General features: G+C 38.7%; 4 protein-coding genes across 4 annotated transcripts in view; 1 reads left to right on the forward strand and 3 right to left on the reverse strand.

Moving 5' to 3' along the window:
• The first annotated feature begins 3620 nt into the window (after positions 1–3620).
• Positions 3621–11117, forward strand: pkmb (pyruvate kinase M1/2b). The gene is made up of 11 exons (XM_062420951.1): positions 3621–3698; positions 5147–5325; positions 5494–5585; positions 6817–6948; positions 7078–7264; positions 7360–7630; positions 7723–7873; positions 7980–8132; positions 9125–9291; positions 10216–10397; positions 10566–11117. Exons 2-11 carry the CDS (start codon positions 5175–5177, stop codon positions 10670–10672), a joined length of 1593 nt encoding a protein of 530 aa, XP_062276935.1. The 5' UTR covers positions 3621–3698; positions 5147–5174; the 3' UTR covers positions 10673–11117.
• A 3085-nt stretch (positions 11118–14202) lies between these two features.
• On the reverse strand, positions 14203–25925 carry LOC133981549 (potassium/sodium hyperpolarization-activated cyclic nucleotide-gated channel 1-like). Its single transcript, XM_062420301.1, has 8 exons — positions 25270–25925; positions 20573–20996; positions 19846–20007; positions 19274–19492; positions 18411–18557; positions 17714–17954; positions 16378–16542; positions 14203–15764 (listed from the first exon to the last, which is right to left on the reverse strand). The coding sequence occupies exons 1-8, from the start codon at positions 25923–25925 to the stop codon at positions 14203–14205; spliced, it is 3576 nt and encodes a 1191-aa protein (XP_062276285.1).
• Positions 25926–31248: 5323 nt separating this feature from the next.
• On the reverse strand, positions 31249–44057 carry nptna (neuroplastin a). Its single transcript, XM_062420302.1, has 7 exons — positions 43891–44057; positions 36283–36457; positions 36060–36154; positions 35228–35364; positions 34086–34359; positions 32268–32289; positions 31249–31309 (listed from the first exon to the last, which is right to left on the reverse strand). Exons 1-7 carry the CDS (start codon positions 43979–43981, stop codon positions 31249–31251), a joined length of 855 nt encoding a protein of 284 aa, XP_062276286.1. The 5' UTR covers positions 43982–44057.
• Positions 44058–71989: 27932 nt separating this feature from the next.
• The window catches only part of LOC133981947 (UDP-glucuronosyltransferase 2C1-like), a 2361-nt gene continuing 2261 nt past the window's right edge, over positions 71990–72089 (reverse strand). Inside the window, exon 2 of the mRNA XM_062420827.1 lies at positions 71990–72089. This exon is cut by the window's right edge and continues 1607 nt beyond it. Within this exon, the coding sequence (XP_062276811.1) occupies positions 72072–72089 (18 nt within the window). The 3' untranslated portion in view covers positions 71990–72071.

Consider the following 72089-nt stretch of genomic DNA (forward strand, 5'->3'; position numbering starts at 1 on the left):
CACTAACTATTTACTGTCTTTGTATGCTGTTTGAAGTTGTGTAATATGTAGTATGCAAGTAGTATGCAGTAATCACAATTTGTTTTACTTTTTTGCCTTCTTTTTCTTTGTGCTATGCATTGTTGGAGAATAGCTTTCATCAACACACAAAAAAATAAAATTGTTGTTGTTTTTTTAAAAGTGTCTTTGCTGACTTTTACTTTTGTCAGTTTTTCTAATTTGAACTCACCACATACTCAAAACTAAATTATTATGTACTATGGATTTAGGACATATAGTGTGTTGTAAATGTTATACTTAAGTGAGATTAGTAAGGAATTTTGACCTATATGATTATATTGATACCAACTGCAGTGTGTTTTACAATATTATACAGATCAGAGTATTCATATTTTATGTCCTACCACGATAATGACTTGTGTGCTATTTGTACAATTTGTAAAAACTATGCTGCAATACAGGTGAATAGGAGGTCATTTTAAGATAATCAATTTTAAATATTTTTTCCTTTAACCCTTAAACAGGAGGGCTGGTGCTGTAGACATTTCTCTGTTCCCAGTGGCTTCAAGCCAGCTGGTACTCAGGTTATATAATAATCCTTACAAGGAGGGTACGAGGGTGAGAGTCAGTCTGGAGTCAGATTTCTGACTCCTGAAACCTCACAGCATCCACACGTTCCAAGAATATTTGGGAGTCATAAAAGACACATGTTCAGATGAGATAATATACTTCCTCTTTTTTTCCCTAACTAGTTAAACAGCGTCACAGACTATTTATATTATTTACTATTCAAATTTATAGTTGTATTTCTAGAAATTATTTTAGGTTGTTTTAAAACTTGGCTCTCAGGACTCACTACATATTTGTGGTCAGGTGTTGGTATATGTTTGTATGAATAATCTGTAAATATAAGATCAACCAATATATTGTTATTAGTAGACTTGCTCCCATTACTATTGGCAGACTGCCTAATTAAGAACACAGCTTTGCTCTTACCACAACACTTTTGCAGTAGAGTAAACCGAGCTTATATTTAAACATTGTGACGAATAATATTTTTTATTATGCTAAAATATTGTTTGTTAAAAAAAATCCTGACATACACCAACACAAACACAAAAACACACACACACACACACACACACACACACACACACACACACACACACACACACACACACACACACACACACACACACACACACACACACACACGCACGCAAGAGTGCCCATATCATATCAGTGTACAAATTGATTGTATTACTGAGCAGAGCTGAGACAGCACAATTTAATTGTATTATATAACAGACGAAAGATAATGAGTTGAACATGCATGGTACTGGTAGATCAAATTGTATGTTAAGATACAATATGTTCCCCCCTGTACATGATGCCAAACATGGCTCAACTATAAATACATAGTACACCATAGTATACCATGACAGAATGACATTGAGATATATGGTTGGGTTGCATGTGTTCAATATATCCACTGACCACTGACCACTAACCCTAACCTTAACCCTAATTCTAACCCTAACCCTAACCCTATATCTGTGCAACAGGTTTGCAGGTTAATATTGACTTTGCATTACTGTCTCTGATAAATAATTTGCAACTAATATTGCTTTGACTGATCATACTTCACTACATGTAATTTTCAGCTTTGCTGCACCTTCCTTCTAATTTTGAAACAGTAAATGAAGCGCCCCAATTGCATCCTGCTGCTAGAACACAATCCCACCCCCACTGACCTCATAAACCACCTAAAATTATGGTTTGACATGAAGGTTAACGTGAAAAAACACATAAAGGAGATGATTTGTCAGCTTCCAAAAAATACTGACAATATATTGTATTTGTCAGAATAAATAGAAAAGAAAAATAAATTCATCAACAAGAAAACAAAAACAAGAAAGAAATGTAAAACAAACAAACAAACAAAAAAAGTAGAAAAAAAACCCAGTGTGAAAGTTGCTGAAAAAAGCTCACCTATATGTTTATGTCATGTTGCATTATGTTAATGAGATCCAATGAAAGATAAAGGGACCAAATTACATGTTTGAGTTTGCTCTTGAGTATCTGTCCTCATCAATTTCCAAATCATAGAAAAGTGAGATTTCACACTGAAAACTTTTTTGTCAGGACACTTATTTCAGAAGCTCTATGTAGATTTACACTTTTTGTCTAGAGTTCAAGTGAAATTTATTTGTAGGAAAAGTTCAATAAGAATTGCGTTTTGGCATGAGGAGACTAAAGTTTGGGGGTCAGTAGGGCTTAATACTGGTCCTCACAAGAAGTCATTATAATAAAATACATGTTATTATGTTCGGTTTTCTATGAATTAATGAATAGGGGAGAACACGGGTTGGTTGTCACATTCATTAGATCTCTGTTCCTAAAGGGCGCTGTCAAAAAAGTGTTGGTACTGAAAGTTTCAGAATTTAGGTGAGATGTTACCTCCAAGGTCCTTTCTGGAATAAACCATTTGACATTGAGATGAGAGGACGTTTAGTGTTTTTCATGTGAAAATGTAAATGTCCACCTCTTCAGTGTTTCTCTTCTAGGCTTTTACACAATGAGTTTATAATAAAACAATAATTACCATTAAAAAAGTATGAAGAAAGAGCGATAGTTGGGTAGGTTTTAATTTTTCTTAGCTACACCAAAACATGTGATTGTCGCAAAAAAACCCAGTTAGGCATGCTTGTCACGTTCTCTTTGGGGTTGGTTGTCAAATGTTGGCATATACATATATGGTGTGATATATCTAGTCCTTTCTTTCTTTTAAGATAGCAAAATGAGCAGGACCTTTGTCAGGAAGACAAACAAGAGCAAGTCATGCTCAGAGCAGTCAGAGAGGTGAAAATGCACAATATTGTTATATAAGGATAAAAAATGTACTTATAGGAATTATTTGTCCTGTTTCTGTTCTCTTGGTGCAGGAGATGTGTTAGGTTGTTGTATTTCAATGAAACTTAAGATTTTAAATACATTTTTCTCCATTGAAATAACAGGGACAACCAACCCCATAGTGTGTGACTACCAACCCCACGATGGGGACGGTTGTCACAAGTGCACAAGACATATTTAACAGCCCATATCTTTTGAACAGAATCTGCTGAAGGAGAGTAAGACCACTCTATTCCTGCCTGACACTTCAGGCTTCAATTACAAATTAAAAGGGAATATATTCATTATACAGTTTATGATGAATTCAAAGGAAAGTAAAAAGTGTGACTACCAACCCAGTTCTCCCCTATGTATTGCTCTTTTAATGTTACTAGATATGGGTCAATTAGCTTCAAGTGACCGTTGATCTTTAATTCAAATGTCTCGGGTCTGGCACGATGACCCACCTCACCTTTAAGTACCACTGAAAGCTTTGTGATTGGCCGGGCGAACTACACGTGCACCTGCGATGTATCCTCCCTCCATTATCATCAGAATTTCTCGTTTTTATCTGTAAATTTGAGATTTAGTTTAATATTAACATTACGAGAACAAGTCCAAGTGAAAAACATGCGTTTGTCGTGCTGCGTAAACAGCGAATAGTAACAGATTTGTAGCGCCCTATTTCCTCACTCAGCGGACGTTTTTCACACAGGAAAGTAGTCCCGGTTAGTCTGGGGGAATAAAACCTGTCGTCCCAGCACAACCAGTGGCTCCCTGGTCCCTGCAAAGTTCACCCTATATAGGTGAGTAACAGCAAGTAGATTCAGCTGTGTGTGACACAAAGTGCAGAAGAGATTTTATATTCGTTTTAACTTGGATGTATTAACTTTTAAAGAAGATGAGTACTTCCTTTCATGATTTTAAAATTTAATTTCAATCACAGATCAAACTTATTCGAAAACACACTGGAAACATTCTTAATATATTCATAATTACTTTAATATTACAATTTTTTGTTTGTTTTTGTCTGTATGCATGATTATATTTAGTATAGTCTACAAACATGCAAATACAATATAATTCAAACATAGCCAACTGTGTCTACTAATTGCAGGATTAGTTTGGCAACATTTTAGCTACTCTATATAGCTTTCTTATTTTGATTTATTTGATATTTTATCTGCGTCCTTGTGTTGCCAATTTTCCTTCTTGAGATAAATTAAGTTTAATATAATCTTATTTAGATAAAAAGTTAAATGACAACCATGTGTCTTAATATAGTAGTTGATTGTTAGGTAAATAACATATTCCACTGAAAACTAAGTCACTCACTAAATAAAGGAAATGGCACCCTAATTTATGACCTGCCACTCTGTAATCTACTACAAAACTTCTACTACATTTTTTATTTATTAGCTATCACATTAATTCACTTGCACTGTGTTTATATGAGATGTATAGAAACTTCATTCTGATCATTTAAATATGACGCTTACTCTCATTTTCCACCAGATACGTTTTTGTTTTTTCTGGTGATATGTTTCTACAGTCCATAAATATACTCAGAACGGATCATTGTTTTTTTAGGTTAATGCTGAGGCCTGAATGGTGTCACGCATGTTGCATACCTCTAACTGAATCCTAGTAGCTCTGCTTTTTCTCTTTTTATATACCATGGATGGGTTCTCAGGCAATATTATGCCTTACAAGCAGGATAAATCATGTTTTTCAGCCTGTGGCCCTTGAGGGCTGGAGTTAATCTGTGTGTGTGAATCACCTTTAGCCTCTGTCAAAAGTGACCAGCTCCTCTTCTTCAGCTCCGCACAAACTCCCACTGGAATGTGGGAGAGTGCAGTCAGGCAGGCACATACTGTTGTTGTTGCTTTTTGCACAGGCTGTTCGGTCAGCTCGCACAGCTTCTCTCCACTGGTAGAGACTTAAAATTAATCCAGGGAGAGGTCCCATTTTAATATAAGTCTGCACTTTTCCATTCTTAGTAAAGTCTCATTTAGTAATCCTTAATCATTCCTGATACTGTCCATACTCCTTGATATTGAGTTTTTTTGGAAAATATAATGTTTTTATGTAGATCATTTTACAACTTCTTGGTTTTAAGGAGCCAATGTGTCACTGTCACAGTTTTCACCAGCACTGACTATGAAAAAGAAACCCTCCAATATAGCCTATAATGAATGTTAGTTGTCAAGTCATCAGGTAATAATCAATTTTGTTTCCTGTTTTTTCTCCATAGGATTTTTCCAGCAGACACAGATCTAATCATGTCAAAGTCTAAGGATTCAGGCTCTTCCGTCATGCATCATCAGCAGATGCATGCTGCCATGGCCGACACTTTCCTTGAGCACATGTGCTTGTTGGACATCGACTCTCAGCCCACTGTGTCTCGCAACACTGGCATCATCTGCACAATTGGTCAGACATATTCCCAAAACCAAAAGATTTATTTCATGTCACACATATCATGTATATCAAAGATAATCTCAATGTATCTGTGTTTGAAACATCTACATGACCTCAACCTTACCTTATTTGGCCCAGTATCTCTCTTAAAAGTGATGTAATTGATCTTTCTCGATGCAGGACCTGTCTCCCGAGCTGTGAACACGGCCAAGGAAATGATCAAGTCTGGGATGAACATTGCAAGAATGAACTTCTCTCATGGCACACATGACGTGAGCATGTTAAAATTTTTACCACATCAAATCATTTTTGTGCCTTTTTTTTAATTTACTATTTGCATCTCTAAAACTTCTGCCCTCTAAATGGTGATATCACAGCACATGTTGTACCATATGCTGTCAAAAAATATGACATCAGGGACTGGAGCATAGTCAGTGCCACATTCTTGAGAGTTTGAGGTCAGGCAGAGCAGTACAGCAGCAGTTTCTTTGCCCTCTGCGAGTGATTCAGTGTGGATTTACCCTTTACAGCTGCAGCAGTCAGTGTGACATTACTCTTGTGCCCTAGTAACTGTCTGTGGCTGTAATGTGATCTATGAGCTTGTACTTGCCCCTTCGGTGCCGGGTCTGTGTTGTAGCTTGTGATTTGGAAAACCAGCTGCATCATGGCTAAAGCGTCGGCTGACCTTATACTGATGACCTATCGCCTTTAAAAGTCATGCCTCTTTACCTTTTTCACCGTCACCTGAGTGGATGAGTCTGTAAGTCTATCATATGCTGAAGTATGAGCGCCCACAGTTGATATTTGGGTTGGTACTCTTCAAAGGTTAACAGCAGTGACTTTTTCAATGTAACTCAACTCTCAGAGTGACTTTTGAATTGACTGCAGTGGAATGATAGTTTGGCTCAAGTTGGCTAAACACAACTGATAAATGTCAGCAACACAAATTTATTATCTTGAATCCAGAAAATCGCAACAAAGTGAATATATGATTTATTTTTTTGTATGAGAGGGACCAAATAAATTTGACCTCTGTCTCTTTGGTGTGTCAGTTGTCAGTACAGCTATAAATAGGTTACAGAAAGCTTCACAGTAACAGTATGATAATAAGGCATGTTGTGGAAGACAAGTTCACTGTTTACTGAAGACAGTACTCAGTGTTCACATTAGATTTGTTTATATACACACATAACTGTAACAGTTGTGTTGCCATACAGGCAGTATTCAATAACTCATGCAGCTATTTATGCACAGTGAAACTGAACAATGTCATGTGCTAAAAATGTCTTGCAGTTGTTATTCCATATTTACTACATATAGTTATGTAACAGGTGCCGCCATGCTGTCTATCCACCTGCTGTTTTACTAACTCTATTTCACTTTTGAATAATTTGACACCTTTAAATATGACTTTGTGATAATGAACTATTACAATATTATATTTCATATTGTATCAGATATTCTGAAGTTTTCAATGTTTTTCTAACTCCCCTCATTATACAGTACCATGCTGAGACCATCAAGAATGTCCGTGAGGCAACGGAGAGCTTTGTAGCTGGCTCTGTGGACTACAGACCAATTGCCATCGCTCTGGACACCAAGGGACCAGAAATCAGGACTGGACTTATCAAGGGCGTGAGTTCTTGCCAAATTGCCACAATGAGGCCATTTTTGATTTATTATAGAACAATACTCAGCACAAACAACTATCTGAAGATCTTTTTATCCTCAAAGATTAACACCTTCTCTCCTGGTGTTATTTAGAGTGGCACTGCTGAGGTTGAGCTGAAAAGGGCAGAAACCATCAAGATCACACTCGATGACCAATTCATGGAGAAATGTGACGAGAAGGTGCTGTGGCTCGACTACAAGAACATCACCAAGGTTGTGGAGATTGGAAGCCACATCTACGTTGATGATGGCCTGATTTCCCTCAAGGTCAAGGAAGTCGGTAAGTGAACAAACAATCGACTGTTTGCAGATGTTGCTTTCACCTTTCCACCTAAATGTGGAAATAAAACTTATATTCATTCTGTGTATCCAAAGGCAAAGACTTCCTGATTTGTGAAATTGAGAATGGCGGTATGCTGGGCAGCAAGAAGGGTGTCAACCTGCCCGGAGCTGCTGTTGACCTGCCTGCATTGTCTGAGAAGGACTTGCAGGACCTGAAGTTCGGCGTGGAGCAGGGTGTTGATATGGTCTTCGCCTCCTTCATCCGTAAGGGTGCTGATGTTCATGCTGTCAGGAAAGCCCTGGGTGAGAAAGGAAAGGACATCAAGATCATCAGCAAGCTGGAGAACCACGAGGGTGTGCGCAGGTGTGTGGATGATCACTGGGAATAATCTGCATCTGTCTGAATCTCAAGATAATAGTTAGAATTATTAATTTTATAAACTTTTTGTCTGATAGATTTGATGAGATCCTGGAGGCCAGTGATGGCATCATGGTTGCCCGTGGAGATCTGGGTATTGAAATCCCAACAGAGAAGGTCTTCATTGCCCAGAAGATGATGACTGGCAGGTGCAACAGGATCGGCAAGCCCATCACCTGTGCCACACAGGTCTGTGACATAAGTGGGAGGACTGTTTAGTACAAGGGCAACTTTTAAAAATCAGTTTAATTTGACTACATGAAATGATGCAGCATGTCTTGCTTTTCCCCCTCAGATGCTGGAGAGCATGACCAAGAAACCCCGCCCCACTCGTGCTGAGGCCAGTGATGTCGCCAACGCCGTGCTGGATGGCAATGACTGCATCATGCTGAGCGGTGAGACTGCCAAGGGAGACTACCCCCTGGAGGCCGTGCGCACACAGCACATGGTAAGAGCACAAAGGACTGGCCCTATTCCCCAAGCTCTACAGTATGTGTGTACAATATATACATCTTTTCTGGAACATACCAGTTTTAAGCATGTTTTACTGCAGCAGCTACAATATGTCCAGCCTCATGTGTCGTGTGTGTTTGAGGCTATGAGCATGGGCAGCCACACCAACTTTTTAAATGACAAAATGTACAAAAGTCACAGGGACATGCAAAGCTGTAATACTGGTAACTGCATGGGTTTCAGGGCTCTACACCTGTAGGCATTTTTGCACTAAAAGTAGAAAAAAACATCTGAGAATGAATAGGAAAATGCTGTTCTTGAATTTGACACATTTATGACTCCTATGAAATGAAATATATTTTGTACTGTGTTCAGAATCTCATAGCATAGGTTATTGGCATCACCTGGCCAGATATGCCATATATCATCAGTGATTTTAAAGGTGACGAATATCACCAACACATTCAGATTTACTTTGTGTACCATCGAAACAGTAAATATCAACCATCCATGAAAAACACACTGCTATAGAATTTGTGGTGTTGTCAGTTACATTTTCTAGATTATGCATAACAAAGAGAAAAGTAGCTTCCACATTGTTTGCACATGACTGGGTTTTACTAACAGCTTGTTTAGTATTTGTTCAACTTGCTTTGTGTATCGCTGATGCACCATCCCCTCCCTCCGTCCGTCTGCTACCAAACAACTTCTCTTGCATTGTGCTTTAACTGTGTGATCATATTGCTCAATTAGCATGCGTCTGAGGATCTGCAGTGCACAGCAACAGTCCCTGGACATCATGGCCGCCGCTGTTGTTTAGCTTCATGTCTCAGTGTGCTTTCAGGTATGAAGACCTCTGCACTCAGCTTAACTGTCGTGTGATTGTCTTTTTAAAAATACAAACTAACTCTTGCAGTTCAAACTTGGTGTGAGACTGCAGCCTGACACAGCTGTCATGCCCCTGTTTGTTTTCCTTCACTTGTTCAGATTGCCCGTGAGGCTGAGGCAGCCATGTACCACAGGCAGATGTTTGAGGAGCTGCGTCGCACCTCTCATCTGACCCGTGACCCCACAGAGTCTGTCGCTATCGGCGCCGTTGAGGCTTCCTTCAAGTGCCACGCCAGCGCCATCGTTGTGCTCACCAAGTCCGGAAGGTGAGAATCCCAAGAACTACACCTCCTGAAAATCTCTGTAAAGCTTTGAGTCATCATATTCTCCAAGGTGCCCACTACAAGTGAAGAAGCTGGTGCATTATTTCTCAATCCCTCCGCCTCCGTTCAGTCTCTAACAGAAGCCTTGGGCTCACATGAAGTGTGCCAACTTTCACTGCACTAACAATCTGTGTTCCTCTTCTGACCTATTGAGATTTGAACCCTGACATTTGATGAGTTAATTTTAACTCCCTGTTCATTCCCCTCCATTTGGGCATTCATCCTCACAACACATGATACGTTCAGCTGCGTGGATTTCATAAAGATAACGGCATAATAATTAGCCATAATTAATATTAACAATAGATTACATGATTATTTGTATGTGAAATTAGTCTATGATGAATTTTGGTTTTCAGTCCCACAACTTTACTGTTTTGATTCACTGTCACTGCTCTTTAAGCGTCGTTTCAGATAGAGCAGGCAGATGTTTTCAGCTTAAAAAGCTATAAAAACCAGTGTGCACTACCTGCCCAGTGCTATACAGCTGACAAAGTTAGTGACTAGCAGATGAACATAGTGGATCATTCGTCGGCTAAAAAGCCTTCTATTTTTCTAAGTAGATGAGTGAATGTTGGACTTACAGTAGTCAGGTGGACACAAACCCAACTCCAGATGAATAATGTTGCTCTGTATCTACTGAAGTAGGCAACCGTTTGCTAACAAGTTCACTGTATCAACTTAAAAGCTGATAGTACACCAGTGTTGTGTCTACAACTGGTTTCCGCAGCCCCCAAGTGTCCCAAAAAATCAGATTTTGCAGGTTTACGTTTTGTAACTCATTCAGATCAGTGATTTTAAACATATGTAAACATACAAAATTAAATATTTTCAATTTGTCTAATCATTTGTACATGTTACTTGCAGGTCCGCCCACATGCTGTCAAGGTACAGGCCCCGTGCCCCCATCATCGCTGTGACCCGCTGTGGCCAGACCGCCCGCCAGGCTCATCTGTACCGCGGTATCTACCCTGTGCTCTACACCAAGCCCGCCAACGATGTCTGGGCTGAGGATGTTGACCTGCGTGTGAACTTTGCCCTGGAAGTTGGTGAGTGTCGATGAATTTTGCTGAATTAGCTCCTAAATAAGAGGGTTACTAAGGGAAGGGAAGGGCATTGTTAAGAGAAAATCCAAGATTTATTTTGTTAATCTCCCGGATTCACTCGAGTTTAATTAAGTGCTTTTCAACTAACGCCTCCCTGTTTTCTGTCTATAGGCAAGCACCGCAAGTTCTTCAAGACTGGTGATGTTGTCATCGTTGTGACTGGCTGGCGCCCAGGCTCCGGTTACACCAACACCATGAGAGTTGTGCTGGTGCCTTGAACTTCATCAAAGGACATTAGTAGCAACCACCCCTCCCCTTTCCTGTAACCTGCCTTCCCCCTGTGTTGGACTCTTCTTTTCTGTCGGCCTTTGTGACTGACAGAAAGTCAAAACCAGTCAAAAAAGGCCTTTTGATGGTGTCATTCACAGAAAGTAACTCCATGATTCCTGGTAAACCCATATGAGCAATTTATCATCTAAGCCCTGCTGCCAGAGACTGAACCTTTTATTGGAAACTCGTCAGTCATGTGTGTGCCTGACTGTGTTTGTATGTTGTGCAAAATGGAGATAAGTGCTCCTCTGCATGCACTGTAAACTAGGCTCCAAATGTCTAGGCATCAGGAAGTATAAGTGCAGATTTGTACTGTATTTATCTTCAGTGTTTCATGCAGAACTAGTAGTCGGTACATAGGTTTCCATCCATTAAAAGGAACTCTTGGCTCAACTGTGTTTCTCCTTCTCTTGTGATCACTGTAACACTGTTGCAAGATTAACATGCTCGGTATACAAGTAGATACATTTTATATTACTGCTGTATGCCCTCCTTCCTTCAGATTTCACAAAATCAAAATAACAACTGGATTTATCGGAACATGCACTTCGGACTAAGTGTATCTGCAGTGGTTGTACAAAATAAACACTGCTTATTAGATGACTTGAACACTAAACTGCAAAAAGATCTGAGGCACATATTGAAGCAAATTCACAAATTAAACATGTAAATGTATGTCAACACTGAAGGATGACGTTACTAACAGTATTTCACAGAGCATCAGTCACTAAAACTGCAAAATTATTGAATGTGGCAAATTAAATTATATTTTTACCTAAGAGAGCTGTTAAACACCACAACACTCAACAAAAACACTGATTGCCACATATGAGGTTTCCTTTAAAATGCTACTTTACATCACAATTGTATTTCTCCATGGATGTTTTTTTTTTAATATCAATTAATACAAACAGGGCAGAGCTATGCTTGAATGTTGCTTTGGTGTAAATGACTGGACATCTAAATCACAATGGGCTGGTAAAATAAAACTTTTGAAATAAGAAAAACATATATTGAAGATGAGGCAAAAAGAGGCCAAAATAACATTTCATGAGAAGGATTTCCAAAGTTAATCAGATTATTTGACATTTTCCTGATTATATTATCTGTTTGTATTAATTAATCTAATTATTTATTTCATAATGTCTCACTCTGGGTTTGAGTGAAAATCAGACCTGTGAGTTGTCATTTTCAATCCCAAAGCATTGTCCATGTGTAGTAGTCAATGTAGAGAAGTCTATTTAAGTAAATATTCAGAAATTTGGACTTCAGATATAACAGCAATACCTCAATGGAAAGCTGCACCTATTATATATTGCATGCAGGATGACATACGAATGAAGGTTAGTTTTGTCTGTTTTGGATCAACGTGGCAGCTTCATCCTTAAAGAAGAAGCTCTGTAAATCAAACCTTGCTGCAGCACTGAATTAAATATCTCCAAGTACTCACTAATCTAGCAGTTATCAGAACACAGCAGATAATTTTCTTTGTAATGACAAGTCAGATATCTCTAAAATCATAATCCTGACCGTTTTGGATGTTGGCATTAAACAACACCATCCAGTTCTCAATTCATAATCCGGCTTAAAGTCTAAAACTTCAAGAGCTTTTTATCAGATTCTCCTTTATGCCACACTCAGAAATCAACAGCTAGGACAAACATCATTGACCATATGTTATTTTATTGCATTGAATTCTGTAGCTAAAATAAAAATATAACATACATAGGGTGATGGATTCCTTAGATTTGGTGGTTAAAAAGGCAGCAAAATGAGAAATAAATATATAAGTAGATGAATGAATGACACCTCTTCTCCTGCCTACACAGACACACACCTTAAAGTTGAGTGCACTCAAAATAACCTTACATTCGCTCCGAGCTGATGCCTCTGGCAGGTGGTGTGGTGGTGCGAGGTTGGAGGAGAATAGTAATGAAGGATTGATTGAGCCCATTGGCAGTGACTGGCTAGTGACTGATTGTATCTCTCTTGCCTGGAAAGGGGGCAGAGTCACAGCAAACCTCAGCCTCAGGTTCAGTAACCAGGCAGCTAAAGCCAGTGGACTGGATGCTCAGATGGTTTGACCTGGTGACCAGCTCGCTGCTCAGAGTTCGTTGCTGTCCGCAGGTCAAGAGACAGAAATATCATCTAAACACATGAAGCTATTAACAATTATTTAAGATTCTGTTTTTAAAAAAAAGCAGTCAGTGATACACGTCTTATTGATTCAGCATAGCATCACAAAGCAGCAATTGTTCAACAACAGATGTCAAATTTTACAATCAAATAATGTACAATGAAAGAGGTAAATATGCAGCAATATGACCCATCAGGGTGTCTTGTTAACCATGTGTCCAAGTAACTGCTTTTAGCCCTTTGACTGGTGCAAGAAACATTCATATCAATCTTAGTGCATCGCTGGTTTCAGGATGTTTGATTATCCACAATTGCTTTTTTTTAATTTAAAAATGATTCCCTTGTTTTGATCTGTTCTAACTAAAAACAGAATCTCACTCGTTGACTCAAGTGCTTCAATTCACAGTACCTTTGTATTCCCATAAAAAAACACAGATTATTGCATACTATGCTGATGGCACACAAACCTTGGCTCAGGTGTATGTTCTGTACTGAAGTTATTCACAGACTGAAATGAGTCAGCATCAGTCGTACAGCTCGCCATGTGCCAGAGCAGTTGTGGAGGACTGAAAAATGGAAAAAGTGTGACTTTGTGTTGTCTTCGTGACTGAAACTGGTTCCTCTACAGAAAAACTATCCTCTCCTTCATGTTCAACACATTCAAAAATGCATCTCACCTCTTCCACTTGGACAAACAAACATTACATTCATCACTTCAGTCTTTTTGAACGTGAACTGGTTCGTGTGACCCATTTGGGTGTGCAATATTGCTGAAACACTATCTTGGAAGACATGCCGTCATCAAAGCCTAACGTTAGGTGATCTCTGAAACGAGCAAAGTGCACAGTCTGCCTCTCCTTGAATCTCTTAAGGGTAACCTTGCATCCACACACTCAATATTGGGAAACGATATAAAAAGGACAGTCATTTTTGGTTTCAATCATAACTGGATACAGTTGTTGACAAATTTCAAACATAACAGGTGAAGCCAAAAGGTTTGCCTGGACAATAGGGATAGGGTTAAATCAATACTTTTAACAAATCACAGAGTGTGGTTATAATATAATACATATAACAATTTATATTTTCATGAGGTGCTATATATATCCATCAATAGGTTTTAGATTGTATTACTATATTCAAAGAAGCAGTATCCTGTAGAAAAACATATCCATTATTGTCCATTTTTATCCATAATCCATTCACTCTGATTAAAAATGAAACCACTGATCTCCAATCTGATTAGAATAACACACCCTCCTACTTTAAAAATGGACAAAGTAGTGGTTAAAACTATGCCGAGGAGGTTATCTCCGTGTGTTCAGGAGGGTGTGTCTGAACCTCACAAGTTGGAGGGAAGTTTGGACTGTTTGTGTTCTGTCTCTAACATCTTAGCAGGGGATCTAGCCAGGGGAGAGTGTACACCAACAAACTGGTTCTGAGGTTCAGGCCCTGAATGTGTCCGGCTAACAGGAGTAGCTTGACCCGGGATCGGGCTATAGGGTTTGCTGACAGCCAAGGGGGCGGAGAAGGGTCTCAGTACCCCTGCTGCCCCCTCCGAGGAGCCGCTCATGGCCAAAGGCCTTTCCTGGTGTATAGAGCTGTAAGAGCCTGAGATAGTCTTTATTTCCTGGGTAAAGAGATCAACTGATGACTCAGCACTCTCTTTGGGGGTACAGGCCACCCTAGCAGGGCATGAGGTCTGAGGGGTTAGGGGCCTGTGATAGCTCTGGGTGCAGGGGGCCTCACTGTGGTAAACTGTCCGTCCCCTCACCGGGCTCTGTATGCTGGGACTGTGGACTGGAGGCGTGTAGCAGGGCGAGACCTCAGCAGAGCCATACTGGGCCAGGGAGGCGAGGGCCGAGTGCTCCGGGACAACCTGTGGCAGGAAAACAGAGTGGAGGCCCGCCAGGCTGTGCTGAGCCAGAGAGGCTGCAGCTCCAGACCCTGGCTGCATACATCCACTGGAGGACTGGGTGCTGGTGATGAAGGGAAAATGTGGGAGGCTCAGACCGCTGGATGTCCTGACTACTCTGTCATGACTGGACCCCATCTGCTGCATGGTGGCGTGAGAGGGCTGCTGCAGCTGGCTTAGTATGGGGCTGACGGAGCTGGAGATCAGAGGGCTTATGGTGGAAGAGAAAGGGGCTGGGAATCGCCCTGCTAGCCTCCCTGGTGCCCCCTGCTGGAGTAAACCTAATGGGTTGGGTGGGGTGGTCATAGCACCGTGGAAGGGCTGGGAGTGGAGCTGAGCGGAGCAGGTGTAGGAGACGGCGGCCTGACTAATGGGGTAGAGTGAGGCCATGCTGGAATGGGGAAAATAGTGTGAAGGCTGGTGTATTGGTTGAGGCAGAGGGGTCAGAGGCTGCAGGTTGCTGGTGAAGATGGGCTGGGACATCAGTGTGGGTGACACGGGCCCAGTGGGGAAATGCTGTGCCCTGAGGGCCGCCAGTGTGGGAGTCTCAACCCCGGTGCGAAAGTTGATGGAGCCTGCAGGAGAACCGGGCACTGAACCACAGCCGCTGGACACGTGCCCTCCAACATGGACTCTTTTTGGATGGCCGATGGTGTCCTTCAGAGAGCCAGAGCCTGGTGCCAGGGAATGGTGAAATAGGAAGGGAGGCACTTGGGAGTGGTGGGCCAAGGCCAGCGCCAGTGGGGTGGTGGCAGCGGCAGCCTGGAGCGGGGCCTGGACCAGCGGGGCCCAGATGACGGGTGTGGGTGATGGGGGAGCAGGGGGAGGGTTTAAGCTCTGTGCGGCGCTGGTCTGGATCAGCTGTGTGCACTGGGCCATGTCACGGTCATGTTGCACTATTCTTTGGATGATCTCACTCTCTTGGAGGTTTAGTGTGCCAGAGCTTTGGTGATGTTGGACTTTATGTTGAAGAACAGAGTTCCTTTTCCCTGTAAGGAAAAGAAGAGAAATAAAGCGATGCCATTTCCACCTAAATCCTTTTGTTTTTATGAATGATGCTACTTATTACAAGGACAGCTCATCAGCACAATTGCCTCAGCTTTCTTTACAGAAGAGTTACAATGTGATGGCCTGACAAAAAAATCTAAGTGCAAATCTAAAATTGAATGTCTTCTTATTCTAACCACAAAGCTTACAGAATTTCCTCTTATAGATGAAAGCAAAAACCTTTTTTTATTATTCCCACTGTCCCTTATATTAAAGTAACTCAATGACAAGAGAAATGTTCAATACAAAATTCCATTTTTTATGTTAAATGTCCAAAAAATGGTTGAAAAACTGCGGCTCCCCTATCTACATGCAAGCAACGAGTAAAATAGCTGATGAGCCTTACAGGGAGATACATGTATTTCCAAGTGCATTATACACATACATACAATATAACTACTGTTAGTAAAAGTGGACCTGCATTAAACAGAGAGGTAGAAGAAGAAAAACAAATATGATGAGATATCAAACCACAAATAGTAATGAATTATATTTAACTTTGAAATATGAAATTGGCTCCTATAAACAGGTTTTATCTCTTGGCAAAGGACTCACCGATGCGGTCCAGGCGGTCGAGAGCCACAGTCTCAAAGGCCCTCCTCATCATGGGATATTCCTCGAGCACCTCGTTGAAGTTGTCTACCGACAGAGAGTACAGGCGACAGTAGTTATCTGCTCGCACACTGGCTGTCCTTCTGCCTCGGGTCAGCAGGCAGATCTCTGCAGGGAGGCAGGAGAAATAAAAAAGTTCAATTATTTGTACCACTTATTTAAAAGCTGCCCTGCTGAGTGAAAGTCAGAGATGAACATGAAGGACTTGTGAAGAAAATGGGTAATTAAAAGAAAGCATTATATGATGATTTCAAGCAGAATTTATACCTTTTTAGTTACATTCACAAAAGGAAAGGCAAAACTATTATTATTAGTCTGAGATGATAAAACATGAAAAGAGCGTTGCCTCTGAACCCCACAGATGGAGCACTTAATGCAATTTCTGCAGCTTACAGTTTGTCCTGACCTCGTCTGTCGTGCCAGATCAGAAAAATAAAATAATGCGCCATTAAAAAAAAAAAGTAGACATATTTTTCAGGACAGACATATTGAGGATATAGACACTGCACACACAGAGACTCGCATGCTCTCTCCCTCTCTCTTCCCTTCCTTGTTCATTGATTGAATCTATTTATATTTCTTGACTACATGAGATTGCTGACAAATTTCTTCTCTGTGTTTTCGTTTTGAACACATTTTCTGCCCTCGTTTATCATTTTCACATCTGTGCATGAGTTCAGTTGTAGATGAGTAGCTTAAAGTTGAGATCTATATTATTTAGTTAAAATTATTTTTTGTTCCAGATGTGCAGAGTAGTGGAGTACGGTAAAATATAAAAAAATGGCATGATTGCTCTGTCTAAAATACTCTCTAGAGTCTAGACTACCGAAAAAGGTTGTAAAAATAAGGCATCTTGACAAATTGCATTACCTAGTTGCTGAATAATATTTCACTGAGCTGCACAGCTGGGTACCAACATGGTAAAACTATGCGATAAGCACAACATTAGGCATAAGTTGATAGAGTTCATGGGCACGACAAATGTGAATTTATGTATTTCCGCTTTAAACATGGTGTCAACAAAGGGAAAACCCCACAGATGGAATCAAAGATCACAAAGCTCTGCTCCTCTTTAGTCCCAAGCCCTTTTAAGGAGATGATGTGGACAATTTTTCCCAGCTGTAATAGTCAGCAAAGTTAATCTGCTGAGTGCCTGAGCAAAATAAATCAAAATAAATCAGACTATCACCGCTCCTCCACATACATTTAAACTGACCCACAGTCATCTACAAAATATATTAGTATGCATTACACACTGCCTGTTGTGTGGAGACATTACCTCCAAAATATGAGCCATCTGACAGCTTGGTGTCATTGCTGCATTTGGTCAGGACGCTGACGACGCCGTGCTGAATGAAGTACATCTTCTTGCCGATGGTTCCCTCTCTGATGATGTAGTCGCCCGGCTGAAAGACCTCAAAGCGCAGCTTGGTCAACATAGAGGTGACGAAGTTTGGATCAGCGTTGGCGAACAAAGGCATGGTGGCCACCAGTTTACGACAGTTAAAGTTGATGATCTCCTGCAAAAGACGCATAAAACATTTTGTGTGTGGACAATGGCGACAGTAAGACAAGACCTTTGACCACAAATGTCAGAGTTCCTGCATGTGTACATTTCAATCATTATAAAAGCAGGGTGGTCAAAAGCTTAGTGCTCCGTTAATGAGGCTTCCTGTCCTCATACAGTCTCCAGCCATTACTAATCAGATTACATGACTATTAACATTAGCGTGCAAAGTAAGACAGCCATAGTAGATTACACAGAAAATTATCTGTAAACCATTTAGAACAAGGATGCTCACTTCATTAAAACATATATTTGTCACAGAGCCACCATGAAAAATTTGAAAAATAAAAATAAAAGATAAAAAAATTAAAGAATGTTTCAGTTGTAAAAAGCGTTAACACTGAAGTCAACATAATTATGACGCAGTAATGGTTATTATCAAGGCAACAACAAGAACATGACTTCTGACCTCTCGCAGTGGTTCATTCAGCTCCTCCAAAATGCTTTCCTCGTCAAACATCTTCCCCTGATAACGATGTTCGTAGTACTCGTGGATCCTCTGACGCATGTCAGCAGGGAGCTTGTGGAAGGACATGTACTGCTCCACCTGTTTATACTGTGATAACAACATGAATCCAATTAACAAAAAGGAGAAATCTCCACAGAAATATATGTAACTCTAAATGTAACTGAATTAGTGTCAAGACAAAATGCAAAGTCACGTCAAAAATAATATATTAATCTGATTGATGTGTTGGCTCAGAGGAGGCCTATAATGTGTCTCATTATGTTAACAGTCAACTGTCAGGCCATCTGTGAAACCTGCTCACAGTGCAATATTGTGCCTCTGTCCCATCTGACAAATACAGTTGTGCTCTGCAGGCTGAAGCTAATAACATTAACTACTGTGTCCTTCACGGTGTACTCTACCAGCAAAGCATCATAAATGATCAGTGTGTCCAACCTATGTATGTTACGTCCTACTGAAAGATGCTATTTCCATTTTATTGACTGTTTTTTTTATCACCTTCTCATTTGTGTCTCCTTGGTCTGTGCTGGAAATAAACTGCAGTAGCTCAAAAATCAGATTTAAAATGATTTTCTCTTAAAATGTATTTCTATTGTATCTATTTAGTCTCCCTCTGTGGAGCTTTTAACAGGTGGATACAGTTTTTGTAAACAAAAATTGGTGTTTCCTCTTCACATCATTCCTGGATAAAATGCTTTGCCACTTTGTCACAGTGCCACTTATTGTCAACATTTTCACTTCATCTAAATTCACTTAGACCTTTTTTATGACAAATATCAGCCATACAGAGATTAAACACCCACCTTTTCTTGGTACTGCCTCCTGGAGGAGTCCAGAGACTGAATGAGTGCAGTTGCATGTCCCACAAACATGGCAAAGCAGGTAGCACCCACAATCATGCTGAGGATGGTGAGCCACACATCAGCCATTCCTATAGGGGGGTACAGGCCGTACCCAATGCACAGCATGTGGCTCATAGCCTTGAACAGGGCATAGGAGTATTGCTGACCCCACGTGTCATTCTGCAGTGGATAGAGGGGAAAACAAGTTTATCAATATCCACAGCATTAATGCTGCTGCACGTCTGTGTGAGCCTTTTCATAGTTTAAGTTCAAGACCACGGGAGATAAGGCCTTTTTTCCAGGGTTGGCGGCTTTGAAGCGCCCTGTTGAGTGACTCAGATTGGCACAATACATCACCTGTATTTCAGTTACTGGTATAGCTATTAATAATGTAATTGTTCATGCACATTAATTATATTCTGTGCTGTCAGACTGGAAATGAATAAACCGTATTTATAAATACTTGGATGTGATTATCGTGATTATAGAGGAACACATTTGGATGCTGTCTGACTCATAAATAATCCACATACCACCATCTTGTTTCGAGTGACCCAGCAATCAGCAGGGAAGTCCTGCAGCATTGGAACAAGGAACTGTAGACATCCATCCCAGTGACACAGCAGCAGCATCATACCAATCAGGTTCATGATGCGTACCATGGCGCTGGCCAAGTCGTAGGTCATATGGAAAACCTGTGACACAGATTATCAGCTTTAATGCAAATGAAACAACGAAACTAATATCTCTTGGTAAATAAATATATAAAATTTCGATTCTCTCTCTCATGCGATCAAAGGATTTGAAAAATACAGTGGGTGCTGTGTGGCCCGATGGCTTCAGGGGTCCCATAACAGACCTCACTGTTCTTAATCTTCTATAGACAACCAGAGGCTATTTCAGTGTTGTGTAATCATTTGTGAGCCACATTAATGGTCTGTGGGGAATGTAGCCTAAGAAGAATTATAAAATAAGATAATGTAGGAAAATATATTTTGTTAAGCAAGTTGATCGATCGAGTCTGAAACACACGAACAAATTAACTCTACAGCTTTGAGAATATAAGCATTTGTTTTTACAAAAAGCAGCATCATGTATTTCTCCTGAATGAGAAAAATTTAATAATCCAGACAAGTTATGAGAAATCTGCTACTGCACGAGAAATCTAATCATTTACAGTGCTTTATTCAGATGAGCATAAAAGAGGATGCACTTTGATCTAGTGTGAGGATCCACAGAACCTATCCCTGCAGGATCTACCTCTTCCCACTGGTGGATGTAGCGAATGAGTCTGGAGAGGCGCAGCAGCCGCAGCAGACTGAGGATCTTGGTGAAGCGGACGATTCTCAGAGCTCGGGCCGTTTTGTAAAAGTCAGAGTCGATGCGTGTCTCTACGATGAGAAAGATGTAGTCCACAGGTATGGAGGAGATGAAATCCACCACGAACCAGCTCTTCAGGTACTTGATCTTGATCTTCTGCGGGTCCAGGATGATCTCCGTGTTGTCCTCCCTGACGATGCCCGTGCGGAAGTTGAGGACCAGGTCCATGAGGAAGAAGGTGTCCGAGACCACGTTGAAGACGATCCAGGGTGGCGTGTGCTCATCCTTGAAGAAGGTGATGCCCACAGGGATGATGATGAGGTTTCCGACCATCAGCAGCAGCATGGTCAGATCCCAGTAGAACCTGAAACACACAGTGACACACGTAACTCACATCATAGATTAACAGCAGGACAAAGTCACTGTGGAACGGTACTTAAAATGAAGTATGAGCTTAACCTCACTCATACCTTACCTGACAGAATAACTGAGTTCAATATTTTATGTCAGTGTGTATCAGTGACATCCAAGAAACTGCTTGCATTACCGTTTCAGCCAAGAGAAATTGTTTTGTTCTAAGTATATTATATTTTTATGCCTTAATTAGAGATACGACAGTGGTGATATGACAGGAAATGAGGGAAAAAAGATGGTAAATAACAACAATGCTGCAATGCTGAAGCTTGCAGTTGGTGCTAAAACCCTTAATACAGCAGAGCACCTCGTCCATAGCTATATAACTGATCATGATCTTCATAATTTTTTAAGCAAAATCACAAATATTTCCTGTTCCTAGCTTCTCAAATATTATGATATTATTCAAACTGTCAGTTTGACTGTTGCATAAAACAAATGTTGAGCTCTGGGAAACTTTTTTTATTATTATTATTATTTTATTTTTTTTAAACTATTTTTGGACATTTAATAAACAAAAAGATTCAATCATCACTTGAGAAAACAATCACCAAGTTAATCATTAACAATAACCGTTAGTTTCTACCATGTTAAAAGTACTGATTATCAGTGATTTGACCTTTTAAGGCTATTTTCTTTAAGTAGAAAAGCCGAAAAAAATCTCAGAGACACAGAGACAGGTGATGAATAGACAACAGTGTTATCAATGGTTGCTGTTCAGTTCTCACAAAAGATTTTAAAGCGTCTGAGTGTGTGTGTCTGTGTGCATACTGAATATGTGCTGCATATTTAAAGCACTTGTGGACGTGTGGGAACTTCAAATAGAGATTTATGTCTAAGCAACTTTCAGTCTCACAGCCAAACTCAAAATGTAGCAGCTGGTCAAAAAGAGCCGAAACAAGGCAAACAACAACTGTCTGAGCATAAGCATTAACAAAGCAACTAATGGGGGTGATTCAAGAAAATAATGGTGGTGCTCTAATTCAGTTCAATATTGGACTTCTGGCCACAGGCACCGGAGAGGGAAAATGGGTTATTGGAATTCATGTGAATTGCTCACAAGGAAATATTGATTTTCACAACTAACTTAATCCTCAAGAATCTTTTCAATTTCATCTATAACTGCTATGAAAAAGGCCTGATATTATAGTGAAGTCACCAGTCTTCCACAGTTTTATTTACAAATCTTACAATTATAGTATTATAAACTATAATATAATAGTTGTTTAATCTGTGGTTGTTTTAATTACTCTGTTCAGCATCATGCTATTTGATGTATAAAGTAGTCAGATGTCTGCATTCACTTTATTCTGCATACAGCTTTAATATTCTCTTTGTAGTAGCTGATGTATAAAAGCAACACACCTCAAGGGAAGCATGCAGTAATCAGTAATGTACAGCTCAGCCACACCAAGGCAAGCCAAGATATGGTTACTGTTTGTTTACCAATTATGGCGTTGAGTGTATGTGGTGCGAGATGAGAAAGCATGCATGCATGTGATTGCATGTCCGATCTCTTTCAGAGATCTAATTAACTGCTGATCGATCCAACAGGAGCCTGACACACCTGCAGACCCGCACAAACTGCAGCGTGAGCAAGTCAGACCTACACGGGTGCATTACACCACTTAAGGGCAGTCGTGGCATGTGAGAAAGCACAAAGTATCTGCACTATTACTGTGTGATCCAAACACTTGCTACATTCAAGAGAAGAGATTGTAAAGAATTATTCATGTATAATTCAATACTTGGATCTGTAATAGGAAAGGATAGTAAAGTGTTATGAGATGATGATGATGACCACCAACAGCCACAGACACTTGTCCTGTGTTGCTGACATTGTAGCGCTCTCTGGGCTCAAATAAGCATCCAGGAATGATGTGACTGGCAGTACAGATGTGACCAGGTTACATCACAACCTAGATTTTTACCTATTCCAATTAGTTCCATCCAACCTTGACGTGAGAACATCACGAAAAGAGGGAACCGGTGAGGACATGATGGCCATTTGTTCTAATCAGCTTTCTGTTGTTCTCTGCCAAACAAAGCATTTGCATTCCTCTCTTCATCTGCCCGTTGTCTCTGCAGTGACACACTGGTCCTAATTGCACTTCCCCTCTCTGGCTAAATCCACCGTTATCTCTTGGGAATCCATGTCATCTCCAGAAGTCAGCTCCCATCAGCCAGATGTTGAGTAGTTAGCATTACTGCTCTGCACACGTCACTGTGCTGCAAAACGCTGGAACAGCTGGACCAAAAAAAAAAAGAAAAAAAAGGAAGAGGAGAAGGTCTGCAGGGGACAGTGCATTACTGCCGTCCCTTGCAGACCATCCTGTTTGCTCATCAGCTGACTGTGCACGCAGCAAAGATCAGACAACTTGCTGCTGTAATCTGGTGTTGCCATCAAAATAAAGCTGACAGTTGTGGGGTCTGTGGACCTCTCCCAATCCAGAGAGGAATCTTGCATTATTTGGGTCAAAGTGCAACTACGTTAAAGAGCATGCGAGTACAAAGAGAGAGGAGTTACAAGCAAAGTGAACACAAAAAGGCTTAAAATGGTGAAAGGAGCTTAGATCAATCAGGACAGCTGAAAAAGGGATCACATTTGTACTAGAGATACTTATCTCTTGCTGCCAGAGCGCAGCTGAAGCACAACAGCCTGCATGCAGCTCAGTGGCTTAACACACACCTGTACTGTGGCTCAAGCCCACCAGCAATCATATTAACCATATTTACGCAGCGTGCCAGTTCAGTATGTGTATTGCTGTATCTGCAGAAAGCTTTAATGAAAGAAAACAGTTACTTGTGATGTAAACAACTGAGAGAGGTTGTTTAAAAAAAGATACTGTAAGTGGGCTTATGCAGAGAAACCCACAACTTTTAAAAGACATCAGGGAGTGAAGTTGGCTGTTGACAGGAAAACAACCTGCGATGCTGGATTCAGCAGTGCCAAAAAGACACAAAATAATATATTCTTGTGCAAAGGATTGCAGGTCACACGCAGCACATGTACTGGAACTTCAAATGGGATCTGCAGGTTCGAGTGTTCACCTTAAGAGACACCAAAACACTGCTCCTGCTCAGCTGCAAAGTGTGACCCATACAGAGCATGGAGTAATGACACCTCATACATAGTGCAGAGCTAACAGCTGGGCGTCCTGATTCCTCACAACATCATTTTCATTTCAATCTCTCTTTCTGTCTGTCCATCTCTTTCTCTCTCTGTGTGTTCAATGTTTTGTGGTGTGTACCCTCCCCGTCCACACCATCTCTGCTCCATTAGACTAATTGTCCTGTAATAATCTCCACTGATGTGTGCTTCTAATATCTTGAATGGTCATGTTACCCTATTTTGATTACCCCATTTCCAAGCCCCTGCTGCACTCTCTGTAATCCATTGCCCTCGCTAAATGATAAAAAAAAAAAGTGTAATTCAGATGAGTGGAAAAAAACTGCAGTGACACACATTGGCGTACAACTAGCCGGTGAAAGTATGATGACAGTGAGCCTCAAGGTTAAATGTCATGAAAATCCCTTGATGGCAGTGATGATGAACAAAACGCTAGTTTGTATGCAGCATGCAATGGAATGTGCAACAAGCATGCATGTATACGGCACGCATTGTATGACTGGAAAATCAGGAATTACAGGTTTTGTGCGAAAATTTCATACACAGATACAGAAAATGGCACTTTGGTTAGTTAGATTACCATATAACCTATTTTTGTGTTCATGATACCCCACACACACACGCACACACACTGTTAGGAAGAGGGACTTAAATCCTTCCTATGTATGATATAATTTGTCATTGTGCTAATAAGAGGATTTTGAATGCCAGTCTACTCATTTACCGTACATTAATGTCTCCCAGTAAGAGTGGCCTGTGCAGTATGCGTGGTTAAATCTTTAGTAGAGGATCATTTGCAGAATCTATTCAAGGTGTGTATGGATTACTGAGGCACATTCAGTTTATGATACACATACTCTGCACTGGCTCACACTCCTGATTATCATGTTGCTTTCATAATATCATCACACTGATCAAAGAATAAACACCCCTGCTATATTTCAAAAGGGGATTAGTGTGCCTCTGTGATATTAAGTTTATCTGCAGGGCAAAAAACTCAAAACAAATGTGTGACAGTTTCACTGCAGCACTTTTTTTTGGTAAGAGACAACTGCTTGTAAAGAAAGGTTTTCTGCACACAATTTAGGCCTACCTAAAATCACTGTACGGGTGGATAATCCAGAAGCCAGCAGACTTTACTCGTTCCCTCTCATGCTCCACGGCCCTCTCACTCCCCAACATCCGCAGGGAGAATTTGTTGACTCCCGGTTGGAGCATCGCCCCAAACTGCCGGTGCATGAAGCCGGCTTGGTACAGCCGGTCGTCCTCAGGTATGATTTGCTCGGAGCCCTCCAACTTGATGAAACTTGACTGGTCAAACATAGACGCTTGCCCGGTTGCGCCACTCAAACCACCCGTTGCCCGCTGCTGGGCCCCGGGGCCGTGCTCACCGGGGAAGCTCTCGCTGACACCGGCATCAGCCTCGGGGATGAGGCGCCGCTGCTCCGCTGGATCTGACCCGGCAGGATGCCGCCCGGTGATGGAGGAGATGCTTCCCCTAAATAAGCGACAGTCCCCATTCAAGTTGGTCTTCACAGTAACGTCCCTGTCCAAGTCTTCGCTCCTGGCCTCCTCAATGCTCCTGCAACTGCTTGCAGGAGACGGAGAGGACAAATGTTTTAGCCGAATACTTTTCCTCTTAGTGTCCTTGTCGCCGTTGTCTCCTTCGTCAATCACGAAGGGTTTTTGCCCAATGTTTTGCGGCAAACTGTACAGCCGTTTGCGCATGGAAGACTGGAATCTTTCCATTTTGAAGAAGGAGAAGAAATGCTCTTAAAGATAGCCCGTAAAAACAGAGGGATGAATCATGAATCTCATGCACTTGGGGTGCAACTGGAGGCAAAACAGTGACGGCGCATCCGCAGCACAGGTCGTATCTTATTTGACACTTGGGACGTGCCTCCCTCTCCAGGTTCAAACATTGAGATGCGTCAACAATACGTGGCCACTTCAATCCGACGGTCAAACGGTAAAAGCGCTGAACAGGAAAAGCATGTAAATCCAGGTAACCCCACAGCGTGTAGACGAGAGCGCATCAGGATGCAGCATGCTGAGTGTCGGACGTGCCGGAGTGGGAGAATGCTGCTGCTGCTGCTCCTGAGCTCCTCAATGACAAAGCATGATCTCCACCTCCACAAAATAGCTGAGCTCTCTGTCAGTGCAAGGTGATGACACACATGCACGCAGATGGCACCGGCGTCCAAAGAGCGCTGACATCACTGATCCATCACCCTCCCGCTTTCTAATAACGTGAATATTGATGGGAGCTCATCTATCGGGTTGCCATAGGAGCCAGGATGGCACATGCGCTCACCCCACCCAGTCAGGACAATTGGAGAGGATGATTCAAGGATGCGATCCAGCCTTGGAGTTGATAGTTCAGTAGTTGAGAGAAAACAGCGGGATGCCAGAGACTCAACGGTCAGGACTCCATGCATTATGTTTGTCAATGGTGCTGCATGAAGAAACTGATGGCATTACTGAGGCAAAATCCTCCAGTCAATATCTGCTGGGATGAATTAAGAGACTGCAAACAGGTGGAGAGGAAATTCTGCTTATGAGATCAGAAAGATGACAAAGATAAGAGATGTGGCTGTGACCAAATTGTGATTACCCGTATGAAGGACAAATGAGGCAAAAAAAAACTAAACAAAAACAAAAAAACTTTACAAACTAATACAACTGTTCACTCAAATAAGCTACAAATTATGTTTAGGGATAACAAACGGCAATAGACAAACCAGGTAAAGCTGCCTAAAATCCATCATCATCATCATCATCATCACCCCTCCACACCAGCCTCATCTCTCACCTAATATAGATCAAGATTTCCTGAGATTTCACATTAATATGATAAAGGAGTTCAAACATCTGATTTACAGATTAATTAATGATTGCTTATAATTCTAAGTTTTCTGCACTACTGTTGAACCTACAGCGTGCACTGGAGATTAAGTCAAAAGGTGCCAGATACTCTCCTTGTTATTGGAAGATTTTTGAACTTTCAGCACTTACTGTGGGTTTTTTAAAACTAAAATATTACATTTGGCTACAACCTGTTTGGCAACACTATGGTTGATGAATTAATACTTTCAGTGTCCTCAATGTTTCATTTTTATTCCCTCAGGACATTTTCAGTCATAAAAAAGTGCAATGACAAACTTCGCTGGCACGCACCGAAAAAGCAAATTCATTTGGTGAAAGGTTGACAGCTGGTTCCATTAAGTTGTATTCAGTGCAAATCTCAATAAATAGGACATGAAGAAACAAGCAGTTTGGTTCAGCCAGAATATTTCCTTATGAAACCGTGATAATCTGATACTAATATGCAACAGAGATGACCTGTGTTTCACTTTATTTTTTCCTTAAATTCCCATCAGTGAAATGTAGAATTTAATATAATAAAATGAATAAGAAATATATCTACTCAAGTGGAAACAGTTCACCTGATTTCATATCATCTGTGTCTTATCCTGTTTCTTGGTAATTTGTGTCTCTTTCCATCAGTAATCGTACTTCTCAAGAACAATCTGAGCCTCAGCATCAGCACTTCAAGTTTGGAGTCTCTTTATCATGAACTACCCAGATTAGGATTTCACACTCTGTGCCGTATTTAGTACGCTCCTGCCATCACTCCTGACTATGTCTGTAGGCACCACAAACCTCCTGTTATTTCTGTCCCCTCCAACTTTGACGGAGATGTTCATGTGGATTTAACTCAAACTTTCCAGGCAACTCTTTCAGATCTTTTCACACATCTTAATAAAACTAAATTCACCTGAAGATTCAAACTTTTCAAAGAAGTGATATGAGAGTTAGGGTTGGGTTAGTCCAAAAAGTGATATTTATTAACCGAAATATTGACGAAGCAAAGACAAAAATTGACCCTGGGAAATTCAACAAAAATAACTTAAGCCACCTTCTCTTCTCTTCTTCCCTACTCCCTTCAAAAGACCTTCTCAGCCTCACCTAACTAGAATGTACCATTTCAGGTTACTACAGGGTGAACTAGGCTGATACCCCACTTTCAAAACATGACCAACATTGACGTAGAATTACTGCTACTGCTAATGATCACAATTACCTCCTGTTACACACAGCTATGAGTGCACCAAATTATACAGAATGTAATTTACTACAGAACAGTTTCATCCTTCCTACCTCAACTTGGCAGAGCAGTGACTCACTGCTGATGATGCACACGTGTTGTCACTGCCGCTGATTAAGCAGACAATCTGCTTCAACATCACAACCAAAACTCAGGAAGACAAAATGTAACAACTGAGACACGTATTACATTGGTGCAACATGACTGAAATTAATAGAAACATTAGACTGAAATTAGTTATTAACACCAAAACATGAGGAATGTTGGGAGCCAGGGCTTAGTGAAAAGGGAGAGGAGCCATCGTTTCACAGCTGTCATGAACCAAATATGTACTCAAAATGATTGTAACTCCCTCACATGGTAAAAAAAGTACTATTTCATATTAAATGAATTGTGAACATGTTGTACAAATATCTTCAGAGACGTACATGTTTTTGGGGGGTTTTTTTAGGGAGAAAATCTTCGACAATCCTGTAAATTTAAACAGACCGCTGAAGCTGAAGAAGTGAATCATGAAACAAGTCCAAAGCATATTGCTGTATGTGTGAATTCTATAAAAGTTAAACAATAAATCTCTATAAATCAACCACCGGTATTCCTTATTAAATACAACTGTTTTAAAACTAGTCCATCAGACCAATTTAAAATTCACTTCCAATGTAAGAGATTAATCCACACAGACAGAACTACAAATCAGTTTTGTCAAAAGTTGTGTTCTTTCTTTCCAGCCTTTTTTTCAGGGTTCACAAAGTCACAGATGTCTCTTTGCTCCAGAAAGGGACAGTTTTCATTACCATTTGAAGCCTGCTGACATATTAATCTAGGACATGACCTTATATTCAGGGGAATCAAGTCCACACAATTAACAGACCTGTTTGAAAGGCACAAATACACTTTACAATATTACATTATTCTCTAGCTGGTAATTATAACTGTTAAGTTGTAAAAATGTAAACCCATGAGTGAGATCTGGACACAGGCGTTACCAGCCAGCAGGCGTAATAAAACAGCGCCCTCCTCTGCTGCACTGCTGTAACTTTTTTTAGCTGAAAACTTCCACTTAATGTGTAGACTGTGCTGCTGTAAAATCATAAAATTACTAAAACCACTATAAAAAATTCACAGTCAGTAAGTAATAGTGCTGTCACTGCTTAGTACAGAGATTTTAAAAATAATCTACCTTGCAAATGGAAACTGATCAGTTGTTGGCACAACACTGGTCTCCATCTGCAGATGTCACACACAATAGCGAGTAAATGTGCTGATTATTTGTATGTTTACCACTCTTTCAACAGACATTTTGACTTTTCACCCGGACTTATTCATAATCCTAACCAGAAAATAAAGCTTTTTTCCTGGAATTTCATCCAGTATGCTTTCACTGTCAGTTTTATCCTCACATCTAATATGGAGGTTGAAATCATAAAGGTGAAAAAAGAGCAGACTTTGTGGGCAGAGAAAAAAAACCTTTCTATGCTTGAAGCTAGTGCTGCTCTTCAACTGAGGCTCTGGTCTGGCTTTAGTGTATTTTATTCTTAATAATTTAGTAGTTGATTTGACACAGACAACATAACAGTGAATGAGTTAGCCAAGAAGGCACATTTTCCTCTTTCCTTCCTACCTTTTTGTCTGAGGGGAAGCCCTCAGTCACAGACTTTGAAAAACCTTGCTCTAACGTCAAAATCTCACTAGATGGTGCTGCTCTCTGAGCGTCTACTTCTCTGCATTTCCACAGGACAGCATGCGTGCAGCATTTTAAAGTGTTTGCAAAGAAACCAACACAACAGACACTTTCTTTTCTGAGATATTTATTCTTAAAAATGACTCGGGATCTTGGAATTGCTTCACATGTGTCAGTCCTGACGTGGGCCTTCTTTCGCCGCCTCCCACGTCAGCTGTAGAGAACTCATGCAGCTGTGTAATTATGCCATCAACGCTCTACCGTGATCCTACTAGTTTAAAGCTTTGTCACAGAGAAATCAAAAGCTGCAATGATTTTCAATATATTGATATGAATAATAATTGCATAGGATAATAGCCATGCTGTACAATACACATAATTATAAAACAATGTTAGAATGATTAGTACAGATTTCCTAAAGTAGGTTTATACAGTTTTTCATTATTCTCAACATTTAAGTGCATCATATAATATGAATTATCTTTATATGGATGGTGATCTGATACATATTGTTATAGTGATTTAATACATACAATACATACATACAATAAATCTTAACCAAATTTAGAGGGACATTGCAAAGCCCTTATAATGTAATATTGTCTGATAAAATGATAAAATCTAGAAAATGGTATGCAGCGGAATGATAAAACTGTACACAACTGTCATACCAGATTATGGTGGCATTTTCTTTTACATTGCTTGAGTTTTGTTTTTCCTCTAGAACACACAGTATAGATTTATCTACATGAAGCCATTCTCAGAGAAAATAAACAAAGAAAGCCATTTCTGTACCAAACAGAAGGTCAACATCTTGCATGCATTACTGTAGAAGTAGTAAAAATGTTAAATTATTGGATTAGAGGAGGAAAAAAAAAAATCATAAACGTCACCAACTGCATGCAGCAACAATGATTATAATGTTAACAATTCCATAATGAGTCTTTCTTGACCTCACTCCCTCCCACAATGAAATCATAAGGCATGCCTCATTTAACTCCTCCACAACCTTTTAATGGCAGATAAATCCTACTAACAACTGGTATGGATTCCATTCTTGTTTACCTTCATATGGTCAATACATGTGTAACGTAACCTGCAAATAAAAACAAAAATTCAACCCATTAGTCAAGTCTGACTGTAGTCTCATTTTGGTCGACAAGAGCTTCAAGTGTTAAGTTCATATAGTGGATTTGTGCCCATAGGCCTGTAAAACATATTTATCATCAGGCTGACAATTTCTTCCTTTTAATAATTTAATACTTACTCAGCAGACGGGCCGCTCAGTTTGTATTCCTCTGACGGAGGTTCTTGTCTTTGTGGTTGTTGGTTGAGTTAGTTTTCCTTTAGCAGGGAGTAAACAACACAATCAATTCTCACCTCATAACAGTACACTATAGTGCTAAAACTACAAGTCAAGTCATTGATTATTTGATTGACAGAAAGTGTTTTAGTCTGATGCTAATAACTGTTCAATCATTATTGTTCTTTATCAATTAAAAACACCAAAAGTTTGTCTTTTCTCTGCTTAATGACATTATAAAGTGGATACTTTAAGTCGCTGATTAGAATAATGCACCAACCAGCTTTTTTGGGGGGGCTTGGACAACTTTTTGACAATTTATAGACTAAATACTATTACATATACTCAAATTAGGGAAATACCTGTAGATAGGTAAAAGGGACACTCCACTGATCTTTATGTGGTGTCTTTTGTGGCTTTGAAGTGAGTTTTCTAAAGTCTGAGACTCAGCTTCAAATTTTGGACAGAAAGCTTTTGTTACAACCTCTGTGTGTACAGTTTGAAAGATGTGGTTGTTCACCAAGCAGGAAGGGTTTAATGAAAGATGTTATTGAGTTACACTATGGGAAATATAGGATATGGTACTTTGGGTGATGGACCAATACTAGGTAATACTTTATAGAAATGTAATACTAAATCACTGGAATGCCCATTTAATCAGTGGTGAAAATGACTTTAAGTTGCGGATCTAATGAACACTAACAGCTGATTACATGAAAGCAAATAGAGGGGGGGGGGGTCTCTACACAGGACACTTCAGATGGAAACAGGTAAATTGAAAAACACAGCAAACTGTCCTAACTTCTTGTGATTTATTTGAGTGCTGCAAAGCACAGCCACATGATGCCCCAAGCTATTTATGACCCAGATTTGTGGTATACTGTACATTGAGCTCTAAAACAGTCAAGAGAAGATACATGATGACAAACTACCACAGAACACACATTATCAAGCTAAACAGAGCTACGGTGCTGAAGGTGAGATGTTATATATACTTACACTGGTCCTGCTTGGTCATCGTCTGAGGCAACAAGGGAAAATATGGAGAAATGAGCACCAGAAAGTAAAAGAATCGCAAGGACGTTGCACACGTTGATGAAATGACAAGTTTTTGTTGTTTTTTTGTTGCTTTTTTCAACAGAGAGCAGTAAAAACAGCAACATGTTACAGTAGCAGTGACTGACACATGGTGTGTTTTGTATGTTTTTTTCAATGTTTCAGCTGTATGTGCGGACTGTGTCATGGAATGAAAATGCAGTCTAGATGAAATGACAACATAGTAAAAAAAAAACAGGCTATCATACCACAGGAAAACCAGATTGAGGTCACTCTCACACACAGAATGCAGTAAAATTCAGCACACAATACCACATGAAAAACATATGAGGAAGTGAGAACAACTGCACAGGCAACATTTAAATTTTGAAAAAGACTGTTGTCATGCAGAGACAAGCAGTGCTCACAAAGAACATTTGTTCCCTCAAAGAGATTAGTCGAAAGCAGCTTAATCAATATCAGCCCTCTACTGTAGGTAGTAATTAATTGAAGCGGTGTGAAACAGTGACAGTATAAATGGCAGATGAACACGAAATACTTTCAATTCCTTTGTGACTTGCATGCGGTTTGACTGCTGCAGTAATCATGAGTTAGATGAAACAATAAGGAGTAACTGTTGATGAAATTTAACGGTTAAAAACTGAACTCGCACTAATGTTCAATACAGAACAACTCAACAGAACTGTGCACTGTGCTGCGAACTTGAAGACGACAAGGATGGATGCTTATTGAAATTCATGAGGCATGCAAAGTCTCACACTTACCACAAACATGGTTTAGGTTATGCAATTTGGGGAAAGGGGAGGATTGGAGATATTACAATAATCTGTTAAAATATTCGACAGCCGAAGCTGACCTAATTTACAGAAATGCAAGTAACATATGAATCTTTTAACATTTCATGCAAGAATTCTGATGTGTGACTCATGCAATCTATATTCTCTTGTATATGTTGTATTTATACTAAAAGACAGTGAAGATTGTCAAGGAGACTTAAACACTCCCATTTCTGACATTAATCAACTATGATGATAATATATTCTTATACACAGACTGTCAGTGAGAGACACTAACAGCTCTGAGCTGTCATTTATTCGCTGCATGTTACATATAATCAGCATGTGACAACATCAAAATTCTGTTTGAGAGGAAAAGGTCACCAAAATACCATTAATGCATAATTTATGATATAGCTCGACTTTTGAAAATAAAGTACTCAGTAGTATTAGAAAATCCCAGGATGGCATACGCAGGTTATATTCTTAAATAATGTGTCTTTATGTTAAGCTTGCAACAGCTTGGGGACAGGACAAGGTCCCTGGAAACCCATTAATAATTGAAACTGTCCACCTCTGCAAGACTGCAGTATCATATTTCTCATGAATATTAAATGCATGAAATTGTCCTGACAAGGTGCGACCTCCTGCAACAGTGTCTGCCTGTTGGGTCAACCACGCCAGACTGAATTATTGAATGCAGGCAGAGCACAGTGTCAGGTGACTGTGTTGGTGTCAGTGGCAAAGGAATGACTTTAGCAGACACTTGAAACAAAGTGCGCCACCTTTCACAGTCGCCTAATTGACCGAAACCGCGCTCACCGGCCTTTGGATACAAAAACAATTTGCATACAATTATCCAGTGAAATCCATGTCAACACTAAACAATAATATAAGTTTAACCACAGCTTTATTTTAAAAAGTGGAATAACAAAACAGACTTGAAATATCAGAAGAGCTTTAAGCACCACTACTACTGACTCACCGTCTTGTAGATCGTCTGGCTTCTTACGCTTCTCATAAACAACAATGATGACGACCAGGATGATGATCTCGGCCAAAACCCCAAGAAGAGGCCATAAGGGGGCGAGATGACTGCGGACCCTCAGCACAGACTTCTCGTCACGGCTGCCGATCATGTTGGTGGCATTGCACTGGTACTCGCCTGGATCTAAACTAATGTCTAGCTCAATAATGTGGAGCTCAGTGTAGTTGTCTTTGCTGTTGATGAAGAAGCGTCCCGATGAGTTGTCGATTTCCTATTAAGGGAGAAGAGGGGGAAAGAAATCACAAAATAATGTTGAGTGTGTGTCACAGAGAAATAACTATGTAAACTAACATGCTACATTAGAGAGAAACATTATAAAAAGATGTGCAGTACAAGAATCATTTTCCATTTAATGTAATGGTGCAGTTATATTTAGGTAACTCTGTGTATGATATTGCAAAGAATCCTTGAAGCAAGCAGATAAGAAGATATACTGTCAGTGACACTGTTGGAAAACCTGTTGTTGCATCACAATACTTCAAAGCAGCCTACCAGTGAACACATGATGAAACATTACAGGAGAAGGATGAACTCTCTGACCAAATAACACTCCTCAAAAGTGTATAAAAATAGTTTTGTGAATGATGTCTACTTGCCACAATGTCAAACCTTTTTCATATTATTTATTTTCATTGGAGTATAATTTATAATTTTCTAATTTATGTTTATTTTCACAAACCAGATTACTTGAAAAACCAACATTATGTGTAAATGTAGAGCTAGGCAATATATCGATATCTTGATATGAGACTAGATATCGTCTTAGAATTTGGATATCATAATATTGTGATGTAAGTGTTTAAAGGCTCATTACAGTAATGTGACATAATCTTTTGAATTTACAAGACTGTTTTAGGTCATAGTTTTTAGTTTGTATTATTTGCCTTTACCTACTTACGCATTATATCCAAATTACTGATGATTATTTATCAAAAATCTCATTGTGTAAATATTTTGTGAAAGCACCAATGGTCATCTCTACATTCCTATGCTACCGCAATAAGGATTATCGAAGTATTTTTACAAACCTTCCACATTTACAGAAAAGTAACAGTATCATATATATTCATGTAACATACCCTATGTATGCCAATGTTGTCAATCTTGCGCCAGGTCCAGATTGGGTAAGGATAGCCCACAGACTTGCAGTAGAGTAAAGCTGTCTGGCCTTCATTCTTATTCTCACTACGCTTGTGGCCTGTGATCTCAGGAGCAGCTAAAAGAAGGAAAATATCAAAGATCTGTTGTTAGGGGTTTAAAATGATAATAATTATAATCATGATTATCAGTAATAGGAAGATAAAATGTAATGTTAAAACAGCTGCATGAGTAAATAATGTAGCAAACAGATTGAAAACTTACAATAAAACATTAAAATATACATACAATGCTGTGTTTTTCTATCTAATCTGCTACATAAAGTTAATTCCAAGTCTTTAGCTGTGATCAGATTTCTGTGTGAATGAAACTATAATTTTACTATTGCTATACTAACTGTCTGTGTTAGTCTGTATATTCTGTATGACATTTCAAATGTGCTTGATTGTATGAATCAGGATGAACAGAAATGCCCCATAAGATAAAAGCAAACACTCCCAAATCCAATTTGCCTCCATAGCGATGCGTGTGTGACAGCAGAAAGGCTGCGACCAGGTTTTACCGTTGAGACATAATCCCATGCCATCAGACAAACAAGACACCATCTGCTGCCACTGAGCTGGGCATTGGTTAGATGGAGGTGTCAAGGGCGCCGGCTGCCCCTGAGCAGCCAGCAGTGCCGTTTGAAATCACAGGTCCTCACATGACAGGGCGGCTACTGCTCAAGGCCACTCCAGCCATTTTTACTGGTGACATCTCTAATGTGGCTTTGAATCTCACAAAGACGCCAGCGGCTCACAAATCAACACCTACATTTAACTTCAATGGTGGCGTTGGCTGGAGGAGACTTGTCAAAGGTGTAGACACACATGTACAGTCCGGCGTCGTCTCCTCTTGGTTTGACCAGCCTGCAGGGCAGAAACACACCTCATATGAACCCACGCCAGGCCGCTAAACCCTGTGTTTAGCACAAACACACACACAGACACACACACACACACACAAATGTTGCATAAGGTTTTGCCGTGACTCGTACTTGTACTCAGTGTTCTTATTTGGGCTGCGTGTGTCCAGGATCTCCTCCCCATTCTTCATCCAGTAGCTCTCCTCGTGGGCAGTCTGGGCGCTGGTCAGGTTGCACTGCAGTGTGAAAGGAGGACTGTGGCCTTCCGAAGGAAGTGTGGTGTGTTCGGAGGCTGCGATTGATGGCTCTGTAAGAAAGACACAGATTAGCTACGATCGAAAAGATCCTCGGTTGGACTCATGAAGATGAGAGCATGTTGAAAAATGTGAACAACATAAAAAGTCCCAGACCACTGTATACACTATAGAGCACCAATGGAGCCAAATGGGACCAGTTATTTTGGGCATACAGTGTTCCTGATGTGAAGTTCCTATTAATTTTCTGCACTGACTTTGGAGCTTGAATGAACATAAAACTCTAACTAATACTGGTTGAATTATCAGTACAAAAGATGACAAACTGCCATTAGAAAAATATGTAGTTATTTGATTAAAAAGCACAAGGCTGTTTATATAAAAATGGAAGTACAGAAATTTGACTTCAACTCCCAAGGTGCATTTCAGTAAGAGTCATCCAATCACTTTGCTAAAATGAAATGCTGTTTAATTAATTCATTGTTGATTATCAATAAACTTTGGATAAATTTGGCAACTGTGAAACCTGCAACAAAGGCAAGTCTACCTTTTCTTTTTTTTCTCTCAACACCTTTTCATGAAACGCATTAATGCTGATGCACAAAAAATTCACTTATGCTGAAATAAACTGAAGGAAGGCTACATATAATCTACTTTATGGATTTATCCTCAGGTCGCAGATACAGCCTGCCACAAGTGGCCACAATTCCGCCTAATCCTGACAATCTACATGTTGTTTGTACACGTGGACACTGGTAAACAGCTCAATCTGAGTATTCACATCCTTAAACATATATTTTTGTTCAACACACACATATGGCTGGATATCCTTTGAAATGTTTTTGTACTAATCCCATACGATTCCTGAGTCTCATAACTTCAGTTGTTTTTCTATTATTATTTTACTTCTAAAAAGAGGCCAAACCTTTCATGGTTGGCAAGCAGCTGCACAAGGATTTCGCTTTGAATAAAAAAAATAGTCTGAGGTTAAAACTATCTGATCAAAGAATAAGTAAACAAGATTACAGATCTGACCAGACATCTGACAGCAGCTTATACAGTAAAATGTTTGGACACTACCAAAAAGGATTGAGGGTTTTGCTTCCATTAAAGCTCTGTGCATGTACAGAACAGTTTGTAGGAAAACACTCACCTTCTGCATCATAAGAACTGATCATTAGAGAAAAACATAACAAACCAACTGTTTACTGCAGATGAGTAAGAGACAAACCTAATTTATGATTCAGAAATAAGTTGTACCATCGCTGTAAAAATATCACGCTCACACCAAATATTGGATAATGTTGTGTACGTGTAGTCAGTCATTTTAAAACACAGAAATAAATCCACAGCAAAACAAAACAAATTGAAATGGGATATAATGCTATTCAATTCCAGGAAAGAGGAAATGGGAAGATGAAAGCTAAAAGGGAGGAAAAATAAAGTAAAGAGGAGCTGAAGGACATTGGGCTCTACAGGGGCGTAGGTTGAAGGATGTACTGAATGAGGATGATTCAAAATACTACTCAACTCTGCCTGAAAAAGAACAGAAACACAAGTTGGTGGAGTAGCTCTTCTTTTTTCAGCTCTGTAAGGGAGGATGGCACCTACGGAGGAAGCTAGTGGTCCTCTGGAGAGGTTTGAGGGAGGCTGAATCACACAGGAGCTGTAAAATGTGGTTGCTATCGGGGGGAGGAGGTGTTTCTCTCTACACTGACCACTCACTCTGCAGCACCGTTATAGAGGCCTGAGCACGGATCCAGGTGGTGGCAGGATTTTGGTGCAGGTCATTACGTCGCGGGTCATTGCTGGCTCTGCACTCGTAGGTCCCGATATCGTCCAGCGTGAGATGGGAGACACCCAACACACTCACTGCGTTGGTACCATAAGCCGTGCTGATGGACACCCGCCGCTTGCGGGCGCCGTCCCACAGCTGCCTGAAGGAATCGGCTCGGTTGATCTCAGAGTACCACCACTGGATTTCTGGGGTGGGGTTACCCACTACATCACAGTACAGCTCAAAGGTGTCGCCTGTGAGCTTAGTCTCGGAAAGAGGGGATTTCACAAAGCCCGCTGGTGGTGGTGGAGGTTTAGAGGGGGCATCGTGTCCAAAAAAAAGGAAAGCAGGTGGAGCATGCAAAGGCAAGAAAAATCAAAGGGAAAATTAAAAAGGGAAAGACAAAAAGAACAAAATCTGAAATAATCAAACAGACAAAAACAGAGAAATTAAAGTGAAACAAAAGGTTGATTAAAGTAAAAACAAGAGTAGAAAAAAATGTAAGATGTCAAACACAAAACAGCAAACGGTAACATCAACATTTTTGGTAGAGAATAAAGATGACCTCATATCTGCCTGAGCCATTATTACTGCTATTCCTGGGCAGCTTTAATTCAATTCTGCTGGGACGTCCCTGCAAGGCTGCTCTCACTTGGTTTTGTTCTATTAATGACATCATATAAATTTGAGCCAGACTCGCACAGCTCTCACATCCAGAAAGTCCTCCAAGTGACCTTGTCATTTCCCTGCATCTTATCTGTATAATGAAAACATCATTAGCTCAGGAAAGCTTGTTTATATATGATTATTCAATAACGGAGCGGGCTAAGTGTGTTGTTAATTTCACTGGATTGAAATGTCCCCCTCTCAGAAGTGAAACAACTGATCATGGCTGCACAGAAATGAGGAGGAGGAGGAGGAGGAGGAGGAGGAGGAGAGGGGTATATTCATAATCATGGTCTATAGGCACAGCACACGAGATTGAGAGGAGATTTATAGAAGCTGCAGCTCTCAGGTCTCTGGGGAGCGTGTGGGCGCATGGTGTTAGACCCCCTCCGTTTCCATAGAAGCACTCTACGGCAACAAAATAGGAAGAGGAAGAGACGGCCGACCAGACCAGGCAGATCATCGCAAGACAGACAATTGCATGTTCTTTTTTCTTCCTTTTCTCAAACTGACATAATAACCCTGCTGTACGGCCCGCTACTGAATCATCACACTGTCGGAACATATAGATCACTTCATAGTACCAGTAAATAACACGGCTGAAAACTACAACCGGCACCTCAGCCTCATCCTGCCACTTCACATGTGTCTAGATATGTTAAAAGTGCTGAGGCAGTAACACTGTCTGGATGATGTTGCTCATGTCACGCTGGTATGAGTTTAGTTTTGGCTTGCGGTTAGGCATGTTTCATACGGCCTTACAGTTGTAAGGTTGCAATCTATTTTTTTTGGTTATGTTTTATGATCACTTGAGATCATTCTGATTTACCTAAAGCTATCCCACATATTCTTTATCTTTGGATGTATAAGGCTGCAACTATTCCCAGAGCCTATGGTGACATATTTTAATATCCTGATATGTCTGACCAACAGTCCAAAAATAATCAGTTACCAAGGATATAAAACAAAGAGAAGCAGCATTTTAAAGGGCTAAACAGAGGAAGAAAGGTTAGATTTTGAGCTTGATAAATGACTGACAATTAATAAATTAAAAAAAGAAAATAGCTGGCAATTAATTTTCTGCTAAGCTACTAACTGACTAATTGTCTCAGCTCTTAAAATGTGACTTAACAACATTGTTTTATTTTTATAGTCACACGCTCTGTAATTAGTCAGATAGAAAGCTCTACTGCAGCTTGATATCATAAGGTTGTATATTACTGTTCTTCTCTATCACACACTTTGATGTGTCTGTGAGAACCAATCAAAATCTACCTTCCATCTCCGTCCTGTTGGCATGTAGTGACTGCAGACTAAAAAAGGAGGTTATTAGGGCGTTTACACAAGAAAATACCAAAAATGTTAATGACACTGTCACTCCACTTCTTTTATTATTCAAGAATAACTTGAGGACTCGACGTTTAAATTGAAGCTAATATCTGGTTCGCTTGTCAAACCGCAAATATAACAACAGACGACAGATGGACCAGAATCTTCCACATATCTACCGAGGAATCCATATCCAGTGTAAGATTATATTATTCTGGCTACCGTCCCAGTTTGTGTACCAAAACTGTTGCAGTACATGTCAAGTAGCTAATTTGATGCAGAATGAATATTCTATCAGAGCAGAAGTGAATCTTGGACGGGGACAGCTGGATAACCGAGAGAAAGGCAACAGAAAGCCTATTTTGCATTTATTAACATGCTGGTCAATATAATTAGATACTGACATGGTTTTAATATCAAGAAGGTTCACAGTAAAAAACATTTTTTTTGAAGGACTACAAATTAAATTTTAAGTCAGGATACTAAGATTATTGTATACTTCGATGTAAAACTGCCCACAATTAATCGATGAGTTGCAACCTATTAAATGAATTGGCAGCTATTTTAATAATCGGTTCATCATTTTCATTCATTCTTTAAGAAAAAAAATGCTCAAATTCTGATTCCAGCTTCTTAAATGTGTATATTTTCTGGCTTATTTAGCTCTCTATGATAATACACTGAATATCTCTGTTATTCAGGACAAAAAAAGACATTTTAAGGGATGTCAACGTAGGCTTTAGGAAACAATGATCAACATTTTCTCACATTTTGTAGACCAAACTAATCAATTACTTGCGAAAATAATCAAGACTAATTGATAATGAAAATAATCATTAGCTGCAGCCCTACTTTGATGCAGTCTACTCTTAATGTGTATTTAAAAATGTCTTCATATATTTAATAAAAAGGCTCATCTCTTACAAACTGTGTCTAGTCATTCTGGGGTTTTAATATTTTGCATTCAGGGTATCAGAGAGCACCAGAAACAGCTGAGCTATAAAGAAAGTCGGTACAACAACACTCCCCGGTAATGATTGCCTTTGATGTTTCACATACAGTATGAGAGAAATGCAAATTAGAGCCGAAAAGATCAGTCGATTAATCAATTAGTCAATGATCACAAAATGAATGCAACTATCATGAGAGTCAGTTAAATATGTATGTTGTTTTTGAAGCACACATGCTGAACACTCACTAGTTTCAGCTTTTCAGTTGTGAGGACTTCATGCTTTTCTTTATGTTACGTGATAATAAACTAAGTAATGTTGGATTTTGGACTGTTGCTCAAACAACTTAAAGGTATTACTTTGGGCTTTAGAGAATTGTGTGGGCTATTTTGGTTTTACTATTTTCTAACATTTTACAGATAAAGTAATCTATAATAGTTGAGAAAATATTCATCAGATCAATAAATAACATTTTCTTATTCAGATAAAACCTTATATTTGCAAACTTGCAAAATGTTGCTTTGTACATGAGTAGCACAACTTTAACAATTTTTAATTTACTGACAATTTATTTTCTAATAACGGTCAAATATTCTGGTACTGAATTTTAAAGCCTGACCACTATATTGGTCAGCTATCAGCTGATATTAGCCCATGACAGCTATATCAGTATCAGCGTATATGTTATCAGATATGTGCATCTTGTATTTGATACCACATTTGAAGGATCACTGCAAAAAAAAATTGATATGAAATCTGTATATTTCATATCAATATTCAATTTTTTGTGTCAGCACCGGACCCAAAATCCACCATCAGTTTGTCCTTATAATTACGATACATGACAATGTCATTCTCTATGTATGAATGACAACATCAGATTTCTCTTGAAATTGAAACATGAACTAACCTCAAACCCAAACTCACATATGGTGTAAGACTGAGAGGTGAAAAATACGTCAGTGCTCAGATATCTGCACTCTGACTTGAACCCTTGATTTTATCTCAGCACGTCTTAATACTTAAAGAGGAACCCGACAGTCCTGCGTCCCAAATCAAGTATCAACTCTATTCATTACACTCTATTCATTACCAGAGCACAACCTAATAGTCTGTTTGCATGAATCAATCCATTCATTGAATTTTCCTTCATTGCCTTTTTTGTGGCTTCTATGTGAGAAATGACAAAGAAGAGTTTTAACGACACTGTTAAACAGCTTCCTTCTACTTTGGATAAAACACACATCCTTAGGGAACCTTAACGGGAATTGCTTCACATGTGAGCAGCCATTAGCAGACACAAATGGCCTCTGCAATGTGGTTGGCTGCTGTGTGTGTTAATACAGACTCAGCTGCCTGGGACTGTACAAAGCATGAAGAAAACAAGATACACACTAAAGAAATAACAGTTTGGTGTATTTACTGTTCATCCTATGACAGTAGTCTCCAACATTTCTGGATTTTGGACAGCCAGTAAAAAAAGAAAATTAATGATCCCACCTTATAGCTACCTGTCAGCTAAAAATCCATTACATTTAGCAGAGCTTTATCCGCTTTCCACTGATTGAAGAGGATACGTTATGAGTGGGTGTGCAGTATAGGAGATGTGTGATGCATTCCTACACATGGTCAACTCAGAGGAAAAAAAGGCCCAAGCTGAATAAATTCTCGCCTCATTCTCGCACGAATACAAAAAGGGATGAAAGCTACACTTGCACGGTTACACCTCAGCTGAGACAGGGTTACGCCGCTCTAATCTGTTTGCTGGGGATGAGATTTATGAGCATGAGGGTCATTTAGAAGAGTGGAGCCTCGGCCGAGGAATCAATGCCATTCTGCAGTGCAGTGCGTCTCAGCGAAGAGTTAACAGATTCACTGTTGCAAGAAGACATTAAAGCCATGGTTCCCAGTGCAGCATCTCTGCTCTAAAAATAGAAGCATGCAGCAAAATGGACTGATGCTATTTACAGACCTGCACTTCAAAAAAAAAAAAAAAAAAAAGAAAGAAAAAAGGGGGGGAAGAAGAAACATCTAATTACATACATGTTATACTCCGTTGCAGGGACCTGGGATATCTCACCCCTGCAGGAGATGAGTGAGTGATACACTGCTGGATACTAAATGCTGGATTCCCGAGCCACATCTTTACATATCTGAGCGGAACCCAAGCGTGACAGCATGTTGATTATTTAGTGTGTGTGTGTGTGTGTGTGTGTGTGTGTGTGTGTGTGTGTGTGTGTGTGTGTGTGTGTGTGTGTGTGTGTGTGTGTGTGTGTATTCATGTGTGTGGATGCAGATTTTGTTGAACTTCAGTGTGAAACCATCTCCCTCCTCCACCTTTTTCCTATTCCTCAGATATATGATGAGCAGAACTTGTCCTTGTTGATTGAACGGCTCATGTTGCGACTCTGTATTCAGCTCCACACTTCAAAGGACATTTTAGGGACACCGCATGGGGCCTCCGTGTGGCCCACTTCAGCCTAACGAGCACATATTGTAGCCTATTAATGATTTATTGACCCTTCATTTCAAACGCTCGGGTTGCATAAACACCACTTCTTTCAATAGATATATGCTATAAGGGACAAATCTAATGACTTGGCCTGTGGAGAGATATTCCTAAAGAGAGAGACGTCTTGTTGCGGTCCATTGAAATGCCCCGGTGTCCGAAATAAAGGCGACATCCCTCCTTAAAAACCCGCATTTTCACCCAATTGCGGGATGCCGTCATGTATTTTTTCTATAAGGAGACTTTATTTCTTACCGTTTTGGGAAGACACGGACTGCAGCATAAGCGCTCCTAATATCACCACCGAGTAGGACATGACTGCAGCTCTTCGTTTGCCAGGTATCATCTTAGGAGACGGCCGGTGCCGGTAACCGAGTGCTATGCGGTGACCTGATAGTGCGGTGTCTCCGAGGCTCGCACCTGCAGACACTCCGGTCGTGTCACGCAGGGAGGGAGGGAGGTGTCTCTAGGTAGACTAGCGGGTAACACTGTGTTGCTGCTGGCTGGCTACCTGTGCAGCTCTCTGCTGTCAGCCCGGTGCATCGAGGGAACCACCTCTTTTTTTTAACCAGCAGTCTACTCTCGCGAGATCTTGAGCATCACAAGACGTCCTATAATAACTGGAGCAGAAATCAATTATGTGAATGAGCAAGATGGACGGTATGTTTTAGTCACTCTCTCCAAGAAGAAGAAGAAGAAGAAGAAGAAGAAGAAGAAGACGAAAATTAAAATGTCCACTTTTTATTGCAGCTAGATTAACTCTAGTTAAAGGATAGCTTCACTATTTTTCAAATGTGTCTTAAAACAACAGCCAGGTGTCCATATAAACACTGTAAGAGGTTTTCCCCACTGTAATAATTGCTCCTGTTCATACTGGACATTAAAGATCCCCTTCAAATATGTAAGTGATGGGGGACAACATCCACAATGTGTGATCTGAAGTTTATATGAGGCTTCAGCAGTCTGAGTCAGTCATATCAAGAGGATATCTGCCACATTTACAGTCTTATTAGCTTCATATTCCCTCTTTTCTCTGTTGAGGTATAGTAACAAAAAACAGGGACTGTAAGGCTGAAATATATCTGCTTGATTTTACTAATGTGTGCAGCTGAAGCTTCATATTAGCATCAGGTAAACTTTAAAATACTTCTTTTTTTTGCACAGGAGGATGACTGTGGATTTTGGGGTCCATCATTACATGCAAGCTTATTATGAAGGGATCTTATAAATGTCTGTATGAACAAGAGGAAAGATTACAGCAAGAAAAACCTATTTCATTGTTCATATGGGGAACTGAGTGTTGAGACAGACTTTGAATATAAAATTGTGAATATATCCTTTAAGATTTTTTTTTTTTTTTTCGGTCACATGAACTCATGTACATGAAGACTAACAAAGCGAATACTCATTTTCCCGCTCAGTGTCCCTCATCTCCACCACATCTACTAACAAGCCAAAAGGGAAACAAAAGAATCAATAAAAACAATACAAAACAAAAGTATAAATAAATAAATAAAGCAGTTTGACTGAAAAGATCTAGGCTTATAGCACCTACCCTTCTTTCATTAATTATTCAATAGTTTCCAATTTGTATAATAAACCCAAACATCCACAACAATTACAAGATAACAGTGGTAGAAGTATTTGGATCCTTTACTTAGGCAAAAGTTGAAATACTGTAGTCTAAAAATACTATATCAAAAATAAAGTACTGAATTCAAAGTGTTACTTAAGTAAAAGAACAAAAGTATTGTCAAAAAGGAATTAAAGTATCACAAGTAACTACTACTCCTACTCATTATGCAGACTGGCTTATTTTAGAGTCTTATTACAGTACACTGTTTGTAAATACATGTAAGAGTATTTTAACATTGTAGTTCATCAATGTAGAGTCGACTATATATACTTTGGATAGCTTACTAGTAATAGTACTGCATCATTATGTCTTTTTATAATACTAATAATAGTGCACAAACACTGAGAATGGACTTCACAGTGAAACAGGAAACATCTTCCTCGTCCAACAACGTCTAAACCTCTGAGATGAAGTATATTAATATATATAAGTATAAAATATAAGTATAAAAATCATGTCAGACTCACATTATTGTTCCAAAGAGAGTATTTCTTTATTAGAGCTTCAATGACCAGTCAATGAATTGATTAGCTGCCGACTATTAAATTAAACAACAAACCATTTAGATAATCACTTAATTGGTTTGAATCATTTTTCAGAAGAACACATCCAAATTTTCCAGCTTCTCTAAATGTTATCCGGTCTCTTTTTTGTTGTCTATGATAGTAAACAGAGAGTCTTTGCTTTGGAAAACAGTGGTCTAAATTTTTCACCAGAAATTGCATCCAAACTTTTGATAACCGTATGTTTATCTGGTTTAAACAAACACCTGCCTACCAATCTGAGGTGCCTTGTTAATATAGAACAGTGAACGTGCAGAGTGCTTAACAAACCAGTACTAGGCATTAAATTGTGCCATGGGTCAAGCAGTTTCTCAGGCTGACTAAGCCCTGGCCTCAAGCACATGAGCTTTAAGCAGACTTTTAATCCTATTTCTCTTTGAACTAATTGAGGATAGCATGCTGGCAGGCTCACACCCACAACAATATAACCCTGTTCCTGAACCACACCCTTACAAAAAAGTCCTGCAGGATAATAGACCCTTTCCAGGGCAGACATTTTGAGTTGTCTCCACAGGAAAAGCACGGATGGACTTAATGACATTAATGATGGCTGCATTTAATTTAAGTTCCATCTCCAGTGATTTACATGCTAACTCCCTTATATGGCCTATTGGGACAATTCATGGAATAAAGCCCCTGACATGGTCTATTGGGACAATTCATGGAATAAAGCCCCTGACATGGTCTATTGGGATAATTCATGGAATAAAGCCATTGTCATTATTATTTACACCTGTGTTTTTCCTGATAGGACAAGTCAAAACGTCCTCAACATTTTTCTACCAACAGAGAAATGCCTTAAAGATCTTTAGGGGCTCTTTCACACCATCAGCCATCAGACTGCACAACACCACAGCTCCCAGTACCCCCCACTTCTACTAAAAAAGACTGATACTGTCCATGTGAATCCCAGAAACACTGCACACAAGTATTCTCAGGAACTGGACTAAATACGATATTTCCATCATATATAAATGATGATATGCATACATATATAATAACATTAAACAACATGAGCAATACTATGTACCAAAGTTGTGATGGCATTGTCACATCCTATCTGTAGTTTCTGTTGTTTTAGTTCCTGTCTTATTTTGAACAATTTTCTCCTTGTGTACGTGTGTGTGTGTGTGTGTGTGTGTGTGTGTGTGTGTGTGTGTGTGTGTGTGTGTGTGTGTGTGTGTGTGTGTGTGTGTGTGTGTGTGTGTGTGTGTGTGTGTGTGTGTGTGTGGTTATTTTTACTTCCACCACCCACCTTAGTTGATGTCCTCATGTGTTTAACCTGTGTCCTGTTTGTCATCACCCCTTGTGTATATAGGTTTTGGTTTTCGGTTCAGTCTTCTGTTCGATCCTCTGTGTTGGTTTGCATCTGTTAAATTCTCATCACGTTTTACTTTTGCTTGTTTTGGTCTAGCCTGTTTTTGTGTGGTTTAGTTTAAATAAAGACCTATTCTTCGGCCCTGTTGCATTCTCTGCTTTTGGGTCCACCCGCTCTACTTCCAGTTTGTGACAGGCATCAGCAAAGTGTAAAACAAACCAGTACATTACTTTTAGCAGTAGATGATTTATGTGAATGCTGTAGTCACAGGAAAAGGCACTGCCTGTTTCAGTGGTTTCATGAGCTGGTTTCTATGCAGCCCTGAGAGCCTCTGCATGTTTTCTTTATAGGGGGATTTATAAATTATAGTTCATTGTAAAGATTTCTTTGTTTTAATTCTTGAGAGGTTGGAACTTAAGTGAAAATATCAGTATCAAATTGAGAGCAGATCAAAACCACAATACAAAAGAAAGAAGCGGGAGGGCAAAAACTTCATTTAACACTGAGGCGTCGAAAGAGGTCCACTTGAAGGAATCAATTCTCAAGAGGAATATTTTTCTGTTTCAAGCTAAAGGTTGGTACATCTTACTTTTATGTTTATCTTTAATGCACAATTACAAACTGGGTCACAGTTGTAACTAATTTAGTTTCTTTATAACTTTCTGCTCCCACTCACTGCAAATGTTGTGAAAACTGACATTATCAGCCTAGTACAGTCAAATCAGGTGCCCACTTAAACCCCATCAAAGTGGAGGCAGAATCACTTCCTTTTCCACCAAATGTGCCTTGAAAGCAATGAGTCAAACCTTAACATATTTCTACGTCCATTTTATCTTTTTTACATCTCAGGGAAGACAGTAAAAAGTGCACATATCATGTGAAGTGAACCTATGTATAAAACAACATGAAAACTTAAATCAGATCTATTGAAGAAAAAACATATTGAATCATCCATAAATGTACATATTTTTTCTTTTTGTGTAGAGTTCACAATGCCAATAGAGGCAAACCTGATCGGAAGACTCATGGAAGAGTTTGGAGACAACCCTGTTGTGTCAAATATGGTTTTTGCCTTCCTCCTCGCTGGTGTGGAGAAGATGTTGCAGGTGCAGTTCGCTTGTCCTTGTGTACCTGAATGGAACACGTGGTGTGTGCTTCCATTTTTTTTTTTTTATTCCTGCTGTTACAGCGTCTCTGCAGATGTGCCTAATTCATGGAGTCAAGAGATGGAAGAAAACCCTAACCCTCTCCCTTTCATAGTATGGATGGCCCTGATGTTGCTTAATGGCCAATACTTTGTCTGTGCACTCTCAGACTGGCCGGGAAGATTTGTAACAGATGACAAATCCTCTCTAAAGTGGTGTACACCAACCAACACAACAATTTACTCTTCATAGAAACTACTGACCTACTCACACAGGCTTTATATTGTCTCTCAGGTAAGAACAAGTTTGATTGTGTTTGTTTTGGAAAATGTCAGAAATTGATCTGTAACATGAGAGCATCAGTCTGTGATTATTTATGTAACAGTGTTGATGAACATTTTGGCTCTGTGTCTCACTGAATTATCTGTTGATTGTCCACTCTAGTGACTTGGAAATGCTGTGGTCATAGTTCTACTCTGTTTCCTCATTGTATACATTTTCTGTAAAACAATGAGCAAATGCTGTGAAAACGAAGAAGGAGCCAATAATGAGAGGAGACGTCAAAATGAAGAAGAACCCGGTGATGATGAATGCATGTCACTTTAGGATCAGAATCAACACAAAGCACGGGTGACTGAAGAATGTTCTTTGTAAATATTTTGTGTACTTCACAACTTTTTTTTAAAGAAAACCACTTGTAATTTGAGGTGTCTGTAACTGGATAAGATGACTAAGGATGTTTCATAATCTTTCACTCTTGAGATGAATTTGTGAGCTTTTTTTTTAAACATTTACCCACTAAATCTTAATTAGATACATTTTAATACAACTATATCTCAAAACAGATGTCTTTTGTGGGAGGTGTCTTACATATATACTTTATGCATTTATCTTAAAATAATTGATCATTTAAATATACAAAATATGTTGTTTTTGTGTTGTACTGTATATATTTGTATTTGGAAATAATCAACTACATCTTGTTCATTATTAGTCATGATATAATAGGTCCGTTTTTTGCTTGTTTTGGTTCTGTTTTTTTAAGCTGTACTTTGTGTTTGGTGGAAATTACATTGTAAACATTATACTTACTTAAAACTCTGCATTGTGAGCATAACGTGCTGATGACAGCTGTTGGCTCATAACACCACTGTACAGCCTCACGGATGATCTAATTCCCAATGCAAGTAAAGGTTTTAATGTTTGTAATGGTTATGCTTAGTGTGGTAAACTGTCTTCTTTGATATTGTTTTATATATAATTTTAAGTAAAAACAGAATAAAGGTTTCATTTTTTAAAGTTTGAACCTGACTTTTTCTTTTTCAAATAAAGCTTCATTTTAGATCTCTATAATAGATATATAATATATTTCATTGTTGTATGTCCGTGATGGTCTTAAATATTATATATTGTGCAGTATTGTGTGTGTTTGTATTAGGTGGAAAATACATACTGAGGTGTAATCAATCACACTTGCTGACGTGGCAGTTACCACATTTCATGGATACTGTTTAGGGTTATAAACCTTCATCATATCAAGAGGCAAAGAGGCAAAGTTTATTTTTCACATTTTATGAACCAAAATAAAATTTAAAATAATGCATATTTTCGGTATCGCTTGACTTTCATACACAAAACCAACATTGTATTCACGTTTTACTTTTTTTCCTAAACAAAAAAAATGTGTTACAATTCAAAAACAATTGCAACAACTAATCATATATCATGAAAAAATGTGTGTGCTTTTCCAAATGTTGTCAATTGCATACAGAATTGTTGATTATCACACATAAAAATGTTGCTATTTTTTATTTTCTTAAAACCCAAAGACACCAGGAGGGAAACAATTGAAAGTTTCACTTTGCTAAAGCTTTCTTCAAGAGGAGGAGTACTTCTGTCAAGACTTTCTGAACATCAATCTAAAGGTTGGTTATTTTTATTGGAATGCACCGGGCTGGACTGGGAATGGCTACACACAGCTGTGAGCTTTACTGAGAAATCCACTGAATGCAGCCTGGCATCAGACAACAGCTAAACAAATGAAGTGGCTACCTGATGATGAACTGAGTTAAGAGACCAAAGCATGGAGAGAAAGTGAGTAAATCTTGGACTTTCATGTACCAGGAGGCCAGAAACTCAACTCCAATGGGATGAAACTGAAATGTTGGATGTACTGTAACCAGCCTGTCTATCAACTGGCTGATTTTGGAGATCTTCTGTCCTCTAGTGGCCAAACAATGAGTTACACAAATACTGCTATAAAGAGAGACAATTTCCTTAGACACAGCTATTTCTGCACAGCCCATCTGTCTTTAAACATTTTCTTAGTAGCAAACAAGTCAAAGAAATTAAACCAATAAAATAGAGATCAGTTTAGTTGATTACATTAGTTTTATGTTGTGCAGTGTTAAACAAATAGAGTGTGTAGTGTTCATATATTTTGTCATTGTGCAAGAATAAAAAGGATAATTTACATTTTTAACATTTCTATCATCATGTATTTTATGTACTATATGGTATGTTAGCTGATTTTTTAAAATATTGTCAACAATCACGCTCTAGTTTGTACAATCTTAATCACACAGAAAGTGAAACTGATAAACTCAGTTCAGCACTTTTGTAAGTGTCTGTTCTCAGGTTAAACTGTGAGCAGAGCATACAGATGCAAACACAGTCAACCAGGAGCTGTCCAACTACTGCGGCAATAATTTTCTACACAGTCATTCAAGACTTAACTGCATCACACAAATATCATTCATTACATCAATATTACATTGTATTAAATCTCATTATATTTCAAAAAACACAATCCAGGGCAATCTAGTTGAAATGTTTGACTGAAAACGTAAAAATTCCGATTTTTGAGTACAACTGGAACGTTAAACATTAAACAACCCACTCCTGCAATTACAGCTTCTGAAAGTGAACCATTGGACACAAGCAGTAAACGTTAGTCAGTTCTGAACACCACATCTGACCAGTGCAAGGAGACTAGAATAGTGGAATGCTAGGGGAAATATGCTAATATTTTAAGTCTAACTGTGGTGTTTTGTACAAGTTGGAGGTGGTTGGTGGATTTCTGGGATAGTCCAGCAAATAATGACTTATTATTATCTAGGGTGGAGATGGTTGGAGACTGATTGCTGACTGTTTTTTTTAAATCTTTGAATGAAAGAAATTAAACAATACTGACAATATTCCTAATTTGATATCTGTTATGCTAAAATGTTTAGAGAAGTTCAGGTCTGATTCAAAGATTACTCCCAGGTTTCTGGTCTCATGCGTGCAGTGAAAAACCAGGGAAAACTAAAGTCTCACTTACACAAGCCCTGTGTGCTTTGGGTCCAGTCACAGTCACTTTAGTTTTGTCATTGTTCAGCATTAGGAAGTTACTGGACATCAAGGATCTTACCTGTGCCAGACAGGCTGTTAGTGAGGTAACTAAGGTGAATATATTTATAGATATGTATTTGTGTATCGTCAGCATAAAAATCTTAAGAAATACTGGAGTTGTTGATAACTTGACACAGTAGTAACATGTAGATGGAGAACAGTAAAGACCCTTGAGAAATGCTGCAGGTGATATTTACATAGCTAGAGGAGACATTTAACACACCTCCTCAAGCTCACTAAGGTCATGTTTCTGTTTCTTGTGAACTGATACAGTCACTTCCTGTTTTATTTTGTCACTAACTGTATTCTCTGTTTTAGACTTCCTGTTGCCTGTTTGTTTCCTACCGTCCCTGTCAGCCTCGTCCTAATGGGCCTCACCTTGTTTCCCCGATTGTGTCTGTATATATAAACTGTCTTTCCTTCCTAGTGTTGCCAGATGATTGCAGTACTTCTTCTTCCAGCTGTTCTCTTACTCTACCTGCCCTGTGTTGAGTCGGGCATTTGGGTCCAAGCTCAGTGTTTCCATCAAGCATTACAAAATTTGTAACGATCTGTCACTCATGTAAGACTGTAGACTGTATATAAAGATGGATGATGCCATTAATCGTCCTCAGTAAATCTGACTGGGATATACAATACGATACAATGAATTAGAAATCAGATATACTTCAATGAGAGGTAGAATAAACAGAGATGGCATAATTTGGACTCTAATGCTGGAAACATTATCGATAGTTCATTGGAATCAGGAGAGCAGTGAAAAGGAGAGTTTATGGACTTAAATAGCAACTTAGGGTTGTGAGGATTTGCAGATGTGATTTTGATATTCCTTTACATTGTTGTTAGGGTTAGCTACCTCTTCAAAAGGATCAAATCTGATAGGTGTTAAAGAAATTCTCATTCGCCTTTGAAGTCATGAGTCGAAAGTGTTGAGGGCCTCTCTGGTTAGAGACCGCAAGCACTAAAGGAACTTTTTTATTTTCTTGCCTTCTAGTTTTCAAATCAGTATGCACACTTTTTATATTTTCTTTGTAAGATCTCAAATTAATTCTATCTCTCTAAAGACCTGCATGACCGTTCACACTGACATTCACTTTTAAAATGCAGACGTTAAACAGGAAAGGAAACTAGTCTTTGACCACACATCCTGTATGTAGTTTGCACTACATGCATTATACAATATACTCACAACTTATAATAGAACGCCTTTACAGTATAGCTACATTTATCCAGAAGGCATATTAGCATGCATTAAAAAATAGGATAATATTAATATTAGATTAATGTAATATTACACAAGAAATGGCAGTTTTTCTTTGACTAACCTTCTTATTCCTGAAGAGAAAGTGAAACAGTTGTGATACAGTAGAGCGATAAATTCTCTATTTCACCACTGTAGATTTTCAAGCTTGTGTATCTTCATGTGAATCTCCAAGAGCCCCCAACCACAACCACTGAGAAGCTGCAAGACTATAGTGCAACCATTTTCTTCCCTGGCTGCATGAACTTCATTTTTCTATGCTGCAGACAAATACAGTGACTGCAAAAGGTTTTGGCTTTTTTTCACATTTTGTTCTTGTTGCACCTCCAAATTTGAATGTATTGAAACATTTAAAGTTTGAGGACATAACTCAACAACAACTTGAACATCAAACACATGGCCTCATGAAGATGGCACAGTTAACATATTAGCAAACGTAACCTTATAAACATCCAATAACATCATAAGTCTATTTGATTTGTGTTTCTGATTATCTAACAAAAGTCTAATTCTCCTTTCCTTCTGGCTCAGATTTGGACTTCTATAAATTCTTGTGGTAAATTTTGGTATGCTTATTTTATAGTGGCTATAGCGGCCATGATGGTCACCAGCCAGTCATACAAGAGTACAGGCAAGCCATTCTTCAAAGAGACCAGGGGCCATGTTGACAAAGTATCTCATCATACAACGAGGAGTCCTCCTAAGTGACGCCTAAAGAGGTCTAGCTACAGCATATGTTGATAAAAGGATTCGATCCATCTCCCAAAATATATATATATTTTTTTATAATTAAAGTTTTTATTTGCAAACTGTGGTAAATAGCTCACATGGTACATAACATTGAAAAAGGTAAAAGAAAAGGTCAGACTGATGCCACCAAAGTGTCAAAGCAGGTCCTCAGGAGCAGCCCCTGCACTCCATAGGACCTCAGTCCCCTGAGCAGGTAGTCTGCCCTGACCTTTCTTGTAAAGTGCAGTGGTGTTGTCTGTCCAGTCCAGTTTATCGTTCAGGTGAACACCCAGGTACTTGTAAGATGTCACCACCTCAATGTCCATACCCTGAATTTTCACCGGTGCCAGGGGGAGTGTCTGCGCTTGCGAAAATCCACAACCAGCTCTTCGGTCTTCCCCGCACTGATGTGGAGGTGGTTCCTCAGGCGCCAGTCTACAAAGTGGGTCTGTTCTCTGTACTCCCCATCGTCCCTATCTGTGATGAGGTGACGATCACAGAGTCATCAGAGAACTTCTGCAGGCGATAGGTTAACGTGTTATGAGAGAAGTCTGCAGTATAGAGGGTGAAGAGGAATGGAGCCAGGACTGTTCCCTGAGGGGCCCCCTATACTGCAGACGACCATGTCAGCACACAGTCTGGAGACCTCACACACTGTGGATGGTTTGTGATGTAGTCCAGCATCCAGGATGGGAGATGATGGTCCACTACTGTGTGCTGTGTATTACCACAGGAAAGGCCACCTATTGAGCATAGGATACCATCCAATAGTTGTTTTAGCTGATGTTTTAGCTTCCATGTAGCAGAATTCATATGATTTGTCACATAAACTCTTAATTTCACTATAAACCCCCATGTACCCTTATTTAAATACTAATTTACTCATTTTATGTATATGCACTTATCCCTTTGAGTGTAGGTTTCCTATTTTTAACTAATGTTTTGTTTAACCTTGAAAAATCATTTTACTGAAATTGAAACAACATAAACAAAAAGATGTAAGAACTGGATCAAGACAGAAAAAGCATCAGATGTTAACAGAAAATAACAAAAGGAAACACCCACCGCAGAAACTGGCACACAAAACCCAAAGAAAGAGCAAGGAAACAACTGAAAGTTTCACTTTGGCAAAGCTTTCTTCAAGAGGAGTACTTTTCTCAAGACTTTCTAAACATCAATCTGAAGGTTGTTTTTTTTTCTTTTTCTTAATGCACAAATACATACTGAAACAGTTAAAGCAGACTGGTTTTAGGTTGTCATTAAGTCTTCAGGTTTTATATTATATTGTGTACTGTTTACTCAACTTAGTTGGGTAAAATGTGTTCTCACATCACATCATAATCACCTAGGAACATATATAAATTTTGTTATTTAGCTTTAGCATTTTTATTATAAAATGGCTGAGAGCATTCCTTCCTATTAAGTATAATGTCTATAATTGATCCTAATGATTACAGATTCATTAGATGTAATATCATTAATTTTAACTATTTGAAAGTCAAGTTTTGTCAATGTTGGAGAATAATCCTTGTTTGTATTTGGATGAACCTGTCTTTTAACTAACACAGCTGGGGATGTTCTGCCAACGATTAACACAGTCACTCTCCAATACTTCTGATTACTTTTTTAATCCTAATAAATATTTACCACATTGATGTTTTCTCTTTTTTAACTATCGTTCCATGTGCATTTTTCTCTTTGTTTGTAGAATTCATAATGCCTGCAATCTCAGAACCCAGGAAAGCATTAAAAGAGAGCCCTATTGTGGCAAATGGGGTTTTTGCCATCTTCATGGCTATCACAGAGAGGATACTGGAGGTGGAGTTTGCATGCCCTTGCAATTCATGGAACCGTTTATTTGCAGCTGCATTTTTCATCATTCCTGCTGTTATAGCACTTCTGCTGATGATGACGATCCACAGATGCTGGAAGGGAGGTGATCGCAAAAAATTGTGTTTCGGATTTTTCTCTCCCGTGGTGTGGCTTATCATTGTTTTCCTTGATGGCCAGTACCTTGTCTGTGCACTTACAAAGTGGTCAGGCACATTTGTGCGGGTTGACAAAACGTATCTGAAATGGTGTGCACCAACCAACATGACAGGATCATGGGAGGAACTCATGGACCGTTCACACAAATATCATATTATATCTCAGGTGAGAACATTTTTTTTCTGTTTGTGTACAATGTCAAAAAAATGTGTAAAACTGAAAAATCGACTTTTTACCAAATATGGTTGGTTGTATGACAGTGATGATGAACATTTTGGCCTTGTGTCTTTTATAAATAATTTTCCCACTCTGGCAATCGGATTTGGACTGATCTCTGTTTTGGCTGTGAGTCTTGCTCTATATGTGTTGATGAAGTACCTAACGACAAAAGATGAAAACAAGGAGAATGGTGAAGAAGTATCAATTGCAGGCTCCTAATCCTTAAAAAAAACAGGAAGATCTTCAAAAACACAAATGATCAGAAAAACGTGTTACTACACATCACTCTTGAATCCTTCAATTCCAATATTTTTCCTCCACCTGAATATTTAAGTTGGCAGTTTCCAATTTCTACCATCTCATCTTATGAGATACATCTGGTAATATAAGAATGTTTGATTGATGTAAGCATATTAAGCAAGTCAAGTCAATTAATATTTGTATATATTTGTATTTGCCTCCCATCCAGTGGGAACACCAGGATTTTGCTCCCAGATGGACGGTAATTCAATATTTTTGCCATGCACTGGGCTGGACTGGGAATGGCTACAGACAGCTGCTTCTTTTTCCAGCTGTGAGCTTTTCTTTGAGAAACCCACTGAATGCAACTTATCATCAAACAACAGCTAAAGCATTTATGTATGGGCTCATGATGAACTGAGTTGCAGACCAAAGCATAGAAAAAAGTAAGTAAATCTCTGCTAGATAATGGTGAAGTATACTTTGAAGCAAGATTCATAAGACCACTTCCTACAACTGTAAATCTGAACTGTTACGCTGTGTTTGACTCAGTTATTGAGATATCCAACCGGCAACAGGTGCTCCTCGACCATTATGGAGACATAGAAAATGAACACCATAGAGCTAATTCCAGTCATTGAGAGTATGTTGTTTTATCGACTTTTCTTGAAATTAACTGTGGAAATGGGTTTTATTCTATTAAGCAAGTGCAACACAATTTTGCAATCATTTGTAGCCAAAACTGTCTCTTTAGTTCATTTAATATTCCAAAAAGTCTACCTTACCATTGTATATTAAGAAAATACAGTAATAATCTTATTTGTAATGATCTAATGGTTTGTAAGTTTGTCAATCAAATTCAACCTGATTCATATCATTTTGATTCAACAATAGTCTACTTGTTGTGATTGTGTTATGATTATGATACTCCAAATAAAAAAGTCACAACCAAAAAAAAGCGTTTTATTCAAATATTTTACACACCCATACATAAATGTTTTTTTCTTCTTTCACATGCATGTTTGTTTAACAATCAACACATAAACATACAAAAAAAAGACAGAAAAATAATTCCATACAATGATTTAAATCAGTCCAACTATTCATTAGTGCCCACATTAGGAAACCTCTGTCTTTTCAGGCGTTTACCTTTTTTCTTTACACTACTTACATCTCTCTGAAAATGAATTCATCATTAATGCGAATAGGGGTACCGGAACTCTTGTAACCGGTAATAGGGTGTCTCAGCACAGCTGATAAAGGTACATTTAAAATAGTGAGAGACTTTAGAAACTCATGCTATCCTATTGGTCTGGAACAGTCTGTAATCTTGAATAGGTTTGTGACACTAACAAATCATACGTGTGAAACTCTGAAGATATTGTTATTTACAGTGAGTTCTCCCCGTTCAGTCCACATACATATATGTATATATGATATCCTCCTCCTTTCTTTTTTTTTTTTTGCAACACCAATCTTCGCCCCTTCTTCAAATGTCATACTGACCCGTAGTTAATGGTATTTTCCCTTTTGACACGTTCAGTGCTATTTCACACAAAGCAAGGATAAAATCATTGGTGGCATAACTCAGGATAACTTTCCTCAGAGGCCGCAGAGCCTTATATAACAGGTTCAGTTGATCCACATTTCTATAGATATGTGCTGACATTTCGCTAAATCACTTGTTTTTCGGGATACATAGACAACATGATGGTGAACATATCTGTTCTGAGTCTCAGCTTATCTGGTGTCTTGGCTTTAAAGTCCACTAATAAATACCCATATGGTGCAGCTGTTGCATTACTAAAAGATTCTAAGAAATATTTGATCTCCTATGGAAACATCTGTCTAGCTAACAGAACGATTTGGTATTGGTCTCTATGGTTTTTAATAGGAACAAGATAATTGGTATTCAGGTTAATGGTTCTGCTGGCCTTACCCTGTAATTAAATTCCGTACAATATATATACAACTACGGTTTCTATGGTGCACATACTTAGTAAAAAAAACATTTCAATGTGTGTGCCTGTGCCTTAACTTCTGCGAATGACTGACCCAGAGAAGACACCCAGTAGTAGAACTGACTACTAATCTAATTTGTTATCAAGTCAGCAAGGGTTCAGCAGTGTTCATTGATTCGTTTTATTATTTGATTACTGTATTGCTTTATTACTTCATTACCCTCGCTTCTTCCTCCTCTAAGGGTTACAGTATAAAGGTTGTGACTGTCTGTATGAACCAGATTCCCCTGAGATTGAAACAAAATGATGTAACAACTGGATCAAGGCAGCAAAAGTGTCAAAGTTTAACCGAAGATAAGAAAGGAAACACCCACCGCAGAAACTGGCACGCAAAACCCAAAGACACCAGGAGGGAAACAATTGGAAGTTTCACTTTCACAAAGCTTTCTTCGACAGTAGGAGTACTTCTCTCAAGACTTTCTAAACATCAGTCTGAAGGTTGGTTATTTTTATTTTTATTAATGCACAAATACGTACTGAGACAGTTATAGCAGACTGGTTTCAGGTTTTCATTAAGACTTCAGGTTTTATATTGGAATGTGTACTGTCTTCTTTACAAAGGTGTGGCATTGTTGCATGTATGGCACACTTAAAATCTTTAAATTTCAGAATGATACAACCAAATATTAAATTTAATTTGTTCAATCCATTTTGGTGTATGTGAAATCCAATCATTCAATCATATGTACATTTTGAATAAATGATGCTTCATTTACTTCAGGGTGTGTTCAGTCCGTTTTTGTGTAATCTCTTCAAACCCTGCAGGGCATTTTGCTGCCACCTACTGCAAAACCCATGATCTGTGCAAAAAGAATGATTTCACATACAGGTGTTAACTTTTCAAGCTCACAAATCTGAGGAAGATGATGGCAAACTTGGCTGAGGAGGCATTGCAAGATATACTGGACTCAGCAACTCTCCGCCAAGGCAACCAGGTAGTGAAGGCCCCTTCAACAACGATGAAAGGGAATGAGGTGACGCAGAGAGGTGAGACCCCCGCCGACGAAGCAAAGAGGTGGTGGAGGTAGAGCGGCAGGGACTAGTGGGCTCTCTCACAAATCCAAAATGGGGGTAAATTCAATTTTGTTGTGTAGAATGTGGATGTGGTATTCTCAGAGTATTTAATCACCTAGGAACATTTATAAAAGTAGCTATTTAGTAGTAGACAAAAAATTAGAAATGAGGCATAAAGTACAAAAAGAAAAAACCACATTACTTCCTAGTATGTATAATTATGTCTATAATTAATGATTAGAGATTCATAAGATTCAACTTTTGTGTACATGAGAACATATTGGAAATGTTATTGTTAAAGAAATACAGCCAAGATAGTGAAACCCATCAAAATGGACGCAGAAAACTTTTTAATTACTTTCTGTTCCATCAAACGAGTCTTGAAAGCTATGAGTCAAACATTAAAATAGCTCTCTTCCTCCACTTTATCTTTCTTCCTCTGCTACATAAAAATGGCAGTGAAAAGTGCAAAAATGAACAAAAAACTAATATAAAATCAAACCAGTTGTCAATATCAACCATAGATGTGCATTTTTTCCCTTTTTTTGCAGAAAACATGATGCCAGCAGAGAGACATCTGATGGCAAGACTCAGCGTGGGGTTAAGAAACAGCCCTGTAGGGTCAAATGTGGTTTTTTTCTTCCTCCTCGCTGCTGTGGAGAAGATGTTACAGGTTGATTTTGCATGCCCTTGTAATCCCCTATGGAACGCCGTGTTTGTAGCTCCATTCTTTCTAATTCCTGCTTTAATAGCTTCTCTGCTAATGTGGCTGATTCATGGAGACAGTGAGAAAGAGAATGAGCACGAGAACAAAAATGAGAATGAGCACAAGAACAAGAATGAGAACGAGAACAAGGACGAGAATGTGAACGAGAATACGAATGAGAACAAGAACAAGAATGAGAGCGAGAACAAGAATGAGCACAAGAACAAGAAAGAGAAAGAGAAAGAGAAAGAGATCAAGAACAAGATCAAGAATAAGATCAACAAAATTATTTTTAGCATTCTCCCTTCCATAGTATGGATGGCCCTGATGTTGGTTAATGGCCGATACATTGTCTGTGCATTCTCAACCTGGCCAGGAAGATTTGTAGCAGATGACACCACCACCTATCTCAAGTGGTGCAGACCAACCAACACAACAATTTACTCTTCAGAGGAACTACTGACCCACTCACACAGGCTTTATATTGTCTCTCAGGTAAGAACAAGTTTGATTGTGTTTGTTTTGGAAAAACGTCAGAAATTGATCTTTAACATGAAAGCACCAGTCTGTGATTATTTATGTGACAGTGTTGATGAACATTTTGGCTCTGTGTCTTACTGAATAATCTGTTGATTGTCCACTCTAGGGTCTTGGAAATGTTGTGGTCGCAGTTCTACTCTGTTTCCTGTTTGGATACATTTACTGTAAAGCAAAGGGCAACTGCTGTAAAACAGCTGATAATGAGAGGAGACATCAAAATCAAGAAGAAGCCATTGATGATACAACCGAACCACTTCAGCATCAGGGACAATCTGTTGTGTAAATATCATGTGTAAATTTTAATATGCAAGCAAGACTAGTAGTTAAATTCAGTGCTCACTTTACTTTCACTAAACTATGTTCCGTTTGACAAAGATGTAACTACAGAAGACAAGTGACAAAAAACAAGTGACAGCAGTTCAAAACCACAATACAAAAGAAAGAAGCGGGAGGAAAAAGCTTCATTCAACACTGAGCAGTCGTAAGAGGTTCACTTGAAGGAATCCATCCTTGAGGAATATTTTTCTGTTTCAAGCTAAAGGTCGGTACATCTTGCTTTTATGTTTATCTTTAATGCACAATTACAAACTGGGACACAGTTGTAACTAATTTATTCTACCGTATGTTAAATGAATAGGTTTGTATTGTGCACCTTTTTTGTAAGATACATAAATGGTTGTGTTTACCACATTTGAATATCTTCAAATTATTATATTTTAAATTAAATTTACAACAAATATACAGACACATTTGCTAAATTAAAGTCTTCTAAATTAAAATGTTGTTTTTTTTATTGCATCATTATATTTAAAAATGTGAAGTATCATCTCAACATTAAGGCCAATCACATTCACAATTGTTTGTTTTGTTTTTTCTTTTCTTTTTTTTAAGATTTATTATTTTATTTTTTTAACTTTATTTATATAGTACTTGGCAGAGAGGCCGACAGGAAACTGGGATTTGAACCAGGGACCTCCACTTTCTTCCTCTGCAACATCTCGGGGATTAAAAAGTTGCAATAAGAAGTGCACAAATTCAAAGTGAAGCTATGAACAAAAAAACTAATGAAAAATCAAACAATTCAATAGAAAAAAAAACATGCCGGAATCATCCGTAAATTTGCACGTTTTTCTTTTTGTGTAGAGTTCACGATGACAGCAGAAGCAGACCTGTTCGGAAGACTCCACGGTGAGCTTGGAGACAACCCTGTTGTATCAAATGTGGTTTTTTTCTTCCTCCTTGCTATTGTGGAGAAGATGTTGGAAGTGGAGTTCGCTTGCCCCTGCAATGTTGCATGGAACGCCATTTTTGTGGCTCCATTTTTTTAAATTCCTGCAGCTACAGCATCTCTGCTGATGTGGCTGATCCATGGAGCCAGTGAGAACGAGAACAAGAAAAAGAAAGAGATCAAGAACAAGATCAAGATCAAGATCAAGATCAAGAACAAGATCAAGATCAAGATCAAGAAAATTATTTTTTGCATTCTCCCTTCCATAGTATGGATGGCCCTGATGTTGTTTAATGGCCAATACCTTGTCTGTGCATTCTCAAGCTGGCCGGTAAGATTTGTAAAAGATGACAAAACCTTATCTTAATCTTCTTGTAATCTTAAGTGGTGCACACCAACCAATACAACAACTTCAGAGAAACTACTGACCCACTCACACAGGCTTTATATTGTCTCCCAGGTAAGAACAAGTATGATTGTGTTTGTTTTGGCAAATGTCAGAAATTGATCTGTAACATGAAAGCACCAGTCTGTGAATATTTATGTGACAGTGTTGATGAACATTTTGGCTCTGTATCTTACTGAATGTTGATTGTCCCCTCTATGGTGTTGGAAATGTTGTGGTCGCAGTTCTACTCTGTTTGCTGATTGGATACATTTACTGTAAAGCAAAGGGCAACTGCTGTAAAACAGCTGATAATGAGAGGAGACATCAAAATCAAGAAGAAGCCATTGATGATACAACCGAACCACTTCAGCATCAGGGACATTCTGTTGTGTGAATATTTTGTATATTTCAATATACAAGCAAGACTAGTAGTTCAATTCAGTGCTTTACTTTTATGACAAAAAAAGAAAAAGAAAAAAAACACCTGAATCGTAATTAGATGCATTATAACACAACTCAAAACAGACGCCTTTTGTGGGAGGTGTCTCTCTATATCCTGTTTTTCTTGTATCTTAACTTTAGAACATTAGAACAAATTAAAATAAACTTTATGCATATAACTTTTTATTCATAAAGTTAGTGTCAAGCGGGAAACCAACTGGCATACATGAATGCACTAGCTTTAATCTTATAATAAGAAAGTGTGTAATAGGGGAGCATTATTTTCTGATCTAATTCCCAATGCAAGTAAAGGTTTTAAAGTGTGTAATAGTTATGCTTAGTCTTCTTTGACATTGTAAAAACAGGGTAAAGGTTTCATTTTGTGCTGCATTGTTTTTTTTCATTAAGTTGTAAAGTTTCAACCTGAGTTTTTGTTTTGTTTTTTGTTAATAATAAATAATAGCTTAATTTCATATCTCTAAAAACCTGCTCATTGCTCTTTTGTATGTCCACACTTGCTGATATAGCAGTTAACGCTTCAGGTTTTCATCTTCAGAGAACTGATCCACAACCATCTGCTCCTTCTGACTCTGAGTCCAGACACAAGAACAAAAAGATAAAGGGTTTCTCTGAAGCTGTACTTCCAGCAGTGGAGACAGTCGAGGTTCCAAAGTTTTCCTTAAATCCACTAGGGTTGGGAAGGTTGACAGAAGTGTAGAAAGGAGACTTTTCACTGATGTACGAGCTATCAGACGTCCGAACCACAGTGATCTCGTGGCCTTTGGTATGTTTGCTTAATTGCTCCCATCCAGTGGGAACGGCAGGATTTTGCCCCTAGATGTGTAGTAATGCATTATTTTTGCCTTTGTTGTTTTCTTCCAAATTTGGATGGCCCAGATCACTATACATTGGGCTGGACTGGGAATGGCTACAGTCTAAGCTGCTTCTTTTTACCCGGCCAGCTGTGAGCTTTTCTTTGAGAAACCAACTGAATACAACCTATCATAAAACAACAGCTAAACAAATAAAGTGGCTACCTGATGAACTGAGTTACAGACCAAAACATAGAGAGAAAGTGAGTAAATCTTGGACTTTCATGCACCACTAGGCCAGAAACTCAACTCCAGTGGGATGAAACTGAAATGTTGGATGTACTGTAACCAGCCTGTCTGTCAGATGGCTGATTTTGGAGATCTTCTGTCCTCTAGTGGCCAAACTATGAGTTACACTGTTACTGCTATAAAGAGAGATAATTTCCTTAGACACAGCTATTTCTGCACAGCCCATCTGTCTTTAAACATTTTCTTAGTAGCTAACAAGTCAAAGAAACTTAAACCAATAAAATAGATTGTGCAAGAATAAAAAGGAGAACATACATTTGTAACATTTCTATCATCATGTATTTTATGTACTATATGGTATGTTAGCTGATTTTTTACAATATTGTCAATGATCTTTGTCAAGTACACGCTCTAGTTTGTACAACCTTAATCACACGGCAAGTGAAACTGATAAATTTAGTTCAGGACTTTTGTAAGTGTCTGTTCTCAGGTTAAACTGTGAGCAGAGCATGCAGACAGTCAACCAGCAGCGGTTCATTCAAGACTTAACTGCAGCATACAAATATCATTCATTACATCAATATTACATTGTATTAAATCTCATTATATTTCAAAAACCACAATCCACGGCAATCCAATTGAAACGTCTGACTGAAAACCTCAAGCTCACTAAGGTCATGTTTCTGTTATTTGTTCACTGATAGTCACTTCCTGTTTTATTTGTTTCCTACCGTTTCCTCTCGGCCTCGCTCTGATGGGCCTCACCTGTGTCTTGTTTTCACTGATTGTGTCTGTATATATAAACTATAGAAACTGTCTTTCCTTCCTAGTGTTGCCAGTTCGTTGCAGTACTTCTTGTCTCCTCGTTCGAGGCAGCTGTTCTCTTACTCTACCTGCCCTGTGTTGAGTCGGGCATTTGGGTCCAAGCTCAGTGTTTCCATCAAGCATTACAAAATTTGTAACGGTCTGTCACTCAGGTAAGACTGTAGACTGTATATAAAGATGGATGATGCCATTAATCGTCCTCAGTAAATCTGACTGGGATATACAGTAATATACAATGAATTAGAAATCAGATATACTTCAATGAGAGCTAGAATAAACAGAGATGGCATAATTTGGACTCTAATGCTGGAAACATTATCGACAGTTCATTGGAATCAGGAGAGCAGTGAAAAGGAGAGTTTGTGGTCTTAAATAGTAAGTTAAGGTTGTGAGGATTTGCAGCAATAAGATGTGAGAAGTATTTTGATCTTCCTTTACAGTGCTGTTTAACTATTTAAAAGGCTCAAGCCTGATAGGTGTTTAAGAAATTCTCAGTTGACGAAAGTGTTGAGGGCCTCTCTGGTTGGAGACCGCAAACACTAGAGGACTGTTTTGTTGTGTCGGGCGAGAGACATGCTGAGTACAGTCAAAAGTATGGATAAGACCGAGGAACTCAGATGCAAGTTGGTCATTCTTGTTCTCAATGTCTTTCCTAATAGTAACACTTTCTCATACTTAGTGAAAGTGAACGAAAGTATGGGACCAAATTCAGACAAAAAGTCATCTTTGTTTTATTTGTTATTTATAGTGGCCTTCTTTATTTTCAGATCAGTATGAACACTTTTTATATTTTCTTTGTAAGATCTGAAATTTGAACTACATGCATTACACACCACCTTATAATAGAAGGCGTTTTCAGTATAGTTACATTTATCCAGAAGGCATATTACAATATTAATATAATAATATTAATATTAGATTAATGTAATATTACACAAAAAATGGCAGTTTTTCTTTGACTAACCTTCTTATTCCTGAAGAGAAAGTGAAACAGTTGTGATACAGTAGAGCGATAAATTCACTATTTCACCACTGTAGATTTTCAAGCCTGTGTATCTTCATGTGAATCTCCAAGAGCCCCCAACCACAACCACTGAGAAGCTGCAAGACTATAGTGCAACCATTTTCTTCCCTGGCTGAATGAAATTCATTTTTCTATGCCGCAGACAAATACAGTGACTGCAAAAGGTTTTGGCTTTTTTTTCTTCACATTTTGTTCTTGTTGCACCTCCAAATTTGGATTTATTGAAACATTTAAAGTTTGAGGACATAACTCAACAACAACTTGAACATCAAACACATGGCCTTATGAAGATGGTACAGCTAACATATTAGCAAACGTAACCTTATAAACATCCAATGACATCATAAGTCTTTTGGATTCGCGTTTCTGGTAATCAAAAGAACAAAAGTCCAATTTCCCTTTACCTCTAGCTCTGTTTTGGTCTTTTATAAATTCTTGTGATGAATTGTGGTATGCCTATTTTATAGTGGCTATAGCAGCCATGATGGTCACCAGCCAGTCATACAAGGGTACAGGCATTAGGTTTATCTTTAAAGAGACCAGGGGCCATGTTGACAAAGTATCTCATCATCCCACTTTAAAGTCTTTGCAATATCAAAATATCAATAGATATATATATATAGCTATAGATATTGCTATTGCTCTTATACTATACTATCTAAGTAATAGTATACCAAAAATACTGATATTGCACTGATATTAAAAAGTGCAATTTGTGAAGTTGTCCAGGTCAGGGGTCTGTGTGGTTTCCTGGGAGTAGTGCTGATCGTACAGTCTGACAGCTGCAGGGAGGAAAGACCAGTGAAGGATTGCTCCTTTGCACACTTTGGGTGAAGGAGTCTGTTGCTGAAGGAGCTCTCCAGTGCAGTCAGTGTCCCTCGTGGGGTGGGAGTCGTTGTTCATCAGAGAAGACAGCTTGTCTATCATTCTCCTCTCTCACCACCTCTACCAGGTTGAGGGTGCATCCGTGGACAGAGCTGATCTTCTTTATCAGTTTGTCCAGTCTCTTCCTGTCTGCAGCAGAGATGCTGCTGCCCCAGCAGACCACCCATAAAAGATGGCTGATGCCACCAAAGTGTCAAAGCAGGTCCCCAGGAGCAGCCCCTGCACTCCAAAGGACCCCTGAGCAGGTAGTCTGCTCTGACCTTTTTTGTAAAGTGCAGTGGTGTTGTCTGTCCAGTCCAGTTTATCGTTCAGGTGAACACGCAGGTACTTGTAAGATGTCACCATCTCAATGTCCATACCCTGGATGTTCACCGGTGCCAGGGGGAGTGTCTGCGCCTGCGGTAATCCACAACCAGCTCTTCGGTCTTCCCCACACTGATGTGAAGGTGGTTCCTCAGGCGCCAGTCTACAAAGTCCTGGGTCTGTTCTCTGTACTCCCCGTCGTCCCTATCTGTGATGAGGCAGAGGATCACAGAGTTGTCAGAGAACTTCTGCAGGCAATAGGTTAACATGTTATGAGAGAAGTCTGCAGTGTAGAGGGTGAAGAGGAATGGAGCCAGGACTGTTCCCTGAGGGGCCCCCTATACTGCAGACGACTATGTCAGCACTCAGTCTGGAGACCTCACACACTGTGGATGGTTTGTGTTGTAGTCCAGCATCCAGGATGTGAGATGATGGTCTGAAGAAGCCAATAATGTGCCGATAGCGTAATACATTTGCCCGTTTTTTAATATAATAAGCTAATAACGTAATATGTTATTACGTAATATGTTATTACGTTATTGGCCTCGTAAAAAAAAAAAAATCCTTTGCAAATTTAATAACTGGAGCTGATAACATAATAATATACTAATATCACTTTATTTAAGTTTTATTTATTGGATATAACTGTGAAAATGCAGTGAAAATGCATACACTCTCTCTCTCTCACTTTCTTTCTGTCTGTCTGTCATCTTGGCTTTGTCTTTTTGAATTAATTTTTCCACTCTTTAGGGAATTTGGTCTGCTCTCTTTTTTGGCCGTGATTCTCACTGGATATGTGTTGGTGAAGTGCTGTAAGCACTGACACAACATCACCCTAATTCTCCATGTCGAGAATATGATTTTAATATTACATACATTTTTCATGTATTTTATGTACTATATGGTATGTTAACTGATTTTCTTTACAACATTATAAATAATTACCATAAACATTGAACTGTAAATGAAAACTGTAAATGAAATGCTTAATGCTGTGAACTCATGACGAAGCAAAAACAGTTTTCAATTTCTCATGATTCATTGTATGATTTGAATGCTGTCACAAAGCATGTGTTTGTATGTCAGTTTCATTCATTAAATATTCATTGTGAATATGATTATCTGAATGATGTCAGGAATACAGGAAGTCTTCAACCACCATCCATTTTCAGTTCACATGTATTTTCAATATTTGGGCACATTATAAAATAACAGGATTGGACACTTTTATACACATCTAAACATACTGAAAATATTATTATTAAAGAAATACAACCAAGATGGTGTGCAACAGTTTTAAGTTTGACATACATTAGTGCAGTTCCTCTAATGCATGCTGATCATTGTCAAGTAGTTTGCACAATCACACAGAAAGTGAAACTGATACATTTAGTTCAGGACTTTTTCTCAAGTTTGTTCTCACGTTAAACTCTGAGCAGAGCACGCAGATTCAACCGCATTCAACCAGGAGCTGTTAGACCACTGCTACAACAATTTCCTCCACTGTCAATCAAGACTCAACTGCATCACACAAATAATACTCATTACATCAATATTACATTGCATTAAATCTCATTATATTTCAAAAAACACAATCCAAATGTATGCATTTCACTGCCATGCAGACAGCCTTGAAGATGCATGCACGCATTCAAACACCTGAGTATTCAAGTTGACCGTTTCTAGTTACCACCATCTAATCTTATGAAACACATCTTTGAGTCTTTTAAATAACATTGACTGGTAATGTAAGCATGCTCAATTGATGTAAGTATATTGATCAAGTCTTAGGAAAGAGCAACAGAGGAGGGATTCCTGTCAAAGGATGGAAAGACTATATACTAAAGGATTTATTGTGTGTACAAAATAACAGTATAACAAAATGATAACGATGGTATAATGTTGATGATTTGTGATATGTCTTGAGAATATCTTGTGGGTATACTATATTGTGGTTGTAACAACTAATCAAATAGTGGCATCAACAAGTGTTAAATAAATAAGGACATTAGTCTTAGCAGCAGATGATGCGCTCCTTTATGTAAATGCTGTAGTCTATCTGTTCCAGTAGTTTCATGAGCTGATTTCTGTGCAGCCTTGAGAGCCTCTGCATGTTTTGCATGTACTAAAAATAGTGATTGCATTTTGGCTGAGTAAACTTATCTTATAACATCCAAAAACAGACTTGAGTGTCACAACTATTATTGTATTTCAGCGCAATATCTGCAGAACATTCAAAGATGTCAAGGATGTAAGTTTCACTTTTAAACCATGAGACGTGACACATACGCGCGTAGATATTGTCACACCTAAACTATGTTTTGTCTGACCAAGATCAAAATACAGATGACAAGTGACATAAACAAGTGAAAGCAGATCAAAACCACAATACAAAAGAAAGAAGCGGGAAGGAAGAAACTTCATTTAACACTGAGTCGTTTAAAGAGGTTCACTTGAAGGAATCCGTCCTCGAGGAATATTTTTTTGTTTCAAGCTAAAGGTTGGTACATCTTATTTTTGTGTTTATCTTTGATGCACAATTACAAACTGGGACACAGTAGTCACTGATTTATTCCAGTTTATGTTAAATGTATAGGTGTGTATTGTGCAATCCTTTGTGAGATACATAAATGGTTGCGTTTACCACATTTGAAAATCTTAACATTTTTATATTTTAAACTAAATTTACAGCAAATTTACTGACATATTTAATAAAATAAAGTCTTTCGTAAAATGTTTTCTTGATGTCATCATTATATTTAAATATGTGAAGTATCTTCACAACATTAGGGCTAATCACATTCACAATTTTATGTATTAGTTTTTCAATTAACAATTTCATTTTTAAAATAATAAAAATGAATTCAACCTATTTTATTTTCTTTCTCTTTAACCAATTTTACTTTTATCAGCCTATTACAGTCAAATCAGGTGCTCACTTAAACCCCATCAAAGTAAAGGCATAGAACTTTTTAATCACTTCCTGTCCCATCAAATATGCCTTGAAAGCCATGAGTCAAAACTTAACTAATATCTCTACCTCTACTTTATCTTTCTTCCTCTGCAACATCTTAGGGTAAAAAAAATGGCAATAAAAAGTGCACAAATTTGAAGTGAACTTATGAACAAAAATAACATGAAAAATCAAACCAGATTTATTTTTTAAATAAAAAATGTCTGAATCATCCATTAATGTGCAATTTTTTTCTTTTTGTGTAGAGTTCAAAATGCCAATAGAGGCAAACCTGATCGGAAGACTCAAGGATGAGCTTGGAGACAACCCTGTTGCGTCAAATGTGGTTTTTGCCTTCCTCCTCGCTGGTGTGGAGAAGATGTTGGAGGTGGAGTTCGCTTGCCCTTGTGATCCTAAATGGAACAAGTGGTGTGTAGTTCCATTTTTTTTAATTCCTGCTGTTACAGCAACTCTGCTGATGTGCCTGATTCATGGAGTCTGTAAGAAGAAGAAAAAGAACAAGAACACACATGAGAACAAGAAAGAAAAAGAGAGCAAGATCAAAAACCAGATTCAGAACATAATCAAGAAAATGTCTTTTAGCGGTCTCCCTTTCATAGTATGGATGGCCCTGATGTTGCTTAACGGTGATTACTATGTCTGTGGATATTCAAACTGGCCAGGAAGATTTGTAACAGCTGACAAAACCTCTCTAAAGTGGTGTACACCAACCAACACAACAATTTACCCTTCAGAGGAACTACTGAACCGCTCATACAAGTGGTACATTGAGTCTCAGGTAAGAACAAGTTTGATTGTGTTTGTTTTGGAAAATGTCAGAAATTGATCTGTAACATGAGAGCATCAGTCTGTGATTTGTTATGTGACAGTGTTGATGAACATTTTGGCTCTGTGTCTCACTGAATTATCTGTTGATTGTCCACTCTAGTGGTATGGAAATCTTATGGTCGGGATTCTACTCTTTTTCCTCATTGGATACATTATCTGTAGAGCAAAGAGCAAATGCTGTGATAATGAAGAAGGAGCCAATAATGAGGGGAGACCCGGTGAAGGACCTGGTGAAGAAGGCGGTGAAGGCACAGCACTTCATAATCTGGGTCAACACCAACCATAGGTGACCAAAAAAGAACCAGTGTAAATATTTTTGCATACTTCAATAAAAATTCAAAAAACACCACCTGTAATTTGAGGTGCCTGTAACTGGATAAAATGGATAAGGACATTCAATAATCTTTCAATCCTGAGATTATTTTTTGAGCATTTTTTTTTTTTACCAACTATTACAACTATATCTCAAAACAGACATCTTTTGTTGGAGGAGTCTCCGTAGATATATTCTGTTTCTCCTGTATCTTAACTTTAGAATTTGGTTTTTACAGAAAAGTAAAATATATTTTATGCATATAACTTTTTAAAATAATTGATCATTTAAATATACAAAATATGTTGTTTTGTGTTATACTGTATGTATTTGTATTTGTAAATAATCAAGTACATCTTGTTCATTAGTCATGATGTAGGATTGGTCAGTTGTAGGATTGGTCAACTATTTGATTAACGGTTAATTTTGTGATCAGACATTCACGGTTTCTAGTCAATGAATCATAGTGACTTTGTTGATCTCCTGGCTTTTTCTCTGGTGCCACCATTAGGTTGACATTTGTGGTTTTGACTAAAAGATCTCAGCAACTATCAGATGGATTGACATGAAATTTGGGACAGACTTTCATGTTCCCTGCAGGATGAATTGTAATAATTTTGCTGACTTTTAATCTCGCACCATCATCACATCCCAGTTTGGTTCATTACCAGGCTCTTGGAAAACTAATGACAGGTTGAAAATCAGGCTAAGCTGTACTTTGTGTTTGATGGTAATTACATTGTAAACATTATACTTAGTTAAAGTCTGCATGTTGTGAGCATAACGTGCTGATCATAGCTTTTAGCTCATAACACCACTGTACAGCCTCACTGATATTTTAGTCTTATAATAGGAAAGTGTGTAACAGGGAAGCATTATTTTTTTGATCTAATTCCCAATGTAAGTAAAGGTTTTAACATTTGTAATGGTTATGCTTAGTATGGTAAACTGCCTTCTTTGATATTGTTTCATAATAAAAACAGGATAACGGTTTCATTTTGCACTGCATTATTTTTTTCATCAAGTTGTGTTGAGTTTTTTCTTTTCTTTTTTTTTTTTCAAATACAGCTTCATTTCATATCTCTATAAACCTCATTGCTCTGTTGTATGTCTGTGATAGTCTTAAATATTATATATCACCAGGCAGTATTGTGTGTGTTTGAATTAGTTGGAAAATACATACTGAGGTGTAATCAATCACACTTGCTGATGTGGCAGTTAACACATTTCGGCTAAAACAAACACAGAAATATTCACTCTTCATGGATACTGTTTGGGGTTATAAGCCTTAATCATAACAAGAGGCAAAGTTTATTTTTCACATTTTATTAACCAAAAAAGTCACTAGCATATTTTCAGTATTGCTTGGCTTTCATACACAAAACCAACATTTTATTCATGTTTAACTTT

Source organism: Scomber scombrus, chromosome 6 (assembly GCF_963691925.1).
Source record: "Scomber scombrus chromosome 6, fScoSco1.1, whole genome shotgun sequence".
NCBI lineage: Eukaryota > Metazoa > Chordata > Actinopteri > Scombriformes > Scombridae > Scomber > Scomber scombrus.

Coding starts and splice junctions, on each gene's coding strand:
- LOC133981549 (XM_062420301.1), bottom strand. CDS start 25,925: ATGGAAAGATTCCAGTCTTCCATGCGCAAACGGCTGTACAGTTTGCCG. Junction 19,493..19,845: donor TCACTCGAAACAAGATGGTG/GTATGTGGATTA, acceptor TATCCACTGCAG/AATGACACGTGGGGTCAGCA. Junction 16,543..17,713: donor AGATGGCTCATATTTTGGAG/GTAATGTCTCCA, acceptor GCCTCCCTGCAG/AGATCTGCCTGCTGACCCGA.
- nptna (XM_062420302.1), bottom strand. CDS start 43,981: ATGATACCTGGCAAACGAAGAGCTGCAGTCATGTCCTACTCGGTGGTG. Junction 36,458..43,890: donor GTCCGTGTCTTCCCAAAACG/GTAAGAAATAAA, acceptor TCTTTCTTACAG/AGCCATCAATCGCAGCCTCC. Junction 31,310..32,267: donor GATGACCAAGCAGGACCAGT/GTAAGTATATAT, acceptor TCCCTGCTAAAG/GAAAACTAACTCAACCAACA.
- pkmb (XM_062420951.1), top strand. CDS start 5,175: ATGTCAAAGTCTAAGGATTCAGGCTCTTCCGTCATGCATCATCAGCAG. Junction 5,586..6,816: donor TCTCTCATGGCACACATGAC/GTGAGCATGTTA, acceptor CTCATTATACAG/TACCATGCTGAGACCATCAA. Junction 8,133..9,124: donor CCGTGCGCACACAGCACATG/GTAAGAGCACAA, acceptor TCACTTGTTCAG/ATTGCCCGTGAGGCTGAGGC.